The sequence below is a fragment of the Budorcas taxicolor genome, chromosome 19 (assembly GCF_023091745.1).
Source record: "Budorcas taxicolor isolate Tak-1 chromosome 19, Takin1.1, whole genome shotgun sequence".
Taxonomy (NCBI): Eukaryota; Metazoa; Chordata; class Mammalia; order Artiodactyla; family Bovidae; genus Budorcas; species Budorcas taxicolor.
In genome coordinates, this window is record NC_068928.1 from 35991773 (window position 1) to 36060841 (window position 69069).

The 69069-nt window shown below is 48.9% G+C and overlaps 4 protein-coding genes across 4 annotated transcripts; 2 read left to right on the forward strand and 2 right to left on the reverse strand.

Annotated features, from left to right (window-relative positions):
• Positions 1 to 6522: 6522 nt before the first annotated feature.
• LRRC59 (leucine rich repeat containing 59) lies at positions 6523 to 19390 on the forward strand. Its single transcript, XM_052657978.1, has 7 exons — positions 6523 to 6843; positions 8560 to 8619; positions 10569 to 10727; positions 10958 to 11062; positions 13801 to 13873; positions 15906 to 16079; positions 17469 to 19390. Exons 1-7 carry the CDS (start codon positions 6739 to 6741, stop codon positions 17711 to 17713), a joined length of 921 nt encoding a protein of 306 aa, XP_052513938.1. The 5' UTR covers positions 6523 to 6738; the 3' UTR covers positions 17714 to 19390.
• EME1 (essential meiotic structure-specific endonuclease 1) lies at positions 19188 to 25561 on the reverse strand. Its single transcript, XM_052657141.1, has 9 exons — positions 25541 to 25561; positions 23247 to 24052; positions 23036 to 23163; positions 22157 to 22246; positions 21944 to 22065; positions 21613 to 21739; positions 21265 to 21380; positions 20106 to 20295; positions 19188 to 19840 (listed from the first exon to the last, which is right to left on the reverse strand). The coding sequence occupies exons 2-9, from the start codon at positions 24025 to 24027 to the stop codon at positions 19664 to 19666; spliced, it is 1731 nt and encodes a 576-aa protein (XP_052513101.1). The 5' UTR covers positions 24028 to 24052; positions 25541 to 25561; the 3' UTR covers positions 19188 to 19663.
• A 43-nt stretch (positions 25562 to 25604) lies between these two features.
• MRPL27 (mitochondrial ribosomal protein L27) lies at positions 25605 to 30664 on the forward strand. The gene is made up of 4 exons (XM_052658340.1): positions 25605 to 25685; positions 27714 to 27845; positions 28263 to 28330; positions 30265 to 30664. Exons 1-4 carry the CDS (start codon positions 25646 to 25648, stop codon positions 30469 to 30471), a joined length of 447 nt encoding a protein of 148 aa, XP_052514300.1. The 5' UTR covers positions 25605 to 25645; the 3' UTR covers positions 30472 to 30664.
• A 6023-nt stretch (positions 30665 to 36687) lies between these two features.
• On the reverse strand, positions 36688 to 50739 carry XYLT2 (xylosyltransferase 2). Its single transcript, XM_052657581.1, has 11 exons — positions 50605 to 50739; positions 43457 to 43946; positions 43006 to 43181; positions 42509 to 42711; positions 41963 to 42043; positions 41545 to 41761; positions 41282 to 41458; positions 40719 to 40981; positions 40236 to 40431; positions 39308 to 39641; positions 36688 to 37838 (listed from the first exon to the last, which is right to left on the reverse strand). Exons 1-11 carry the CDS (start codon positions 50737 to 50739, stop codon positions 37516 to 37518), a joined length of 2595 nt encoding a protein of 864 aa, XP_052513541.1. The 3' UTR covers positions 36688 to 37515.
• Positions 50740 to 69069: the final 18330 nt, after the last annotated feature.

Genomic DNA, 69069 nt, shown 5'->3' on the forward strand with positions numbered 1-69069 from the left:
TCCGACTCTTTGCAACCCCATGAACTGCAGCACGCCAGGCCTCCCTGTCCATCACCAACTCCTGGAGTTCACTCAGATTCGCGTCCATCAAGTCAGTGATGCCATCCAGACAACTCATCCTCTGTTGTCCCCTTCTCCTCCTGCCCCCAATCCCTCCAAGCATCAGGGTCTTTTTCCAATGAGTCAACTCTTCGCATGAGGTGGCCAAGGTATTGGAGTTTCAGCCTCAGCATCAGTCCTTCCAATGAACACCCAGGACTGGTTTCCTTTAGGATGGACTGGTTGGATCTCCTTGCAGTCCAAGGGACTCTCAAGAGTCTTCTCTTGAGAACTCTTGAAGACTTCTCTTGAACACCACAGTTCAAAAGCATCAATTCTTTGGCGCTCAGCTTTCTTCACAGTCCAACTCTCACATCCATACATGACCACTGGAAAAACCATAGCCTTGACTAGACGGACCTTTGTTGGCAAAGTAATGTCTCTGCTTTTTAATATGCTGTCTAGGTTGGTCATAACTTTCCTTCCAGGGAGTAAGTGTCTTTTAATTTCATGGCTGCAATCACCATCTGCAGTGATTTTGGAGCCCCCAAAAATAAAGTCTGACACTGTTTCCCATTAGATACTGCCAAGTGTGGGCTCTCAGGCTGCAGATATGAATAAGACAGGGTTCTGCCCCCAGGGAACTCACTGTCTAGTAGAGAACATCACCTCTGAAACTGATGGTGGTATGTGATATGGCCAGTGCCGTGAGAGAAGGGCCCAGGGGACAGGCACTACTCTTAAGTGTGTCACCAAAGGTCACTTAGAGGTCTGAGCTGAGTGGGTAGTGTATTGGTTTGGAAATGGCAACCCACTCCAGTACTCTGGCTTAGAAAATTCCATGGATGGAGGAGCCTGGTGGGCTACAGTCCATGGGGTCGCAAAGAATCGGACACGACTGAGCGACTTCACTTTTACTTTACTTCCTAATACTACTGGAATAAATTGCCAAGTTTAATGGCTAAAAGCAACAGAAATTTATTCTCTTACAGCTCCGGAGGCCAGTCTGAAGTGAGTCTTATGGAGTAAAACCAAGGTGTTGGCAGGGCTAGTTCTTTCCAGATATTCCGGGAAGAATTGTTCCTTGTATCTTTCAGCTTCTATTGGCTCCAGGCTTCACTCTCATCTCTGCCTCCTTAGTCACATTGCCTCGTTCCCTTCTATGTTCAGTCTCGCTCTGCCTTATAAGAACACTTGTGATTTCTGAAATAATCTCTCTGTCGCAAGATCTTTAATTTGATTATATCTGAAAAGTCTCATTTGCCATATAAGGTAGCATATTCACAGGTTCCAGGGATTAGGGCATTGATAACTTTGGGAGCCATTATGCAGCCCACCCCAGACAGGACTGGAAGGGGAAACTGTGGACGGTGGGATATTATAGGGGCAGAATCTATAAACAGGGGTATGGAGAAAATATATGTGAAGACAGGGAGCATGTACATTCTGGAAGTTGTTAGTATTGCTATGGGATTGCATTTTTGGGAGTCGTGGGAGGCAAGGCAGGGCCTATAAGAGAGGTAGGCAGAGTGTAGAATGGTTATGGATTTTATTTCCAGCATGCTTTTAGCTAGCATGTGGTATGTGGTAGGTACTCAATATATTTTGAGTGATTTGAGTCAAACAAATGACTCAAATTATATTCTTAGCATGCCTACTACATATAGTAGGAGATATAAATAGAAAAAGAATCTCCATTTGGTGGTATTCAAACCCTATGACCAAGAAATGAGGCCTTTCAAGGCCTAGGCAATGTGTCAGGATGCTTCCAAATGCTGGTACCATGACCCAAGCTAATCCCTCTGCCACTCTCATTGGAGAGGCAGTATAATCCCTGATGGTTTCATCATGGCAGTTCCAGGCATCACACACAGACAGAATCAGCAGAGAAGCATAGCATAGCCTTCGATCAGCAAGGACAGCCTTTCTTTTGAGCTCTCCAGCAGACTCCCTGGGGTTCAATCATTGTTATCCCTGCCAACAATTCTAATGCAAAGGGCATGGGGAAGCCATAGGGCATCAGGGGAAAGAGATCACTTTTGGTTGGGGTAATCAGATAAGGATTTCTGGAGGAGGTGGCATCTAGACTGGGCCTTGAAGGATGAAAAAATGGTGGTAGTGGAGAGGAAGGAAGGGACATTTTAAGCTGAATGGCATGAGCAAGGAGGAGGAGGTGGGAACATGCAAGAGTTGGTTGGTTTTATACGAATTATTTTTTAAGCGTCTTCTAGGGAAATTTGTCTGAGAACTTTGTGTATTTTTTCTAAATTAATCCTTATTGAAAATATAGCTTCCTCTATAGATGGAAATTTATGATGAGGAAATCCAGGATTGGAGAGATTAGGTGATGTATCCAAAGTTGGCAGAACCAGGACTTGATCTCAGCTTTGTCTCCAACCTATAGTGATTTTATTCATTCATTCATTATTTATTTATAGTAAACTTTTCTTCATTGTAATTTATTACAAAACTATAATACATGCACCTTGTAACAGATGTTCAAGGTAAGTAAGGTAAAAAATCTGGATGTTCTGTACCTTTCCCAAGCTCTTACACAACATGAAGACTTATGTAAAGGTCTTCCTTGGTGACTCAGATGGTAAAGAGTCCATCTACAATGCAGGAGAGCCAGATTTGATACCTGGGTGGGGAGGATCCCCTGGAGAAGGGAATAGGAGCCCACTCCAGTATTCTTGCCTGGAGAATCCTATGGACAGAAGAGCCTGGCAGGCTACAGTCCATGGGGTCGCAAAGAGTCAGACATAACTGAGCAACTAAGCACCGCACAGACATATGTAAATGTTTCTTCACCTCTCCCTTTATGTATTTTTCCCCAAAATGAAATCATGCTGCACAACTGATGAAATCTGAGTAAGGTCCATAGACTGATAATAGTATTGATCAGTGTTAAATTGTTGATTTTTTTTAATTGTTGATTTTTATAACTATCCTGTGCTTATATGAGTTCTACTTGTACCTGAGAGAGACACAGTGATATATTTATGGATAAAGGGTATCACATCTGCAACATACTCTTAAGTAGTTCAGAAATATGTAGATGTTTCTGTAGTAAAATGTTAACAGTTGGAAAATTTGGGTGAAGGGTATCCAGGAATTCTTTCTTCTATCCTTGCAACTTTTCTGTAAGTCTGAAATAAGGTCAAAACTGTAAAATGCTATGCCATGCCTCTAGTGACTTCCATTTTTTGCTTGAGCATATACAACAAATATTTTTTTCCAGGTCAGTACATGTAGTTCTATGCATTCTTTTCAATGACTGCATAATATTCCACAGTGAGGTTTCATAGTATAAATACATTCTAATTTGTTCAGCTCTCCCCTTTTGATGGATTTGACTATAAATACAATGTTAATTCTATATTAAGAACTGTATCTGTTTCTAGACTCTCTATGTTGTTCCACTGACACCTGCCATGACAATGCTATACTGTTCTGAGTTTTCTTACATCTAATATATGGTTGGGCAGAACCCGAATGAGTATTTTTTCATTTCATGAAGCGTTTTTGGCCATTCTCATGCATCTACCCTTTGATCTGAATTAGAATTTTTTCGTCTTATGTACGAAAATCTTTTAGGGATTTCTAATTGCAGTTGCTTTAAATTTGAAGTTTACTTTGGGACAGACTCATTTATAAGAACATAAATGTATCTCTCTACACATGGAAGTATTTAAAGCAAACCCATGTAAATAAGTAAACTATATAAACAAAGATCATGAGCCTTAAAAAGTACACTGGGGCCTCCAACCTTCAAGGGCACTCTGAGTCTGCCTGATTTTCCAGTCCATCTCCGGCTGTAGGGCAACACATGAAAGCTGCCTCGGAAAGGTTCACGCCGCTGCACGGTGCCATTCAGCTCGTTCTTGTGTGTGTCTCTCTGTGGGTCCTTGACACACTTTCTCACTTTATTATCCCCATTTGACAGAAGGAGAAACAGAAGCTTGGAGAGCTGGAGCGACCTGCCAGGATTGCACTGGACATAGCAGCAGCAGGAGCACTGGCCTGATGCCCAGGGAAGCCGCTGCCTCCTGTCCTGGTCCTGACCTTTGGCCTCTCAAGGGCTGTGCTACCTGTGGCAGTTGTTCAAACAGCCTCAATATCCTGGCACAAGATGGCACTTCATTTGATGGGATGCAACACAAGGCCAGTCTCGTTCCCAAGGAAACAGCTGCCAACAGATGGCAGGCTTCACTTTCTCATGAAGCTGTGGGTTTCCAGCCTCAGGGAGTGAAGAAGTCTTTCTCAAAGTGAAAAGCTGCAATCAGTTCCTCACTCTGCTGCTGTGTGTGGCATCTCTGCCTGTCTGAATCTGACCCATTGTTCAAAGTCCAACTTAAATGCCACTTCCTCCCATGGAGACTTTTCTGATTTTATCCTTTCTCCCAGGTTCCCCTCTCTGACATACTAGGTATGATCATAGACCACCAGACTCCTCTGTCCACGGAATGCTCCAGGGAGTGTGTTGCCATTGCCTTCTCCAGGGGATCTTCCCAGCCTAGGGATTGAACCCAGGTCTCTCACATTGCAGGCAGATTCTTTACCATCTGAGCCACCAGAGAAGCCCAGGTATGACTCATCTTCCTCCAAATACACTCACTTGCTGTGACTGCCCTTAGAGTTAAATAGTTGACCTCTCTGAGCCTTAATTATTAATCCTTTTGTAAAGTGGAAATATCTGCCTTGTAAGGCAAAAGTTAAAAGAAATAATACATGTAATATATGTACAGTCCTAGACACACAGAATGCTCTTACATATGTTGGTCTGATGTTATCACACTCAAATGTACACCTACACAGCCCTACACATTCACAGACAGATTTTACCTGTGTGTGTTAAGGCCCTTATTCTTTTTTCCTTCTATAATAATTATTTGTGTAGGTTCCTAGAGTAGGGGTAGAGAACTAGGGTGTAGTGAAAAGAAATAGGATATGAAATAAAAAATTTGGGTCTTCCCCTCAAACATCTGTGTGACTGAGGTCAAGTTACTTCTCCCAAGTTACTTCTTCCTTCATAAAAGAGAGCTAACAATAAAATGTGTTTCAGAGTTTCCTCATGTACATTATCAAACTAAGAACGGATGCTCAAAGGCTTTAGAGACTGCCAAGTGCTAATGCATTGTTACCCAATTGCCCTTGTCTGTTTCCCAGAAGCCCAGAGCACAGGGCCTTGTTGGGGATGAGAAGAGGTGCACATAATGATTGCTAAACGAGTAGGCCTTAGCACTGACTTCATTCAGTCTTCGTAGTTCCCCTTGGAGAGAAATTTTAATATGTCCATTTCAAAGATAAGCAAACTGAGATCTACAGTGGGTAAAGTGCCTCATTCATTTATTCAACAGACCCCTGAATGAGCAATTACCTTGAATCAGATTCTGGGGAGGGATACAAAGACGAAATCCCAGCCATCCATCACAAGCCAGAGTGGAGGAAAGAGACATAAAGGAAAGTATAACACCAGGTGGATTATGAGTGATAGCTAGTATTTGTTGGGTACTTACTAAGTGCCAGACCCTGTCATATGTGCTTTGCTCCTTCCGTCCTATCAGCCAGGGACCATTATTACGCACATTTCTCATGTATCCGTAGATTAATGGTGACTGCTTAAGGACTCATAAACCTCAGGGAAGTTTCCTGAAGGACTAGGAATTAACTAGGCAGAGAAGGTGGTGGGGAAGGCAGGGCCATTTCTGGAGAGGGAAATGTGTGGAGACCATCTATTGGAAGCCTCCACAGCACCACAGGCAGGGGCCAGAGCTGGTCAGGACGCTGCAGGAGCACGCTGGACTCAATGCAGAAATGAGAGAGGCCCATATCCTACACGGAGCTATCTGAAGGGTTTTAAGCGAAGGAGAGACTTGGCTAAATTTTTAGAAAGATCATCTGGGCAGCTGGGTTGGGGGTGGATGGGAGCGAGAGAGATTCAGAGTAGTAATTCAGGCTCAAGTTGATGGTAGCCTGGACAAGGGCTTGGGGCAGTGAGGAGATGAGAGAGGCAAAGTTTTCTGGAAGATGATAGTTTGGGGATTGTTAAATAAAGGACAAAAAGTAATTTTGAAGAACACTCAGTTTCTGCTCCTAATCCAAGAGAATGGGGGAGATCTAGTGAGGTAAGTTTTGGATGGAGCCAAGGTCTTCTGGCCCCCCAGTCTGTTCGCCTCCTGACAGTACCAGCGACGACTGCCTGGGAGCGCGCCCTCCGGGCACCAGGGAACGTGGCTACTTTAACAGGCAGCGGAATTTGAAGCCTGAACCCCATTCCCCACCTCCCCCGACCCCGCTCCTCCGCCTCCCCCTCCACCGCTCCTCCCCCCGCGCTCCTCCGCGCCCCCCTCCCCCCTCGCCGCCACCGGCGCTGGCGACGACAGCGGGGCGCCATCCTGGGCGCCAGAGGGCGCTCCCTCACACGCTCAGACCCCTCTGGCCCAGCGCGTCTCAGTGGCCGCGGAAGGTGACGTGGACACGGAAGTGGTCGTCGTCGCGGTGGCACCGGTGGGAGCAGGGCGCGGGGCTTAGAGTGCGGCCAGCAGGCGGACGGGAGGCGGCCGTCTCGCACCTGCAGTGGCGGAGGGGGCAGGTGGTGTCAGTTGGGTGCGAGTCCGGTGAGCTGACGAGCGGCTTCTCAGCGCTTCCCTTGCCCGTCAGTACCCCGCAGCTGGGTCCCGTTTAGCCGGCGTCACCATGACCAAGGCCGGTAGCAAGGGCGGGAACCTCCGCGACAAGCTGGACGGCAACGAGCTGGACCTGAGCCTCAGCGACCTGAATGAGGTCCCGGTCAAGGAGCTGGTCAGTACAGTCCCGCAAGGCCCAGGCGCCCACCCGCGACTGGCGCTGACCCCTGCTGCGTAGGTCACCTCCTTTCCCATGCCTCAGTTTCCATGGCTTAGAACAGGTCGGGGGAGTGGGACTAAGTCCCCGGGGAGGCCGCGTCCGGCTCCAGTTTCTTCCTGGGATGTACACGTGTCACTTGGGCGCAATTCCAGATGGGAAGGAGCTGCTTGTCTGGCTATGGACTTTTTAAGGGTGAGGAGTGAATTTCGTCCCCCCCCCCCCTCCCATTTCTGAGGCTTTCACAGCGTTCAGCTCCGTGCACTACCCAGAGTAGGAGCTGTTGGAGCGTTTGCTGGATGTATTCGGAGAATGAATGAACAAATGAATGAATGACTCGGTCTGAGTAGGCCTCCGGGTACTCCTGGGTGTGGCCCAGAAGCTGACTTTTCTAGGAAGTCAGCAATCCCAGCTTGCGGCCCCAGCCCTGAGGCGTCCTTCCACGAAGAGAGTGAAATCTCACTGCTTGGTTGGCAAAGTTTTCCCAACTCTGAAACTGGCAGGAATATGCGCCTCTGTGGCTCACTCCTCCACCCACCTATTCACATCCCCAACTGGGAAACAAGCCTGAGGCCCCAGGGACATTACAAGATTAGTTTGTTGCCAAAGTGGAGTTGGATGGTATATCCCTGCTATGCCCACCTGGTTCCCTACCCACATCCCCCACCGTAGCCTCACTTTGGATGACCTGCACTTTCCTCACTGCCTTTAATGAATTACATTTACCTTTGGCACTTGGCCCAGTTTACCCTCCACCTTGGCTGTAATATGGAGGTTAGAATGGGGTTCCTAGTTCATATATCAACTTCACTGTGTAATAGCTGAGTGCCCTTGGCAAGCTAGTTAGCCTTTAAGCCTAGATTTCCTCGTTTATAAAATGGTGATAATTGTTCCCGTCTCATAGGATTGTTGGGAGAATTAAATAAGATTGTAATGTAAAATACAAGGGAGGTAGCAAATACTGATGCATGTGGGTATTACTGAGGTGTTCTTCCCACTGTAATATCTCAAACGTTTTAGGTGGCCAGACCTCCTTCTTGGGACTTTCTGACATTTGGAAAGTGCATGTTGGCCCCGTGTCCTTAACTGTATATTTGCCTTCTTCCCCATGTTTCAGCCTGGCCTTAGGACTGATGTCCCAAATCATTTACCCCAGGCATCTGGTTGGTGCAGCACCACCCTTCAGAGACAGAAGGGTCAGTTTTGCTGAATCTTTCCAGTCTGAACCCCATGGGAAAATAGGTGGGCTAGGAGAGCCTTCTTTTCACTCTGCATTCACTCATTCATTTAGTCACAAGGGTATGTTGAGTGCCTGGAAGGTTCTGAACTGGAGAATATGGAAATCACAAAGCTATATTAGACAGAGTCTCTTTCCTGAAACCTAATAAGGATGGTGCTAGAGAGAATATTAAAAGTGCTATGGAGAATTTCTAAGAACCTGTTTTTTTTCTTGGATGTTTCACAGCCACATCCTTTCTCTTTACATTCTTCTCTTGGTCATGGTTGACTGGCTTAGGTTTCCTTTTGTGTCTCCAGGAATATTATACTTTAGTATTTTTTTTTAACAAGGCCTTTTCTAGTTGTGGGAACTTTCTCTGGAAAATGCTTCATTAGCAGATGTCACTGAATTGTTCCATGTGTTGATCTGACATTTTTTTCTCATTCCCTTCCTAGGCTGCCCTCCCAAAGGCCACCATACTGGATCTGTCCTGCAATAAACTGACGACTCTACCGGTAAGGCTGGCAAGCAAGCATGATTTCTCCGAGAGCCCTGATGCTTCTCCTTCCTGTTTTTTGGGGGGGGGTCATGTCATAAAATATAATTTTAGGATAGGCCTGCAGGCAGGCTACCACTAAGTTGGAGTGTGTTGCAGGTAGAGTGGGGTGGTTTGACTCAGTGGGAAGGGAAGCAAAGTAGAGACCTCATTCTTTAAAAACAGTGGGAAAACCAGGCCACTGAAAACTAAAGTCAACAGGATATTGGCTGAATTGTTTATTGGGTTCATCTTTTTTTCAGCCTTATTTTATTCCTTTGAAAAACAGTTTACTTCCTTGTTGCAGCAGAGGAGGCTACAGGCTCTTTTGTAAGTTTCTTTGCATTCCAGAGAGAAAGCTTTTCGGAATGGTCTCCTTGTGCATGTTTCAATGGGGAACAGGAGAAAGTGTGTTTTTGTAGAACTATCATATCATTAGCTTCCCAATACTTGAAATACAGTTTTGTTTAGCGCATCCAGCCTAATACTTTTGACTCTCCTTGAACAACTTCTCCCAGTTCTCCTTTTGCTCCACTTGTGAATCATTCAGCCCTGCTCAGCCCCTCCTGGGTCCTGGTTGGTCTCTCCTCCATGACAGTGCTCCTTCACTGGCAGGCCTAAGTTGTCACTGTTGCCTTTTCTGCCCATTATTCTGGCTTTGTCACTGCTTGCCATACTCTTCTGGCTCTGGCTCAGGGATCAAGTCTTAGAAGTTGGCAGTTTCTTCATTGGATCATTAGTCCATTTCCATCTCAGTATTCTGCTGGGCCTCACTTATCATCTATAGCATCTTCTTGCAGCTCATCGAGATTTGTTTCCAACACTGGGAAAAAGCATCTGAGATTCCACTTCTTCCAGGAGTATTTTATATCTAGTTAAAGAAGGGAAGCAATTCCTTGCAGCCTGCTGCAACTTTGTCAGATTGTCACTTGGTACCACCAAGTGCATTTTTCAGTTTGAATTTGTTCAGTTGTCCTGTGTTCCCCTGAAGTGTAGATCTACTGGCATTTACAGGTTCCCAGAGAACACAAATCGGAGAGGGCAATGGCAACCCACTCCAGTGCTCTTGCCTGGAGAATCCCAGGGACGGGGGAGCCTGGTGGGCTGCCGTCTATGGGGTCACACAGGGTCGGACACGACTGAAGCGACTTAGCAGCAGCCGAGAACACAAATGGTGCATCGTTAACTGAGGTTGGACCGTCACTTCAGATGGGTGCCGAGCAAAGACTTAATGACAAGAGGGATGTTTTGAACTGTGCCAAAGAGCCAGGATATGAGTAGGATGGGCCCCAGCCTGTTTAGTCAATCATTCAGAGAATACTCCTTGAGCATGTGTACTCAGTAATGTGCTAGGTGCTGCAAAGAACAATGAAGAATAAAACTGGGTACACAAAGAACAGGGGCTTTCCAGATGGCACAGTGGTTTAGAATCCAGCTGCCAATGCAGGAGATGTAGGTTTGATCGCTGGGTAGGGAAGATCCCCTAGAGTAGGAAATGGCAAGCCACTCCAGGCTTCTTGCCTGGAGAATTCAATGGACAGAGGAGCTTGGAGGACTACAGTCCATGGGGTTGCGCAGAGTTGGATGCAGCTGCATGCATGCACACAAGGAGCACTGGATCTTTTTAGAAAACTGGATGGTCACACCATGTTTGGGCAACTTCTATGAAAGTTGAATACAATGTGCTGTTGACGGCAGGTCAGAGAACTGGGGGTGAAGGAACCCACACTTACTTAATGGCTACTTCCAGCTCAGCCTTTTTGCACCTGTCTCACTGCTTACCACCAGCAGTGATGCTTGCTATCTCCATTTTCATTCAAGCTGGAATAGCTGGTACAAGATAGAGTTGGGATTTGTGCATAGGTGCCTCTGAGTTGGGGGCTCCCGGACTGAGCCCAAGGCTTAGGTGTTCTTTCTTTTTTGTCCTAGTCGGATTTCTGTGGCCTCACACACCTGGTGAAGCTGGACCTGAGTAAGAACAAACTGCGGCAGCTGCCAGCGGACTTTGGCCGCCTGGTCAACCTCCAGCACCTGGACCTCCTCAACAACAGGCTGGTCACCCTGCCTGTCAGCTTTGCTCAGCTCAAGGTAACGACTCCTGAGCCCGTGTTTCATACCCAGGTGTGGCAGAGTGCTTGGGAACTGCGGGGATGTGGCTGCGAGAGAGGCCGACAGGCACACCACTCTGTTGCCACAGCCTCAGGTGGCTTTCCCTGTAAGTGGAGCACAGAGAACTTTCTTCCTGCTCATTTTGTTCTGCTTTGAGGGACTCTTCCTGTGTGCTTGGACTTACCAGCCACTCTGCCCCATCTCTTTAGAGCCTGAAGTGGCTGGACCTGAAGGATAACCCCCTGGATCCTGTCCTGGCCAAGGTGGCAGGGGACTGCTTGGATGAAAAGCAGTGTAAGCAGTGTGCCAACAAGGTAAGCAGGAGCTCCCCAGTGGTTTCTTCACACATTCCCCTGGGATCTGCCTCTTGTTTTTCTCTGCCAGGGCACCTGTAGCTGTGTTTTTTTTAAAACACAAGCATCTCTAAAACATGTCTACTATGAGTCTATCAGGCAAAGGCACCTTTGTTTCTCTGTTTACTCTGTAATCCTAGAACGGTGCTCTCTTCTGCTCTGCTGCCATGCTTCTGTTCTTAGAAACCAGGACCTGGCATGATCCAACACTGTACTGTTGATATTTGTTCATATGGAGCAAAAAGGTTAGGGACTGTGGCCTTTCTGAGTAAAGTTATTGTAGGCATTTTGATGATAAAGATGTTGTTAATATTTGTAAGTTTATAGCTGGAAACAGACACATCTTGGGCAGACTTGGCATTTGATTTCAATTGAGTCATCTGACATAGGAGAAAGGAACTAACTGGCAGCCTGGAAGGCAAACATTTCCAATAATCTTGAAGGTGCTTTACATTGCTTCTTAAGAACAGCACTGTACCCACCTCTCAACGATTCTAGCTGTAGTCATTTTTTCCCTGCAGCTTTAGAACCTTGCTGCTGCTTCAGCTGAGCACCAGATGACTTGGCTATATGTTTAGGGGGTGTTGTGAACAAAAAAGGATTTAACTTTAACTGCTAGATTAATGTAAGTGAAATGTGTGTATGATGGGTTCTCCGTATGAATCTCAGGAGTAATGGCCTTTCTTTTCTTACCATTAGCTCAGGACTTCTTAGGTAGTCTATATCACCCATTGTTACAAGAAACCAAATGCAACATCAGTGCATCCAAGAAGCCAAGGCAACAGTTTGCCCTCAATGGGGAACAGTACGAGTGATTAGTGAGGTCCTGTTCTGCAGACTGGGCTCTAAGGGCGATGTCTGTTCTGAAGACTAACAGTGGCCACCACTGACTGTTCTTTTGTCTTATGTGCTTTCCATGTTTCATCTGGTAATCCTCATAACCCTGGGAAGTAGGTATTCCTTTTGTATCTCTGACATGAGAAACTCTGAATGGGCAACATCTTAGATTTATCCATTTATTCATTCACCTAATAATGTATTAAACCAAAGAAGATGCTGATATTCTAGTTTTTTACCTACAAAAACAACTTTTATTAAAGGTCTTTAGTATTCACAGATATTCACCGACAGAGCTTCTGGGAGCACGGTGCATTGTGGATGTGGTGAGAAGCCATGTTCCTGGCCCCACTGCCCAGAGCTGTCTCCTGCCCACACCTGAAGGCACGTACAGGAGTGGTGTGGGCCAATCAGAAGGAGGTTACTTGTCTCTCCAGGAGTTAGCTTGGTCTTGCCAGCTCTGACCCTGTGGCTACATAGTAACTGATCTATTTGGTTCATAGTAAAGCACCTTTTAAACATAATTTGTTAATTTAGTAGAAATCATCAGCTGCTTAGTACCTGCTGTGGACTAGGATAGGTAGACAAAATCTACCCTCCAGAGGCTCCAGAGGAGCCTCTCCCATTTCTGAACAGTCTGTGTGGTCAGATAACTAACTCCTCATGTATTGTAGCCAAGCTAAAAGGGGCAGTTCTTAAACATTCCAGTTCCTTACTTAGCCAGCTTTTACCCAACTAAAACCAACTGCATGATTGGTACTCATAAAATTCAGAGTTCAGAGTGAGACAGGGACTTGGGCCACACCTCTCCCCATCATGCTTGACCTTCCTCCAGATCCTGTAGCTCCTTGCTGAGCAGCCATTTTTAAGTAAGTGTGACTGTTCTGGAGAGGAGTCAGACGGTGCACTGTTGGTGCTGGTCCTGGGTTACTCAGGACAGGGTTCCTGTGGCTTTAAGCCAGGTTCCTGGAGGGAGCGGCTTTTACAGGCCTGCCGTGAGCCCTTCTTAGGACAGATGTAGCCATGTCTGAAGTTTCCATGAAGAAAGATGTTTATGTTTGAATACATATCTAGTATTCAGTAGTGAATAGCCTAGTGCAAATGCTTTAGGTTTCCTTCTCTTATTAATGCAGTCAAGAAGATAAGGTAAAAAAAGCAAGTGTTTAATGAGCACATATAATGCCTTTCTCTGAGAACTCTCCTGCCTCTGTGCACTGGAAGTAAGAGGGACAAGCTCTGGCCTAGGCCTAGGAACTCAGGAGACCTGTACTCTCTGCTGGGCTACTTTCTAGCCACATGACATCAGAGCTTGGGTTTTCTTCCTTACCTTTACAGTAGGCATCCAGTCAGTTGTTTAGGCATCCAGTCAGTTGTACATCATACCTGTGCCTGTAATTAGCTAAGCTCTGTGCTTAACTGCAGAGCTAAGGACAATAGTCCATACCCATTTACAGTCTAGGACTGAGATGGGTAAGAAAACTCCCCATAAGTGGGAGGAGGGGAACCTGAGGCGGCCAAAGGAGGGGTCGGACAGGAAGATGTCTTAGTGAAAGTGCTATCTCTGCACCACACAAAAGTTGCTGGGAGAATTGCAAGAAGTGATTGTAAATGGCAGAACTTTTTACAGGTTCCAACTGGTATTGTGTTTCACAAGCTTTCTTTCGTGAGCTTGAGTGAACTGGGCTCATGTTTCTTCTCTGACTGAGGCTGGTGCAGTGAGGACACAGGGTAGGATTCACTCTGTTAGTGGCCCTGCTTCCAGGGCTCTGGTGATCTGGGCTGCTGCAGGGAGCAGTCCCTTTGAGATCCCCCGCGTGAAGACAGTTATCGGAGTGGTTCAGCGCCCTCCCCTCCCTTTGCAGGTGCTACAGCACATGAAGGCCGTGCAAGCGGAGCAGGAGCGGGAGAGGCAGCGGCGACTGGAAACAGACCGAGGTAGGTCGTCACCCCTCCTCTAGTCATCTTCCCGGTCCTCACCCAGCCAGCTGGTTCTCACGCTTAAGGAGCTAGGATCCAGGGGAGGAGCCCTGCAGGGCAGTAGGGAATAGTGTGGTGGTAGATGGCAGCATCTCTCCAGTCCCAGCTCCCCCACTGAGACCCACAGCCATATTCAAGCGCTTGTCTTTCTGTCTGCTTAGACGGTTAGTAGGTTATCTCAAATTAAGCATGGCTAAACCAGATCCCCTTTAGTACCTCCTACTGTTCCCCCATAATGGGAAACCACCATCCTCATTCAAGCCTGGAATTGGGAAAGTGTCCGTGATTGCTTTCTTCTGTTACTCCCGTGTCCAGTCTGTGAGCTGTGGAACCTCCAGTGCTAGTCAAGTCTCCTTCCGATAGACTGCCACAGTACCTCCTAGCACCATGCCCTGGCTCATACTTGTGCCCCTTCCACACAGCAGCCAGGGAGATCTTTTTAAAACATAAATCAATTCTGCTACTATTTGGCTGGACCTCTCATGGCTTCCATTTGAACTCAGAATGAAATTCAGACTCAGTAACATGGCTGAGAAGGCCTGCCATGCCCCGGCCTACTTGCTTCTCTGTCCTCATACCACGTGCCAGGGAGAGAGTACAGTTACCCTCAGCCACACAAGCCTCTGTTGTTGCAAAACACACCAAGTACAGTATCATCTTAAGGGCTTTGCTTGATTTCCTTTTCCCTCAGATCTTTATGTGGCTGTCTACTGGCTTCATATGGTCCCTATCTCTGCTCAGATGTTGCCTTAGGTTAACCATAACCCTTTCAGAGCCACTCAAGCTAGAATTGCCAACCCACCTGCCACTCTCTATCACGTCCTTGATTACTTCCTTTATGGCACACATCACTATCTTTTTTGACTGTTTGTTCACTTGTTTATTGTCTCCTTCTCTAGAAAGCAGATGACTTAGGCAGTAGAGCCTGACTTTTCTTCACTGCTGTATCCAAGCACTTAGAACAAGGCCCGGCACACAGCAGATGCTCTGTCGGTGGCTGACTTCTGAGCCCCCTTACTGGAGGACTCCCATGGTTAGAGGGACATGTGTAGTGCTGACTCTAGGCGGGCCCGAGATCAGAACCCCCGGGTTGTGACAGTCCCTTGTACATGCTGCCTGTGTTTACTGTGACTGCTGCTGCTTTTGCCTCTGGATGGCACATGTTCTCTTAAGGCTGGGCAGAGTGTGTTCTTGGCATTCTTGGTGCCCATCTGGAACTTGGAGTTTGTTTACAAAGCAGTGGGAAGCTACAGTGCTAACACTACTACCATTCAGATACATGACAGTTCAAATAGGCTTTTGAGCCCTAACAGGACATTTAACCACCATCTGTGGCATTCTGGCTTTGGAAAAATGTACTTCAGTCTTTCAGATAACTTATTTGGAAATGCATTTTTAGAAACCAGTTATTTGTAAGGTGGGTGTCGTATGTAAACATACTTGAGCTGTGGAATAAATCTGAATGTTATATAGACTCCTGAGTTGAAGTCTAGAGTACCCTCTGACAAGCTGTTAGTTTTACTTTTTCAGGAAAACATTTCCAACCTTTCTAACTCTGAACCTGAATACTCACTTTTTCATCCTGCCCTCCCATGCCACATTTCTTTCCAAAGCTTGGAAAGATGAGAGTCCCATGGAATCAACACCTCCCTTCTTTCCTCTGCTCATAGTTGAGTTGTGCAAGGCTATGAATGGCTGTGAACCACAGTTCTGAAGGAGCACCAGACTTATCACCCATACCTTTCTTATGCCCCTCTTGCTATGTCACCCTACTCTTTCTGCTGCCTGTGGCTAGGAACCCCTTAATAAGAATCCACTGGGCAAACCCTGAGAGCAGCTTATTGTATTTTAGGGAGGGCTTACTTCCCAGAGAACAGAAAGACATGTGATCCACCGCATTAGGGGAAGGGAGCTGAATCCATATTAATTACTTGGGATAGCACACTGGAGGTTTGTGAGAGAAGCCACTTTGGGGTATACTTTCTTGTAGAGGCTGAGAAGAAGTGGGAGGCCAAGCAGCGAGCTAAGGAGGCTCAAGAGCGGGAACTGCGGAAGCGGGAGAAGGCAGAAGAGAAGGAGCGCCGGAGAAAGGAGTATGACGCCCTCAAAGCAGCCAAGCGGGAGCAGGAGAAGAAACCTAAGAAGGAAACAAATCAGGCCCCGAGTAGGTTTTTCTATCAGTTGCAGGGTTCCAGGAGGGGTGTGGTGAGAGAATGGCTTAGAAATCTAGGCGTAGCTGAGTGAGCGAGCGAGCGAACAAGCTTACAGACCTTGTCAGCTACAATATACTCTAAAGTCTGGGAGTAACTTGGAGGATCCACTTACAGGGAATGGGAACCCTCCTAGTGCCCTGACTGGTTTGTTTTCCCAGTGTCACGTGTTTGGATCAGATGTGGCTGAGAACATTTCCCCAACAGGGAGTTGCACTTTTTGTAAAGGTTAGATTCTAAAATCACCCAGAAAGGTGAAGATCACTTGTGGTCACATGACTGTTAGAAGATCCTCCCATCGTCCAGCAAGTGACTGGGCTCCTGAGTGTGTGGTGCTGTCTCAGTGGTGCCAGCGTGGCCTGTGATTTTCTTTCCAAGTTGGACCAGATCACTCTTTAGTGAACACAGAATTATGTGGCCTGCATTCAGGAAGCCATGTCACGTAAAAAACACATGAGCGTTTTGCCTGAGTATGCCCTGTTGGATTTGTGTAGCAATGTGGCTCCATGTGTAAGTGAGGACTATATCTTCTGGGCCAAAAGGGGCCCCTGAGGGGAAGGCACCTGAACAGGGAAGCTCTGGGGAGGGGAGGCCTGCGCCTGTCCCTGCTTGCCCCGCACTGGCCTTGAGCAGGCCACCCAGCCTCACCGCCATTGTTCCCTCATGTAAATAAGGATCATACCTCCCTTCGGGTTGTGATAGGATTGAAAAAAACCTCTGACCGGATCATGTAGTTCTTGGCATATGGGTGTTCAGACAGGTTTTTAAAAAACTTGCCTAAAAATCTCAAAATCAACTTTTTCTCCCTAATTTTAAATATATTAATTGCAGAGAATTTCTGTATATATCAGAAAATGGCAATCAATCACCTGTAATCCCATTTCCAGCATTAATCACTGTTGCCAATATGTGTGTCAGGCTATTTTATATATTAGAAGTATTTATAGATTTTGAACCCGTTTCCCCAAATGGGCAGCACTCTATCCATGCTTGGCACCTCCTGATAAAGCCCTGCCCGTGGCCCTTGGGGCCTGGATCATTGGCATGTTCTGGAGGAGAACTTAGGACCCTGGGGACTGTATGCTACAGGAGACATCCGCATGAATGAATCCGCTTTCAGTCTACTCCCTGAGATCCAAGGGACAAAGTTCATGTTTCAATCTCTGCATAGCAAAGGTTTTAAGAGCTCAAGTCTCCTTGTAATTGTGCTCTCCTGAGGGCCTGGGGAGTTTTCATCAGAGCGGAGGGGTGTGAGTGGATGTGCACGGAGGCGGCTAGCACTGACTGGAGCGCGCCTCTCCCTAACTGCCTGAACTCTGTCTACTGTGACTCTGCCCCTCCAGAATCTAAGGCCGGCTCTCGCCCCCGTAAGCCACCACCCCGGAAACACACTCGATCCTGGGCTGTGCTGAAGCTGCTGCTGCTGCTGCTGCTGTGTGTGGCTGGTGGGCTGGTTGCTTGTCGGGTGACCGAGCTGCAGCAGCAGCCCCTCTGCACCAGTGTGAACACCATCTACGACAATGCCGTCCGGGGCCTGCGCAGCCATGACATCCTCCAGTGGGTCCTGCAGACCGATTCTCAACAGTGAGCTTGTCCTCAACACCTGCTGCCTCCCAGCCTTGGAGCTTGGATTCCTATGGAATTGGGTTCTGCTGGACACAACCTCTTTTTAGTGTCAGACCTACCTGCCATCATCAAATGGCTGTCATTTGGTACCTGAGACCTCCTCTTTGTAACACTTCTTTGTTCCTCAGTCAGGGTTCCCTGGTGGAATAAGGAGAAATAGGAGGTGTGGACAGTTACCTGCATGCTTAAAAGAATAGGCTTGGGTTAGGGAGAGAGCCTTTTCTAGTTGTTATACAAAGCTGTGTAAAGGCAAGACGCGTTTCTACTAAAGGTCAGCTGTCACTACATTTATACTTTTGTATGTCACAGACCCTTTCTTTCATTCCTCCCTGGGGAGCCAGGGCAGATCAGGAGGCAGTGTGTTATTGGGGACTAGGGGAACACCATACTTGGCAAATCTCATCTAAATTGCGGGGGAGGGGCATACCTACTTTTTAAGGATCTCAGACATTCAGATATTTTAACAGCCATACAAAATCTTGGGCTGTGACAGGACTTCCAGATTATCCAGTCCAATGTAACACTTGTAGACAGGGAGACTGAGGCTTTCCATGACTTGCCTATGGTCTTCCAGCTAGTTTGTGGGCAGAACTGGATTCCCACCCAGTATCTTTTTTTCCCCATTTTACCTTCTTTATAATGTCCTGAGTAAACAAAACTTACACAAGAATTGGGTGTCTCTTGGCTGGAGTATAGAATCTCTCATGGGAAACAGATTTATGACCTATAAATAGAAATCTCATAGCCACAAGGGTCTTGGGCAGCTTCTGCAGAGTCCTGCCACAACTTATGTGGCTTCTATAAAATGGGCACAGTCCAGGCTCCTGGCATCAGTTTGACAGCATTAATCACTTGATTGCCAATAAACAAGAAGCTGGATCCTTGCAAAGCCACATTGTCTGTGACAGCTCTATTACATAATTGGTGTGACTCAATACCACATAGGCAACCTGAAAACTAAGCTTCACAGGAGACTTGATGTTTAGCATTGATCCTAGACATCATGGAGTTTAAAAGTGGCACATTAACCACTAGCATGAGCAAGGCAGCACTGTCCACTCCCTTTATCTGCCAGAGTCAGCATTTTCTTGCTCTGTGGCCTCCTTCACCTCTTTTCACTACATCAGAAATGGCCGTCATGGTGCTCATTCACAGAATACTCGTGATTGAAAGCTCCCTGCCTTTCCCCAGGGAGATTGAGAACCTGGCATGTTCAGAGACAGCGGGGTCCAGCTTGTCAGCACTAGTGGCCCATGGATAGCACTGACGCTTGTGACTGTCCCGATAATGGAAGAAAAGACGTATTCTTTTCTCCCTCAGGGAGAACTGCTGCGTAGGCCCACAGCTTACTCAGAATCACTATACATTCCTTTATTTTTCCTCTAAGCTCCAGAGCCAATGGTACAAATGCTTTATTAAAATTAAACACAGGACATAAGATGAGATTAAGAGAATACAGAAGTTGGCACAGTGACTGGATCCCCGTTCCTTGGCTGGGTGAGGGAGCTCCGGTGGGTCGGGGGAAGGCAAGAGCACGTCCAGCCTCGTGAGGCCACCAGCTGAGGGCAGTTCACTTGTGGCCTGGAGATTTGATGCTGGGGTACTTTTGGATTTCTACAATTATTAAATACATGTCTGAGTGGTCTGTCTTTGTTCCTTTGTATTTTTGAGGGCTGCCTGGGGCAAGGGCAGGGGCAGTTCATACATGGCAGTTGACTTGCTAGGAGAGGAAGGCATCTCGGCCTCCACCCCAGGTGGGCAGGTAGAGACACTATCACAAATAGCAACACCAAGGAAAGCCTGCTGTGGGCAGGACCCAGGCTTGTGGTGCAGGAGGTGCTCCTCATTCCTACACTGTAGTCATGCTGCAGCGGTGGAAACCAGCTTTTCATCCTTATCCTGAGGGCTGGCTTCAGTCTGCACTGTCTAAGGAGAGATCTGGCTGCAAAGCTGTCATCTGAAGGTAGATACGCCTGGACAGCTCTGGTCCAACACGGCGCGAGGTGGCTGTCACGCCTTCCCCACGGCGCACCTTTAAGTCTGCGAGCAAATTCTGGCGTTCTTGCTCAGAAAAACACTGCTTATAAGCCTGAAAGTAGTAAATGAGCTGTTAATACCACACCACCCACAGCCATTCTTCGTCTACGAACAGAGGATAGGAAGCTTGTGTTGATGAGAATGAGATGAGAATGAGATGAGAATCTGTCCTTCCTCCCTGATCAGTGTTGACTCTGATCTCAGACCCGCACTGTGGACTTACAAGGCACTCCTGGGCCCTCACCAGTGCTGTCCATGGAAACTGGGAGTCCACCAAGGCCACAGCACACTGGGCAGTGACCCCTGGAAGAGCATACCTGGATCAGGATCTGTGGGGAGGGATAGGCGTCCACAATGGCACTGGCCATCTCCAGGCTGACCCGGTTCAGCTGCTGAATCTGTCTCCTCCAGACCAGTGCAAGCCCCCTGCCAGAGCAGTCCACCTTGGCCCCTCCAGCCCAGTCACTCTCCAGGCAGAAGGAGAAACTAGTTTGATCTCGGAGCTTCCTGCAAACGGTGCAGTTGCGGAGCTAAAAGTCATATATTTGTCTGCTGCACTTGTCCCTTTAACTAGGAACTTAAAAACCTTCCTCTGACCTTGGAAGAGGTGTGTACAGTGTTCCACCCAGGCAATGCTAGTTGCTTAAAAACTAACTAGATTCCCTTAAAAACAACATTTACTCCTTTTCATTAAAAGAGAAGTTACCAGATTCTTGCTTACACTGAGACTGGGCTCTCTTTGGGGAGGCAGTGTGCACAGGCGTAGGCACAGGGGACTGGGTGTCAGGCAATTTAGAGTCTAGCTCTGGTTCTAATTTGCTCGGAACTTTGACAAGTCAGTCTCTTCAGGCCTCAGTTCCCTCAGGTATAAAATGAAGGACTCGACTGTCTCTCAGGTCTCATTAACTTTAAGTCCTAACGATGAACAGCCCTTGAGCTAAGTAGGCTAAAAAATTGTTTTGCAAAAGCATGTTTCATTGTGACCTGATCTGCAATGAATCCTGGTAACTTGGCCCACTGATAACCCCGTACGAATCTGCAGAACATAAACTTACACCTAAGCTAAAGTGTTAGTCGTTCAGTTGTGTTGGACTCTTTTGCAACCCCATGAACTGTACCTCTGTCCATGGAATTCTCCAGGCAAGAATACTGGAGTGGATTGCCATTCCCTTCTCCAGGGGATCTTCCTGACCCAGGCAGTGAACCCAGGTCTCCCACGCTACAGGCAGATTCTTTACCATCTAAGCCACCAGGCAATCGCTACACATATAAGCTAAAGGAGAACATTTTAAAGGGACCGTGCTTGAAGGCTCCTTCCAAGAATCCCCAGGGTTAAGTCAGCTGCTTCTGCCTCAAGCTTGAGCAACAACAGACTAGCAGCAGAGTTAGGGGAAGGAGACCTCTTCTCTGGGTACCAGAATCATTGTAAAGGACAAGGCCCAGCCACTGAGCCAGGGCTCGACGGGGGGCACTCACTTGAAGGGCGCTTCAGCCACGGCCTTTGTGAACGCGCATGCCAAGTCGGCCAGCTCTTTCCAGCTCTGCACAATTTGAGCCTGGGCTTCTGTGTGCAGCTGCAGATCTACCAGTGCCTGGAAACCCCAAAGCAGGATGGACTGGAAGAGCATGGAGAGACCAGTCTGAAACTATTCTCCTCTCACTGTTCACTGAAGCTACACCCCAATCCCTTGGCTCCCTGTTTGGCCCTTCTTTCCTACCTAGTGCCAGGGCAGAAAGTGGTGTCCAGCAGGCATTTTACTCTTTAGCAACACAGGTTAGATGAGAGTGGGCGCCCACGCTGACTCAGGCAACAGAAGTTCTTACCTCTTCCACATCTACCCTGGTCGCCATGGCCACTGTGCTGGCCTCTGGTTGTTTCTGCTGCTGCTTCTTCTCCTTGGCCTGTTCTCTATTTGCCACTCTCTGTTTCCTTCTTAGAGGATTCGGAGCACTGGAGCAGGGGAGGAAATCAAGAGTGTAGCAGCTCCAGGCTGAGCTCAGGCAGAAGAGGTGTGAGAAGGCTGGACCAGAGAGTCATAAAGGGCTAGGAGGGATGCTGTTTTGCAGAGGGACCCAGATCTGGGATGAATACATCCACCCCTGCTGGCCCAAGAGCTGCCCCTTTTAATACTAAGTCTTGAGGACAAATCCAAACCTGAAGTGCTTCTCTGGATCCACAATCACCAGGGACAGATCTTTCCCAGCTGTCCTCGCTGTGATGTCAGTCACGAAGCTCCGAAGTGTTTCCTTCCCTTCCTCAGTGCTGCCCAGACTTCCCTGCATGGAGGGGCAGAAAGGGCATGAATGTCTGCTCCCTAGAGCCAGCCCTCTGGCTGGCCTCAGCACCCACCCCTCTGGCTGTACCCACCTGCTTGAAGTGGTAGATCATGGACATAAACACCTCTGCCAGGAGCAGCACCAGAACCATGGGCTCTTCCACCCAGCCCTCCTCGCCACCCTGTTAAAGGAAACAGACCCCCGCAAAGGGAGGCAGGTCAGCAGGTGCTCAGCACCTGAGAGAAACCCAGGCCTTCTGGGTGAATGACTTCATCCCCATTGGCCTAGTCCATTTTGCAGTATCCTTTTTCTTCTGGAATGAAATCATGGTGGCAAGAAATAGTAACTCATGATTCTGTCCCTCCCAGTTCTCAATTGTTCAACCTTGGTATACTGCACTTTAGTAGTGAATATGAAAGGTTAGTTGAAATAGGCTGAGAAGTAACTGCCAATATTCTACGCATTTGGAATTGGGGAATGGAGGGTAGGAAACTCTTCTGAAGAATCTGGAACTAATATGTAATCTGGGCTTTGAGGGTAAATGCGAAGTATGAGCTGAGCGGCTCTTGGAAAGGAATAGGTTTTGTGTGACAAAGATAAGAATCACCAAGGAAACTTCGGTCTGTGAGAGCACTTCTCTTTAACCACACTAAGGCATAATCAAACAAAGCCAAGGTCACGTAACAGTCCACAATCCTACAGTGCAGCATTAACCAATCTGAAATGGCAGCACTACCCCAGATGGAGAAACTGAGTAAAGGCTGTTGTTATACAAGGGATGGAGCTGTCCCTTGTCGTTTCCTTGCACCCTGCCCACACCTTGAAAAACAGCCCTTTATTAAACCCTCAAGTTTATACTGAGTGTGCCATCTGCTTTCCAGGTGGGGCCTTGACTGAGATATAGCCTTTAGGATAAAAGCATACTTATCTTGTAAAACTTAAGGAGAGACAGCAGTCAGAAAACCCCTACCTCAGAGGGCCCAGCCCTTCTCCTCCACGTGAGGCTGCAAGGCACAGCCTGCGCCTCTATCACACAGCAACAATCCATGGACTGCAGGGCTCCAAGGAGCTGACCCCCACCTCCCATCTGTAAGAGTGCTGCAACAGATGGGAAAGGGACTGTCAGCGGGACCCAGAAAGCAGTTTACCCAGTAGGAGAGAAAGAAAGATGTCGGTAGGACCTGGATCCAGCAGCACAACGATGTGCTTTAAGCACTCCTCTGGCCGCTGAGCTTTCAGCCTGTTAACCAGGGCTGTCTTCTTCCTTTCCTGTTGCCTCTGGGTGCTCTCCTTCTGGCTTGCTCGTCCCCACTGCTGGTATCCCTGTGTGCTGCTCTTTTGGACCTTCTGACTATACTTGCGTCTCTTCTGAGGCAGGGGCACCTCAGCATTTGTTTTGGTTATTGTCAAGCTGTTGCTCTGGACGGTGCAGGTAGTTTGGTAGGCTGGCAGCTGATGGCATGGATTGTCTACCACAGGGTCCTTGTTACTTGATGCATGCCTCTCTGAGGCACCACAGAGGGGAATATCACGGATCTTTGTAAATGGCTGTTTTTGCCAGTCATATGATACTCTTTCATTATTTTGATGATCCAAAACCCTTTCAAATGGGGAGCTGGATTTTTCAGGGCTCAGCTGTTTGTGAGTCAAAAACTTACATATAAGCCTCTCAGCCAGGGGCATAAATTCCTCCTCATTCTCACTTCCACTGCTTAGCACACTGACTGGCTCTGTTTGTATGACAGTTTCAGCGGCCTCTGGAACGAGTGGTGGATCTTTCAATTTTGGTGACGGACAGGAGGCCTCAGAATCTGAGATGTCAACCACTACAATCTTCTCATCCTCCTGAGGCTGCCTCCTCTTTACTGAAGATGGTTTATTCTTCAGAAAGGCAAATGTTGGCAGCTCCTCAGAGTCACTCTCACTGGAATCCAGTGAGAATGATGACTTCTTTACAGCCATCAGTATGTGCAATCAGGTTAATTCCCTGCAATGAAAAGAGAGATGAGACACAGGCTGTAGCACTGAATTCAGTCCAGTTGTTGTGCTCTATGGCCAAGCTTTATGGAGATAAATGATATACAGAGAAATGAAGAAACAGAGAAATAGGACATGGTCCAATACGATGAATCTGGAACTCAGAACAGCTATGTCTGTAGTCTAACAGGAACCCTCCTCACATCCCTGTGAGGTATAAACAAAGTGGAGGTTACTATTAAAAAATGTTAATGAGGTAGGAACAAGACCCAATACTATCTCTTTACTGATCTCTGCATGTAAGATGGAGATTTCAAGAGTCATTCTTTTTTTTAACTGAGATATCACTCACATACCATAAAATTCTGTCTTTTTAAAATATACACAATTCAGCAGTTTTCAGTATATTTGCAAGATTGTATCACCATCACTATCTAATTCCAGAACACTTTCATCATCTCAAAAAGAAATCCCATAGCCATCAGGCAGTCAGTCCATTTCCCCTTCGCTGGAGTCCCTGGCAACCATAAACCTACTCCTGTCTCTACAAATCTACTAGGTATTCTAGATAGTTCACAGAAATGGAGTCCTAAGTATGTGAACTCCGGTGACTTAGCATGTTTTCGAGGTTCACTCATGTTGTAGCATGTGTCAGGATTTCATTGCTTTTTATAGCTGAGTAACACTTCACTCCATTTATGTGCCACATTTTGTCTATCCATTCACCTGGTGGACATTCTGTTTGATTCCATTTTTGACCATTACGAATGCTTCCATGAACATTCACCTCCTAGTTTTTGTGGGGATGCTTTCAGTTCTCTTACAGAAATATCTAGGGTCGCCATTGATGGGTGGTGCGCAAGACAATCTGAACATACTAACACTGCAGGATGAGCCATGTAACCTGTCCGGGCCATGCTTTTTCAGTAAAACAGGGATAGTCACATTACCTACTTTACAACGATGTGAGAAGGTAAAAAAAATTTTTTTTAGTAATTCATCTATAGACCTTAGTACTGTATCTGGCACGCAGGAAGTGCTCTATAAAGCTGAACGACTAGGGAGGGACCTCCCTATCCCCGCTCAGGCCTTGGTTAAAGTGTTAGTCACTCAGTCAGTCGTTTCTGACTCTTTGCGACCCCATGAACTGTGCAGCCTGCTAGGCTCCTCTGTCCATGGAATTCTCCAGGCAAGAATACTAGAGTAGGTGCCATTCCCTTCTCCAGGGGCTCTTCCGAACCCAGGGATCGAGCTCGGTTCTCCTCCATTACGGGCAGTTTCTTTACCGTCTGAGGCGTCAACCTCGGTAACTCTGGCAAAATGCGGGTATCGGATAAGCAACGCCCTGCTGAGCTCGCTCCGCGTCTCTCCCGCAGGCACACGGCGGACAGGTCGTCCACACGCGGCGGCAAAGGCCGCGGCCACCAAGCCCCAGCAGACCCTGGCTCAGGAAGTAGGCCCTGCGCCGCCGCCCCACCAGCAGCCCAGCAGCTCTCACCAGCAACTTGTCGCGCCACTCTTTCGTCTGCCACGCAGGACCCGGAAATAGATCTCCCGGTAGCGGAAGCACAACTCTAACACCGGAAGCGGGAGTACGTAAAACATGGCGTTGGCGGTGCTGGCGTGGAAGACCCGGACTGCTGGTAATCGGACGCCGTGGCCGTTGCGGGTCGAGGGGTAGAAGTGCAGTGGAGACCTTGCAGGGAGCCTGAGGGTGGAGGCGGTACCCCGTGGAGGAGCCTGGGGGAAGGAGGAGACTGGGGGAAATGTGCGGGGCAGTCGTTGATCACGTGACCTCTGGGGCGTGGAGCACGTGACCTTACCTGGACTGGCTTGCTCTTACAGTTTCCCTTGCTGTTATTTGCGGCCTCCTCTATCTGGGTTTCTTTAGATCCCTTCATCTACAAAAATAGGTTGCTATCGTTGGCACATAGGCGCTCAAAAAGTTAATCCATTCGTTCAGTAGATTGAGGTCTGCATTTGTGCCAAACACTGGTAGGTGTTGAGGGTTGCTGAAGACAGTCTCTAGCCCCAGGAAAGTTACTTGTAATAGATAAGCCAGTAAATAAGCACATAAATAACATTGTGAATCATTACAGGTGCTGTGACCGAGAGGGAAAAATGTGTCTGTGTCTTTTCTTTTAGGTTGGGTAGTCAGTGAAGCCCTCTGAGGAGGTAACATATAAGTTAAGACCTTAAGGATGGTAGGAGGCCTGGTTTTGCAAGAGAGTGAGGGGCTAGAGAATGATTTGATCCAATTTTCCATTTTGAGGAGGAAGCTCTTGCTCCTCTATGAGCTTAAAAGGAGTAGGAATAGAAATGAGGAAGCCAGATGGGAAGTAGTAGCAATAGACCTGATGAAAGATGGTTTAATCAGGATGTTGGTGTCAGTGAACTTGGAGGGAAATGGGTGGGTTTGAGATCTGTTTTGGAGATAGAATCCAGAGCTTGCTGATGGACTCCCTCCATACCTGAGGTTAGCAAAGGGAAGGCATCTACAATGACTCTTTGACTTCTGCCTGACCAGCTGTGTAGGTGATAGCATCATTTTCTTTGAGGAGGATGGGGTATAGGGTGAAGGGGAAAGATTTGTGAATGAGATAAGGTAGGTAAAGCCAAAGTCCAGTTTCTTAACTTTAGTAAGTGAACAAATGTAGAGGTGTTTAAACGTAGGTAGATCCTGATGCTGGGCGTTTAATATGTTGTCTCTCTTAAGTCCTTATCTCTGGCCTTTTGTCCCAGCTAGTCTCTGTTCTAATTAAAACTTCAGAAACCTAGGTTTTAGAAACTGTGAACTGACAGGCTCCAGGGTTGCACAGGGCTTCTCTAAAGACTCTGGCATGACCCTGATTAACACAGCTGTATCTGGAGACCTGAATGCAAGGATTCCCAATCCTGGGCTTGTCCTGGCAAGGGCTTGTGCCTAGCACAGGGCTTCCATCCTGGTCAGCATGAATTTTAGTTCACTTTCCTTTTTAAAATAAATACCATTGAGCACTTTGGAATGAGTATGGAGAGGTCAGAGTAACAAGGGCATGGTTATCAGTCAGTCTTCTCTATGCTTAACGGGCTTGCCAAACAAAGGGACCGGCCTTCTGAACTGCGCAGGGGCCTGTAGGAGCCACCCTCAGAGAGGCTGCCCTTTTTGTTTACAAGTATCTGGTGTGCTATGGATGGGTGGGTGGCTAAGAGAGTGGTGGGTGAGGTCAAAGCAGGAGCCTGTCTCTGGTGTTCTGTTGTTGGGCTGTGTGGTCTGGCCCCTGCACAGTGCATGGAATCTTGAGGGCGTAATGGTGAGAGACTGAAACAGGCAGCTCTGTGGTGTCCTCTTGCTGGCTTCTGTTTCTGTGGTTTTGTTTCTCCTCAGTAGGACTGCATGTGTCAAAACCCAGGACACATGGTATTTTTTTTTCCCATTAGTATTTTACTCCCTCCCCCAAACCCTAGGCCGCACATACAACTCATGTAGCGCTTACACTGTGGACAATACAAGGACTTCAGACATTCCCTGAAAACCCACACAGTCACGTGGCATTTCTGCTCACACATCTTCACTTATCCTGAAAATGCCCCCTGCCGCCTCTCAGCTTAGCAAATGGCCCACTGAGGCAAAGAATGAGAATCTCCTGGGAAGCCTCTCTGTTTGAACAGCATTTCTGTTCTCTGTGCAGTTACAGCCCTGCTGAGCCCTCCTCAGGCTGCAGCTCTTGCTGTCAGATATGCATCCAAGAAGACAGGTGGCAGCTCCAAGAACCTTGGTGGAAAGTCTCCAGGCAAACGCTTTGGCATCAAGAAAATGGAGGGTAAGGGTATGGCCTGCCTTCCATTTCCCACTTAGCAACCTCCCTTGCTGCCCCGATATTCCTCTGAAGAGCAGGCAAACCACACAAGTGCCTAGCCCTGTACTCTCCATGTTGCTTACCAGAACATTTAGTTCCAAATTAAAGAACCAGATAAGACCTGAAGCAAGGCGGAGGGGCTGAGGAAGAGCAAATAGGTGGGAACCTTGGCCATGTGACTAGAGTGGAGGTTCCCAGGGAGGGGTTGTGGGCTGCTTGTGTCAGACCCTCTGGGAGTTGGTCCTTTCCAGGGCCAGGTCTAGAAGCTGGTATGCAGCATTTGGGCCAGGAAGAGTCGGGGCTACTGTGTTTTCTTAGCAGCTTGCTGTCTGCCTCATTGTTGGCACCCAGAGGCAGTGCACTTGTGGACTTCTCTTCTAGGTCACTATGTTCATGCTGGCAACATCCTTGCGACTCAGCGCCACTTCCGCTGGCACCCAGGTGCCCATGTAAGTTGCTTTTTGCTTCCTTCCACCCCCACTTTTTCTTCACCTCTCCATGCTCCTGAGCACAGTAATTATAACAGTTGCATCTGTTGGGTGCATACCAAACGCCAAGCATCACGCTGATTCCTGGGCCTGCATTATCTTATTTCATCTTTACTCCCATCCTGAGGGTAGGTAGGTATCATTTGTATTTTATAGGTGGGATGCCAAAAACTTAGAAAGGGGCTCCTGGGGTAGTGACAGAGCTGGGATTTGAACCAGGTCTGCTGACTCCCAGGTCACTTTTTTGCCTAACCCCCATTTCTTGGAAGAGGAGATTTCTAGTGATTTAAGATAATTTTTTAATCTTGAGAAACTAATTTCAGTTTTTTCATTTTTAAGAATTCCTCCTTTGCATAAAGTTGTTATTAGGTCCCTGAAAGACAACTTGAATTTAATAAAATAGGATTCAGTATATGGGCCAGAAATTAGGTCCATACCAGGCAGGAATTTCAGCGTCAGCAAGTTAGTATCACTTGCTAAGGCAGGAAAGTTCTGTAACACAGATCTATGCTCTGTTCTTTACATTGTTTAAAATGTTAGTTTAGTTTCTTCTGTACTCTATTCCCTCCTCCCTTCTTACCTCTTTTTTGGCAATTTCAGTAGGCACAGAAAGACTGATGGTAACCTATAATTATTTCAAAAATGCCAATTTGTATGTGAATTGACTGTATGTGTAGTGACTTTTTTTTTTTAAGAATTCGAGACATTCAGTATGTGGCTATGTTCATTTTTAGTTCTACTAAAATAACAACAACAGTAATAAAAACTAATATGTTTTGACCTGGGCAGTATTTTAAGCTCTTTCTGATTATTAATTTTAATTTAATTCTCAAGATGACCCTATGAAGTAGTTAATATTTATCCATATTTTACAGTTGAAAAAAGTGAGACACAGTGAAGTAAATTAACTTGCTCAGATCACACCGTAGTAAGTCGTAGTGCTGGGATCTGAACCAGAGTCTGTTCTTTTAATTTGAGAGATGCTGAATAATGCAGGACTGCCTGGATAAAACTTGCCACGTATCTAATCTCAAGTTTGATAAATGAAAAAAAGCTAAGATATGTATAGTTAATAATATGTATATATTTAATAAACAGTTTATTTTAATCTCTTCGCTCATATTTCTCACCTGAAAATCAGATTTAGACATAGTACCTACTTCACAAGGTGAGAATTAAGTGAGTTCATGTGTATAATAGTGCTTGGAATAGTGCTTACACACAGTAAGTATGACACAGTATTAGCTTTTATCATTGAGTGAGTGAGTGAGTGAAGTCGCTCAGTCGTGTCCGACTCTTTGGAACCCCATGGACTGTAGCCTACCAAGCTCCTCTGTCCATGGGATTTTCCAGGCAATAGTACTGGAGTGGATTGCCATTTCCTTCTCCAGGGGATCTTCCCGACCCAGGGATCGAACCTGGACGCTTTACCGTCTGAGCCACCAGGGAAGTCCCAACGTTTATCATTATTTTTGTTTAATTAGTATATGCATTATGTATATAGCTTTGAGCCTAAACTTCACCATATAGATGAAAATGTTGCATCAAACTAGTGTTATGGTAAGCCTCCCAGAAGGAGGCTCCCAGGAGCAGTGATTAGACCTTTTCCTGGGCCTGGTTTGGGCATCTGTCCAGTGTGGCTTCTGGCCACCTGTACAGATAGAAGTCCAGGCATTACCCTCAGGGAATGAATAACCACCTGGATTGGCTATTGGAGTTTTCTTTTCCCACCTTTATCGTGGAATCATTACCAAGCCCACAGGGAAAGGGAGCCTTGGATGGAGCTTTCTGAACCCTCCCTTTTGGCCCCAGGGCCTGAATCTTTGTGAAGAGTCTATCCTAGAGCCCTGGGATGGGCCCCCCGGCTGTCCAGCTGACTACTCCGTGTGTTGCAGGTGGGGCTGGGAAAGAAGAAATGCCTGTATGCCCTGGAGGAGGGGGTCGTCCGCTACACTAAGGAGGTCTACGTGCCCAATCCCAGCAACTCGGAGGCTGTGGATCTGGTCACCAGGCTGCCCGAAGGCGCTGTGCTCTACAAGACTTTTGTCCACGTGGTTCCTGCCAAGCCTGAGGGCACCTTCAAACTGGTAGCTATGCTTTGACCTCCTGGTTGAGGCCTGTGGAGGCCAGGTGACAGGAGAGGATGGTACCAGACGTCATCAAGAGTTGGAGTGATGACAAGGCCTCCCAGTGAAGGAGTCCGCTTGGCGGTGACTGCAGGAGACTCTGAAGTGACTGGTGGAAGCCCTTTGGGAGACCTGATCTGGGGCCAACAATAAAGTTAGCTAGTGTCGAGTTTCTGCTGTTTGGGGACAAACCTGGATGGAGTGGCATGTTGATCTGTTTATTCATGTTCTCAGGTGTACACGGGAATGAGAAGAGGGGACTCCAGAGGAAGGACTTTCCTTCTTCCACAAGGAAGAGGAGAGCTTGTACTTGAGGGTGTACAAGCTCCTGGATCCCACAGAAGTCAGGTTGCGGAAAGAGTGGGTAGGAGGGGCCAAGGGGCCAATAGAGAAACCCAGTGTGGTTGTGTTCTTTCCTGGATCCTTCCCCTCCTGGATCCCACAGAAGTCAGGCTGGGAAAGAGTGGGTAGGAGGGGCTAAAGGGCCAATAGAGAAACCCAGTGTGGTCGTGTTCTTTCCTGGAGCCACATTCAGAGGGAACTGGGGCAATAGCCCTAGAAATGGTCACGTGGCAGATCCCTTCCTGCCTGTGTGGGTCCAGGGCAGAGAGGCCCCATCTGGCCTGGAATACTAAGGTCCTTCCAGGGATGAGGAAGATACATCATTGGATACGATTCCAGGGATGAGACAGATTGGGTGACAAATGAGCTGCTTTCTTCTCACCCAGAGACACACCACGCTGGCATTGCTTTCTGATTCTTGGTGTAGCGAAAACCGTAAACTACAGCAAAGAATCTGCCTTCAGGAATACTCATTCTGGTCCTAGAGTGGGCTGAGAGCAGGCCTTCATTGTCAACCCAAGACCTTTAAAGTCTTGGCTTGAGTGGAAGGGTGAAGAAGGAAGTCTCAGTGGGGATGGACAGTCATCCTGGGTGTTAGAGGCAGGCGGTGTTGGCTGCAGTCCCAGGGAGAGCTTGCACAGTTAGTGGCTTCTTCCCAAGGACTGTTCTCTGCCCTGAAGGCAGGAGCTTCAGGGGTAGAGGGCAGAGAAGTCTTCATTCTGGAGGTCTGCTTTGGATTTGTCACCTTGATTCTCGGGGCATGGCCCCAGACTTCCTACCTCCTGCAAAAGTGACCCAGGGTATGTTGAGGTCTTATGCTAAGGCCCAGCTGGAGGAGATTGCTGGGAGCATCTCCATAGGCTTGGTGCTGTCCCTGCCAGTACCTTGGAGAAGCAGGAAGGGGCAAGATGGAAGAAGTGCTCCCTCCTATAGTGTTTCCCTGAGCAAGCAGTTGGCTGCTTCCTGTGGTGGTTGAGCAGAGCCCTGGTTGGGTGATGGTGCAGATATGACCTTAGGGCCTCCTTATAGCTGGATGGCAGCTGGGAGAAGTAGAGCAAAGATATTACCCCTTTCCTGACAATCCCATCTGCACCCCCACCCTCACACACTCCTATTCCTTCTTTGGCTTTTGCTTTCTGTATCTCCTTTCCTCCAGTGATGGTCCTTCCTGGAGACAGGTTGAATCTTAGAGCTCTTGTCTCCATGGAAACTTTTCCTGCCCAGGCTAAATCACTTACCTGGACTAGGATCTGCCATCCTTTACCAAAGAGGTGAAGTGGAGCCTCTAGCCTCTAGCCAAATCCTAGGCTCTCTATCTGTAATCTTTCCTTGTCCCAGGGGCTCCTATTAGGTATTTACATACAATTAAAAAGTAATAAGGAAAAAATGCTGAGTTCTCCAGGGCACTCAAGGGTGGGACGACTGAACATTAACCTCCCTGCGGGCCCAGAGCCAAAAGCACTGTGCAGTCAGTCAGCTGGAGCATCTGCTGCTGCTGGTCCTTTGGAACACTCATAGTGGGACAGGGAAGCTGGCTCCCACAGGGGTAGCTGGTAGCTGCTTTGCAAGCCCACCACCCTGAGGATAGCCCTGTGACTGAGGGAGCCAGGCAGGCTTGCACAGCTGTTCTCCAGCTGCCATCTGGGCCCTTCCCACCAGGATGAACCTCAGATCAGAGTGCCACACACCCTTCTCCCTAAGAAGCCTCTCTACACTTCCTCCCCTCCTTCCTCTGGCCACTAGGTCCTGGCACACACTTCTCCCCCGCCCTGCCCCTCTCCCCACATCCCAAGTGGCAGCCCCAAGGGTTCTATCTCACCTGCATCCCTTGGGCCTCGGCACCTTTCCACTGCCTGGACCTTGGTGGGGTAGTCCCATGGTGCTAAGGGGAGAGGTGTACTCCTAGGAACCATGAAAGATGACTCAGAGTGAAGCTCAGGGTTTAGGGTCAGTGAGCAAGAAAGCAGAACCCAAACCTTTTTTGTCCCCAGGCCCCTCCCTCCATCTTGTTCATTCTCTTTCTCCACCAGTCCAAAGCACAAAGCCCAGACCCTCAGCATTTTGGAAATGCACTCAGGTATAAATTCTACTGTTTTCTAGCCACAAGCTCATTCATTCACAATTTGGCAGCCAGCTCTGATGACACTTGTGGGAAAGTCAGAGAATACCTGTCCTCACCTCTCCATCTTCTCTGTCTGATGTTCAGGGTTGGGGTTGGAACTGGGGAGGCTGCAGGTCCAAAGATTTCTTTTGCTTTTTGTACCCAGCATCCCATGTGGTGCCCCGTACTGGGGAAGAAGGCTGACAGTACAGTAGTCACCACCCACAGAAGTTAGTTCTGGGCTTCCCCTTGGGAGCTAGGGACAGTGTGGGCCTCCAACTGCTTGGAGAGCTGGGAAGACCATTGTTTTCACCAGCAGCTCCCAGTACAGGGTCCTGTTGCCAGAGTGGCTGGGGAGTGAGCTGGCCAGGATGTTGTTAACCTTTTCAACACTACTTCCTTGGCCCAGAGGGAACCCAGACTGGAAGATCAGTGTCCATAGAGTAGACCCAGAGGCCCTGTCCATACTGAGCAGAGAGCAGATGCCCTTTTGTGGTGATTGGGGTAGGAGGCCCTGAAGGTAAGGGGTTAGTGGGTAGGCATGTTTACACATTGGTTGGGGCTCCAAAAGAATTGATGAGAGCAGGGGATGGGGCAGCTCTGGGGCTTTGTGGGTACAGCCACTCAGCAGGATGGTCATGATAAACACCAGCATGGGACTTCTCCCGCAGAGCCACCAGACATCGGGTTCAGCCTGGGGCTGGCCTGCACGAACCCATCTCACCTCCCCAGACTGTAATTCTACTCCAGAAGTTGGGTAGGAATGACCTGCTGGGACCAGGATCAGCTTCCCGTGCATGGGAAACGGGGTGGGCGGAGGCGGGGGGTGGGCAGGCAGCTCCCTTTCTGCTGCTGCGTCCATTTCCTATGGCAGAGATTTGTGAGGACAGAGCAGCTATATCCTGTCTTCCTTCAGCCCAGGAAAGCAGTAATGTGTGTAAGGGCGTTTACAGAGGACAGACTCAGGGAGGAGAAAGAGCTTGTGGCAGGGGCAGGCACCCTTAGAAATTCAATCAGGGGAGGGAGGGCTCAAGCGTTTGAAGTTAGATTCCTGGCACCCAGCCTCTAGAACTCAGCAGGAAAGGGACCTCAGGGTTCATATACCAACTGTACACAGCATTCTTCCCAAGTGGCTTGCTCTTGGTGACCCTACAGATGAAGAGGCTGGACTTCTGGCCTCTGCTGAGGGGCCAAGGGTGCATCTGCTCCAACTCTGTGACTTGGGACAGCAAGAGCTACTCACCAGTGGCCACAACTAAGGCTAGGAGACTGTTCTCCATGGTAACCTCTGCACGGGGAGCAGCTTGGCAGAGGCGTGCCAAGAAAGGGCACTTTCTTAAACAATCTTAAGGACAGCCACAAGACAGGCTTCCCCTGCACCACGACAACCCACCATCCCCACAGGGCACAGGGCCAACCCCCAACCCAGGAACCCTGATCCAGGGGAGCAGCTTCATTCAAAGCCAGCGTGTCTGTGAGCAGCCTTCTAGGTTCTCAGCTTCTGCCCCTGATCTGTACCATGCCAGGACCTAGGGTCCCATAGATGAAACTCTACTCTGCAGGCCTGGCAGCCAGGAGGGTCCCTCAAAAACCTGCAGAAGAAGGGGATGGCAGGAACAGGCTAGGCTTGTGCTAACCTCAGAAGACAGCCAAGACAGCTCCCCTCACCCAGATCTATGCACCTCTCAGTTGGGATCACCTCCCAGCCCTACTCTGCCCCGCCCCCTGCTTCCCAGTGGCCCAGCTCACAGGGCGACAGATACCAATTGGCTGTCCTCTGGTCTTTGCTTCCATCTCTAATGGAATAGAAGTGTCCATGGTTGTCCTGGAAACCAGGCACAAAACAGGAAAGACTTCCCAGTTTCTTTCCCTCCCTCCAAAGGGATTCTTGTGCAGCTCTGGGGGCCCTGCCACCTTCCCCCACCACACTTCCACCTGGCTGTTACCCTAATTTAGACCCCAGGGGTCCAACCAGGGGAATATTTCAAAGCCTCAAAAAGCACAAGCCTTGGGGCTGAGCTATCCCTACAGAAGGATGAGGGTGGAGAACAGTCGGCCGGGAGTTTAGTCAGAGAAGCTGCACTTAGCTTGCCTCAGTGACCTGGACGGGAGGGGACGGGGGAGGCCCTCTGAACCTGTCAGGAGTCGTGACGCCTACTCCCGGCCCCGCGTTGCTTCTAACTCAAGGGGCCAAGACAAACCAGCCAGATCAGCGGAGGTGGGGGACTTCTGGTTCTGCCAGCCTGCAAATTAGAATTGCCAGGGGGAGCTCTGAACCCGTTCCAGTGTTGAGCTGCCGCCTCAGACTGGCTAACTCAGAACCCTCAGTTTGGACCGCCATCCACTGAGCTAAGCTCAAAATGTTCACAGCAGGTGACGGAGTAACCCGGACTTGGTGTAATTGGACAGGAGTGGCAGGGGCTGAAACAGGACACGTCCCACCTAAGTTCCAAAAAATAAGACTCTTTAAACAGTTGTGCCAGTCCAACGACAGCACAGCCACAGCCTGGCCTGTGCACCTTTAGCAGAGTCTAAACGCTGCTTGTCCGTGATACTCTACACCTAGGTATTACACGGTTTTTAATAGAGCTAAAGGTTGATGTATAACAAAACCTTTGAGAGAACCAAATCAGAGCTTCAGATGTTCACCAGGAGCCAGAAAAAAGCAATCAGCTCAGCCGTTGAACCCGAACCCTATTTCCTTGCAGTTCCTTCTGTTACCTTCTTCCTCTTCACCTGCCTTAGCAGCATAAGGGAAATGTAGTGAGAGTGCCGTGGAGTCCTCCGGCCTGCTTCTGAAGCCTGCAGCCACCACCTAATAGCTTTGACTTTGGGTTCATTTCACTTTCCTGGCCTGCTAAACATTGCCTGCCTCAAAGAGTTGTGAGGATTAAATGACATACTCCACGCAAGGTCAGTGCAGTGGCTGAACAGACGGAAAATCCCACCACTGCCATTGGTGGACAGTGGTGCCCTCTCCTGGCAGCTTTAAAAACTTGACATATGGCAGCCTGGGTTCAAACTGAGCCCTTTGTTTCCCAAGCTGAGCTGACTGGGCCAGCATGACTGGATAGGGTGATTTTAAAGGTTCTGAGAAGACTTCACCCTTCTTCCCACCTTAAGTAAGCTGTGAAGGACTGATACTGACCCATGGCTGACAATGGCAGGAAAGTAGGAAGGGAGAAAGGGCTTGAGCAAAGGAGGGAGGCTGGACCAACCTTTCCAATATGGCCCTCCTAGGTCCTAAGGCAGCGGCTAGGAACCCATGCAACTGCTGCTCCTGCTTCTGAAGGGGGCAGTGGTAGCCACCAGGTCCTGGCTGGAACTGGCTGCCTCTGTTCTTGAGGTTGCCCATGCATATGGGCAGGAAACAGAGCAAAGGCTTCTGGGATGGGCCCTGGTGACGCCAAAGACGGAGAAGTCAGCCTCTGCCGTGGCCTGGCAGCAAGGGAGGAAGTGCTGGATCAGGACCCTGAAGAACTGAACTGGCTCACCTGGTGGCCCACTGGGTGGCAATGAGGAAGTCTCTGAGCCTCTCTGGGCCTGTTTACCCCTCATAAAAGAGGGATCTGGATTATGGGTTCTTGTGTCCCTTCTGGCTCTTGGGTGGACTTTAAACTGTTCTCACTCTGGGGCAATTAAGACCCTCCACCTTCTGCCAAAGTACCAGCCAAAACTTTTAGAAGACAGCCCAGCAGTGCTGGCTCTCTGACACCCAGGAGGAAAAACACAGAGGCTCCGCTGAGAGAGAGAGAGATATATTTCTTCTGTTGCATATTTCAGGCTTCACACTGCGCTTCAGGCACAATGCTGCTCCAGGTTCTTCTGAGAGCCCTGGAGGAGTCTTCTTCCCATGTCGCTCCTGCAGGCTCACCACTCCAGGGCAGAAGCCCAGGCCCTGCTTGCAGTTCTGGGTACCTGGGAGACTGCAGTGGTCTCAGCAGGCCTGGTGCCCTGTCTTTCCCGTCAAGGGGCAGGGTGTGCTGGAAAGCCCTAGGGCCAGCCCCGCCCCCTCTTTTATGGTCCCCTGGCTACAAGAGTAGAGGCTGACCCATTAGAGCCCAGCTCTGCAGTGCTTCTCTGATCAGAGCCTGCCGCAGCACTTGCAGCCCCGCAGAGCCTTAGCCGTGAGCACCACAGGCCAAAGCTGGGCGGTGAGGCCCTAGAGAGTGAGGCAAGCCCAGCCTCCTCCAGAGCAGCAGCAGATGGGCTTGTCTGGCCCCTGCTCCCCAGAGCCTTGGCCCACTTCCTGGGGCTGCTCTGGGCCCTATTGCACATCTTTTGTTTCCAGTTCATTCCCCACCACCCATTTTTCTTAAAAAAAAAAAAAAAAAAAATTAGAGGAGAAGGTGAGGAAGCTGGAGCCCTTCTCCCCACGTTCCTGCTAACATCTGGTCCCCAGCAGAGCCATTTCAGTGGTAAATACTATGCCCACCTTCCCTGCCATCTGTGGGTTCTTGATGGCTGACATGGGTGTACAGCCTGGGCCTCTGGTTCTTGCCTGTGAGGGAGACAGCCCTCCGTCATCTGTAAGGTGCAATTTCCCGGGTCTTCCGTAGGCGCTGGCTGGCACCCTGCTACCTGAGTCGCCCATCTGCTTTGACAGGCCCCAGCTCCGATTTGGGGTCCGGGGACAGAGAGCTCCAGCTGGTCAGTCTGCAGAGCTCCAGGGAGGGACAGGTGGACGGGCCCATGGCACACACTCCGGCCACAGACCAGAAGCTGCTTAGTTCCCCATCTGTCCAGGCCTCCAGCGCTGGGCCCGTGAGTTCTGCATGTAGTCGGGCAGCCTCCTCTGCGGGCTCTGGCTGAGGCAGGTTCAGGATGCCACTCAGGCCCTGGAAACTCTGTTCCATATATTCGTTGTGGGGTGGCCCAGCATGCAGCCAGCTGGCATCATCTGGGGGTGCAGAGCAGGAGTAAGCATGCCCCACCCGAACGATCTCACGAAGGCCAGACCCTGGGAATCAGGTCTGGGCACCCCAGTCAGTCCTGTCCCAAGTCTACCACTGAGTCGCATCTTGCTGAGTGACTAGGCTAATCCACAGAACTTTCCGTGCTTTTAAAACTTAGTTATAAAATCAAGACAGTAATCCCTTAATTCCTAACTTGAGGATTAAATAAAACAGTGGGTTCAAGGTACTTTAGGAAGTAGGGTTACTTTCTGATGATGGTCTGGTGTGTGTCGCCCATGCCCCTTTCCAACCCCCTCCAGTGGTCTCCAGAGCCCTCAGAAGCCTAGTACTCAGGCCTTCGGGCTGTGGGCCCTGCTTACTCTGCCGGCCGTCCTTCCCACCTCCTTTGGCATCCGACTCCCCTCCACCCTCTGTTCTACTCATGCACCAGACACCTGCTGACTGTGTTCCCTCAGTTTAGGATATCCTTCACTGTCAATGAAAATCAGCTCCTCCAAGACTCAGCTCCAGTAGCACTTGCTGTCAGGCTTGCCTCCACCACCCACCCTTCGTCTCCTCCATCAGACTGTGTGTGAGTCCTGGGAGAGCAGGGCTGCCTGTTCTGATCTGCCACAGCCACTGCCCCACCCCGGACCCGGTCCTCTCTGGGTTACCTCTGCTCTGACCCAGCTTCTCAGTGACGGGACATGGCGGGAGGAAGAAAACATCTACCTACTTACTGAACACCTACTGTATCCCAGCCACTTTTACCCAGATATTCACCACAATAGCCCCCAGAAGGCAGTCACTTGTACTGGGCCCCCTGCAGGAACCTACAGCCTACGCCTAGTTTAGAGTCTGTCTCCTAGCCTCAGCTATGTGACCTCCACCTGGCTGCCGATGGACTGGGAAGATGACCAACATCAGATCTGCTGTCCTAAGAATGTGGAACTTGTGGATTGAGAGGCCCTGGTCAGTCTCCATTGCGCTGAGAGGCCATGTATTGAGAAGCCTGAGGCTGATACAGAGAGCAGGATGAGGGACAGGGTGGCCCCAGAGACAGAAAGCACGTCTGAGTCCCAGTGGGACCTGAGTCATTTCCTGAGTTCTGTCAGGGAGAGGCCCACATTTTTCCAATAATTTCCCCCTTTCCCCTGGAGCAATCTGAGTGGATCTATGTTCCACGTACCCAGGAGGTCTCTAACAATTGTATTTCTCTTACTTTACATGTAATAAGACTGAGGCTCAGGAAGGCCAAGTAATTTGCCAAGAATAAAAGCCCAATTAAAGTGTCAGAGCTGTGTTCTAAAGCCAGGTCTGCCTGCCTGGGAAGCGTGATGCCAGAGTGCAGGGCTCTGGGATGGTCAAAGCCACCATCTGCTGCCTTCCCCTACTCTGATGGTTAGCTTCTTGGGATCACCTGTCTGCATATCCTGCCTGACTCCTGGGTATCATTTGGGAACTAGATACTTACCTTTCCTGAGAGGTAGTTTGCGGTTGAAGGTCAAGGGCAGCACGAGGAAGCGGGTCTCACCCAGAGGTTCCCAGAACTGAAGCAGTCGAACAGTCCAGGCCCCTGGCCGCAGGGGCCGGCTCAGTGGGGGTTTGTACTGCGTGACCTCCGTTTCCGCGTCTACCACGATGTCGTAAGATGTGGCCACCACATAGGTGGGGTCGATCCACACCACGGTGACTGTGAGGTTGGGGCCCCGGGCCCAGCGCTGCATGGCCACAGGCTCGTCCAGCGGCCCCAGCAACCCCCCAAAGTTCCGGAAAAGACGCTCTTTGGGGTCCCACTCGGTGCCGACCTGTAGGGAAGGAGGCAGCTGGGGAGGCGCCGAAGGAAAGTCCTCCTCTCTACCTGCTGCCCCCTCTAACTCCTGTGGGACATCAGGCCAGTCACTGTCTCTTTCTGGTCCTCAGTCTCCCCGTCTGCAAAATTATGGGCTCAGACTGGGATTGTTAACATCTCTACAAGCTCTGAGATTCATTCCAGGCTCCTGTTCTGACCTGCTCTGAAGTGTTGGGGGCATAAGGCAGAAATGAGATTCGAAGTCCTACCCAGAGACTGTCCCCACATGGAGCAAAGGCCTCCAAGAAAGAGACCAAGGAGACACTCAAAAGCCTAATCTTCCAGCCCGACTGGAATGTCCAACTCCTTACAGAAGAAAATCCCTGAGTGTAGAATACAGGCTTGCATTGTAGTGGAACCACGGTCCCCTCCCCGCTGACTGCATGTCCTCTGTGCATCCCAAGGCTGCCATCACTGGGAAAGAAGACCCAGGAATCCAGTCCTGAAAGGCAACCCAATCCTCAGCCCTCCCTTAGTGTCTGTCCCTCTCTCCCCACTACCCTGAGTCTTGCTGGGGAACAGGAGAAGGCAAGGGGAGGACCTGTCCCACCTCCAAACTCTGGAGCCGGCTGGCCTGCTCACTGTGCCCCAACAGCTTCAGCGACCCCTGGGGCATCAGCCACATCTCAAGCGTCTCTGCCGGCCCCTGGGCTGAGGACTGCACCGCCTGCGTCACCAAGTAGCCCTGGAAATGGTCGTCATAGAAATACAGGTGCACGCTGGACGGCAAGCCCCTGGGCTCAAACCTAAGAAGGTTCCAGCGGGGAGAAAGGGAGATGCCATCAGCACACCCGACTTGGCCTGGAGTCCCAGGAAGGGGGCTCTGGGGGAGTCCCATCCCCAGGTGCTTTCTTTGCCCAGCTCTCACACCCACAGATCCTATGTGCCTAGCTTTTGCCATCTTCGTTTTATTTGCATTTTTTCTCTGCCTCAGGCTGGGGGCTCCCTGGGAGAGGGGGTGTCTCTTTCTGATTGTCCTCCTTATAGGGCATTACATCCTGAGAGTCTGCAAAATGTCAAAAGAAGGTCTCACCTGCAGAGTGGGTTGGCCAGGGGGGACGCAGCAGTGGTGATGTGGCGCAGGCTGAGGCGGGCAAAAGCGGTGTAAGCAGTGAGCATGACATCGCTGAGCCCACTGGGGCCATCAGCCACGTCATAGGTATTCTCCCAGTAGGCCTTGAGGGCTGGGGTGCCGGGGGGGTAGCTGCCATATAGGTGGAAGTCCAGGATTTCCAGTACCTCCTGGTTCACAGTGGACTCAAACTTGCGGGCGAAGAAGGTGGGTCTGGAAACTTGCTGGAGTGGGAGAGGCAAGGAGGGTGAAGGGGTCTGGAGGTCCCAGAGAGCACAGCAGGGGACGCGCCTTTTCCCAGCACTGCCTAGAGATCAGCTGCCGAGGGTTTTTCCTGCTGCTAGTTTAGCCCCTGCCCCCGGGGGCTGCTCCCAGTGAGGGTCGCCCAGATCCTCTGGTTGGACCACCCAGGATTGTTTCTGACCCTAGAAAGCACCCAGCAAAAAGCTGGGGTGAGGCGCTATCAAGGCTCTGGATAGTGAGGCTCTATCAAGGGCCAGAGACTGGGGGTCCCGGGGAAGCACCTGCAGCCGTAGGAAGTCCTGCGGCTTGAAGTCATTGGGCGAGCAGCCGCACCAGTCCACGATGTGCTTGTACTGGCACTTGCAGCCCAGCTTGCGGTTCCAGTTGGTGACCCGCAGGTTGTTGTCCACGAGGCTCTCGCAGGCTGGGCTGTTCTCCAGCACCGTGTGAAAGAAGGACTGTGGGTGGCAGGGCAGGGTGGAGGGTGAGCCATCGAACCCACCGCTTGCCCTCCCCCGCCTGGGGGGCGGGCCCAGTCACCCACCTCGGCTGGGAGCAGCGTGTACGTGTAGAACTGACGTAGCTGGGCCACAAGCGGGTCGTCTGTGTACACCACATACTCCACAAAGCTGCGAGTTAGCACGAACCAGTCCGAGCCGCCGTCCACCACAATGCCTGCTGGGATCTGCCGCTCGCCCAGACGCCACATGTGCGAATCGCACTCATGGAAGAGCCGGTCCAGGCCCTGTTTCTTGATGAACCTGTGGGAGGCACACGGGCCTGTGGCTGAGGATCTTGCAGGGTGGAATCCAGGCTCCCATCTTTCCAGCAATCAGCACTGCACTCCTCAATCTGTGATTGGTTTGGAGGTTTTGCAAGCCAGGGCTGAGGCCACCAAGCCCCCTGTGTATAGGGCTTGTGGCGAGACCTCAGGACCAGGGCATCCTCCACCATCCCCTTACCTGGAGTTGTCCCGGCCATGAGACTTGAGGAAATTCTTGTCCCGGTTCTTGGACAGGAAAGCCACCAACTCCTCATTGGTCCTGGAGAGAAAATGGCATGTGTGTAGCGTGTGTGAGAGTGCTCAGTCACCAGCCCAGAGCAGACAGATCCCTCCAGCACTCTTTATCTTCATTCCTTGGCCCCTTCTTTTCTTACTGAGAGCCATTCTGGCCAACTGACCTACTCCAGGTTGATGCTCTGGAGTGGTGAGTGTCTGAGGTCCCTGAGAAAGACCACCCCATCCTTCTTCCACCCCTTCCTGTCTGACCCAAGATCCTGGTTCAAACTTCTGGCTTCTTCTCCTCCCCATCTGTTATCCCTTGCAACCCGCATATCATCTTTCAACAATTCCTCTAAAACATTGCTGGGGCCAAGGAATCATGTTTGAGGTGTGCAGATCCCAGAATAAGGCTTTGGGGAGGGAAGAAGTCCGTCAGGACCCTGGAACCCCAAATCCTAGAGGAGGCCCACCTCCCATCTGTAGGGCTCAGAGCAGCACCCCACACCTTGTCGGGTAGTCAGTGGCACTGAGGTTGATGAAGAAGTCCCAGGCCCAGCCGGGCACCTCCAGCAGGTCCTGCATGCTCCGCAGATACATCCTCAGCAGGCTGGCCCCGCCCCAGATGGTGACCATGCGCCAGGGCGTTACCCGCACGTTTTCATACTGCCGGGCCAGCTCCACTACCTCTCGGTGCAGGTAGTTGGAGCGCTGTGGGAGGTGGGGGGGTGGTGGTGGAAACTCAGCAGTGGAAGATGAACCCCCAGCATTACAACCTCCCCACCCGGCCCCACCCCAGGGTGGAGTGCAAGTGACATGAAACGGACAGAGCGCGGGCTAGGGCTCCAGCTCTGAAGCAGCCCGTCACCTGGTGCTGACTGCTCCCCCATTCCCTGCTCTCCTATCTCTGGGCCACTGAGCAAGTCAGAGATACTGTCTGTCCATGACGAGCTGGTCTCTGCCCTCCCCACTCAGACGCCCTGTCTCCCTGGCCATAGCAGGTACCTCGTCCACATGGACATAGAAGAAGTGCTGCTTGTGGTACACAGCCTTGAGGAGACGCTTCAGCTGGCGGATGGCACGGCCATGAACCACCAGCATGTAGGCAATTCGTACTGGGGGGCCATCCATGGGCTGCTGGGCCCGGACCTCATCCCACGGGATGCCAGGGCTCATCTTTCCTGAGAGTAGAGAACAGGGGCATCAGTAAGTTCCCGCCCCAGGTCACACGGTGGAGGCAAGATGGGCAGAGGGAGCTGCCTGCCGTCCAAAGGAGGAACCCCAGACGTACAGCCTGATGCTCCCGGGCCCCAGGCCCACCTCTGCCACTTAGTGCCCTCATCACCAACTTGGGCAGCGAGGTGTGCCCTTCCGGGCTTTCACCCCTGAGAAACGGGGGCGGGATCCCTGCCCTCCCTCCTGGGCCACCACCTCTCTGCCTATGCTTATCTCTTACCAGCCCGCTGGCAGTGCCGGGGCACAGCCTTGGGCATGAGGCTCCCGGCCTGGTGCAGGCACACCACGTTGGCGATCTCTTGCTGGCACTGCTTGGAGCTGGCCCGGGCCAGTGCGGATAGAGCATCCTTGCCAACGATCTCACATTTGGGCGTGAAGCTGTTGTCTGTGGGCTGGGGGGCGCCCTCCACACTCCCTGTGTCTCCATGTGGGAAGCCAGCCGCCCCAACCAGCGCTTCCTCAGCTGCTGCCCCGCTCAGGTTCTGGCGGCCTGGGGCCTCTGGGGGTGGGCTGGGGGGGATCCGCCGGCCGGTTCTGTGCCGGCTAGTTACTGCCCGTACCACCTTGGCCACGGGCACACCAGGGCTCTCGGCACGGCCCCGCCAGCGCCCATGCCTTCTGCCTGCGCTGCCCCGCCGCCCAGCTGAACTGTCGGTGTCCTTGGAGCCTTCACTAGGGTCGAGTGGCCGTGGCTTCTTCTGCCTTCCTTTCTGTAAAAGATAGGTAAACACAAGTCACTAGGACAGTCAGTCTCCTCCTGCTCCTGCTCCTTGAGCTTCTTGCTGGCTCAGGCCTAGAAGCCCCTGCCACCCTTTATCTAGAAAAGTACTGTTTGCCTGAGCACTCTGCACTTCTGCTGGGAGGTCTCTTTGACCAGCCAGCGGAGGAAATGTCACCCTCCCCCAAGGCACCATCGCATCCACATCCCCTCCATCACACAGATCACAGGGCACTGAGCCTCCTTTAGATTCAGATACCACTTTCTTTTTCCACAAATAGGAAGATGAATAAGAGAGAGGTGCAGAGACCCTACAGACAAGAGTGTCCATCCAGCACTCCTACCGGGCTTCACTGGGACAAGATGATGCTCTTCAGAAGGAAAAAGCATTCTGCCATCTACAGTAGTTCCACATGGGAGTGCTGAAGCTGCAACAGAGCAAAGGGGTCTTGCCTGGTGGAGAGGACAGAGGTGAAATCTGAGACCTTATTGCTGGTTGGGTTCTCTGGGAAGCAGAGACTAACAGTCAGAGTGCAGGGGACTCCCTGGGGGGTCACACTCTGGATGACGAGGTAGCAGGAGCAGGCAGCTGCAGGGAAAGCCTTCAGATGGCCAGGCTGGCCTGACATCTGGGCAGAGGGGGAAGGAAGAGCTCCAGACAACAGCTTGGCTTGGAGGGGGCCTCGACCAACTAGCGGGAAGCTCCAGGGCAAAGACGGCCTAGAGACGGAGGCCCTGGTCCTACTGCTGGGAGTGGCCGAGGAGGTGTCTGGCCGTGGCTGGAAGGCTGAGGCAGGGTGCGAAGGCGCCTGCAGCTAGTCTGGCGACTCATCGCTCCTTGTGGCAGGGTGGCTCTCGAAGGGAAAACGGAGATAAGGGAAAGCCTCCACCCCGCTTCCTGGCTCCTGCAGCCTCTTCTCAAACCTAGGAACCTCCGTAATGACTTGGCCACACTTCAAAGTGTGCATAGCCACACTTGTTCCAGCTTTCCCTGCCTGACCAAATTCCATCCATCTTTCAAGATCTAGCGGAGTCTCCATGGGTGAGGCCATCCCATTTGCCTAGGGTGGAACACTCTTGTAGCTGACCAACTCCTTGGGAAGAGGCTGTTGTGTCAGCTCCATCTCCCCAGTGCCCAGTGGAATGGCTGGCATGTAGGGTGTCTGGCTGGTGTCTGCTGGATGAGGCACAGACTGGGCGGAGGAGTGAGGGGCTCTGTGTGACTGCTCTGGAGTCACCAGGGCTTTGCACTCAGCTCTGTCGCTCCCCACAGCCACCTACCCTCTCTGAGCAGGTTCCCTCAACTATCAAATACAGGAGGGAAGAGTGTCCAAGAGATGGAGCCTGGATACTGCAACTAGAAAGAGCTGTCCCCCCTCTCTCTCACCACTTGCTGTGTGAGTCCTCTTCCGGCCTGGCCTTCCAGCAGCAGGACTCACTGGACCACAGCCTCTGAAGCAGCCTCCCCAGGATGCCCCCTGGTGTTCCCCTGGTGTGGCCTCTGGGGCCACTCCTTATCAGTCTTCTTGGCTGACCCTGCCTTATCTCCCAAGGCCACTGTGGGGCCTTTCCTTGTCTGGGCTTTCCAGGTGACCTCACTCAGTCCCAAATTTGCCTCTGTGGCCTAGAGGGGCTCCCTTGAACTTTCAGTTGTCTAACTGCCAGCCTCCTTGATGCCTCTCTTGGGAGTCTGACAGACCTCTCAAGCCACAAATCCAAAAGTGAGCTCCTGATCTCCCCTCCGTCGGCTCCTTCTCCAGTTAATGACCAGTTAGCTGGTTCGGTTAAGGGCCAGTCCACCCTTCAAGCTGCTCAGGCCAAAAACACTGGGGCATCACTTGGACCCTCGTTTCCCTCATACTCCATCATCAGTACACATGTTGGGGCTCCCTTCAAAGTACATCCAGAATTTGGTCACTTCTCACTGCTTCCATCATTACCTTCCTTGCCTGGAAGCCCTGTTCTTACTCTGGTTTCCTATGGTCCATTCTCAGCAGCCAGTGTTCCCTTTAAAATGAGTCCCATCTCCCTACTCCTCTGCTTGAAGCCACCCTCTGCTCTGAGGACAAAGCCCAAAGCCCTTACATGAACCCACAAAGGCAATGTGAGCTGTGTCTGGCAGACCCCCTCCCTTCTCTGACCTTATCTCCTACTAACCTCTCATGCGTACACTCCTCCAGTCTTAAAGTAATGGCTTTCTCAGTGCCCCTCCCTCCCACCTGGCATTCATCCCCTGTACCTAGAATGTTCTCCCCTTGATGTCCCAACATCCCCTGCCTCCAGTTCCTTGCTCAGGTGGCATCTTCTCAAGTAGGCCACCTTGGCCACTGTGGCCGCCAAGGCCAAACTCCAGCTCCCCCTCATCTTCCACTGTTTCTCCCACAGCACTTATGTATATGTATAATGTTTATATAATGTATATACACATATATATAATGTATATACAGTGTATAATATAGATAATGTATAATGTAATATGTATAAATGTATTTTTTAAAAATATTTATTTGGCTGCACCGGGTCTTAGTTACGGCATGCAGGATCTTTAGTTGCGGCACGAAATTCTTAGTTGCAGCACGTGGGATCTAGTTCCCTGACCAGGGATCAAACCCCGGGCCCCATGCATTGGAAGTCTTAGCCACTGGACCACCAGAGAAGTCCCTGTATAAATGTATTTATATTGCGCTACTCTCTGTCTCTCTCCGTACAAGAATGCAATGTCCGTGAAGATAGAGCTTTTTGTTGTTTTTGTTCACTGATGTATTCCTAGAGCCCAGAAGAATGTCTGGCAATGGAAGACTCTCTCTCTCTATTTATATATATATATGTGTATATATATAACTTTTGGCCATGCCACACAGCTTGCAGGATCCTAGTTCTTAGACCAGGGATTGAACCCATGCCCTTGGCAGTGGAAGTGCAGAGTCCTAACCACTGGACCACCAAGGAATTCCCTCAGTAAATATTTGTTGAATGAATGAATGAAAAGCTCTTGGCACAGGCTTGGCATTCAGTAAAGGCTGTCATCCTTACTAATATTAATGAAAGAGGACTAGGAAACAGTCAAATGTGAAGTCAGGAGAGAAGCCAAGGCCTTCAGATACTTTGGACCACTGGGTCGAGTTTTCCCTGTCCTTCCCCTCCCTAGGACCACCGTCTCCTCCTCTGTCAGAGCATGGCAGATGCCTTAGGGCCAGAGCCCCAGCCCTATACCCTGGTACCCCAGCCTTCTGTGCCAGGCATCCAGCCAGCCCTCTGGTCTCTTGGGAGGTGCCCAGTGAGAACTGGGGATGTCTGTCTCCATCTGAGAAGAGACACCTGCAAGAGGGAGGGCAGAGTGGGGAGGAGGCAACAGGCTCTATTCTGTACCCATGTTGGGGAGGGCACCCTGCACTGGGAAGCCCCTAGGAAAGGTGGCTGCAGTCCCACTGAACTGAGTGTATGTGAACTGGTGATGTTGGACCTGGACACACACTGGGCAGGGAAAGACATTCTCAAGCTGAGGTGGGTGGAGATGGCAAAGGAGCTGTGGGTTCTCAAGATGGAAGCCAGTATCAGTGAGTGAGGAAGCTGGTCAGGAGGGCAGGGCTTGGGGCACAGGGCCAGGCTCGCTGTGGTGGGGGAAGGATGTGGGAGGAGAGGGCACGTTGGTGTCCTGCACTGCAGCAGGAGCTGGCTGACCCTGAGAAGGACAATCCCAGAGGGGCTGGGGGACCAGAAGGCAGCAGTGAGGAACTGCGGGGAGCCCCTGCTAGGCAGCCAGCCCCTTCCCATTGCCTCATCCCAAGGATGTTTATATGTGCAGCAGCAGGGCCTCATACTTGCACCCCCACAGGAGCTGTCCAAAGTTGCCCCAAAGTCAGAGTTCCCCCTAATTACTGAGCACAGGGACTGGCCCTCTGACATCTGCCTGGATGCATTCTGGCCTCCGAGGCCCCCTCTCCTCACTGAGGAGGAATTCAAAGTCCTTTCCTGGCTCTGTAGCTTCTCCTTGGAATTCTTCTTTGAGTCCCAGAGACAGAGAACACAGCAATGCTGATCCACCACCTTTGGACTTCTCAGACTGTGCTTAAAGTAAGCGGTGAGACAATGTTTGTGAAAGCTTTGAAAACCATAAAATGGCTCTTTGGATGTTAATGGTCATCTCTGGTCTCCAACCCAACCCTCACACAAGGCCAGAGTGTGCATCTTAAGTGCATGTCTCATTTCATCCTTGCTTAGACCCCTTTGGTTTCAGTGCTCTCCCACTGCACTTAGAATAAAACCCCAGCCCCTCACTGCAGGCTGCAGGATGTGCCCTGGACTAACTTCTTCCAGGGATCCCACCACACCCTCCTTCCCATTTCTTGAAAGGAGCCAGCTAAGCCCATTCTCCCCAGGGCCTTCTGCCTGAACTCTGCCTACTGCTTCCCTAGGCTGACTTTCAGCTCACAGGCCACTTCCTGCAGAAGCCGTCCCCAACCACCTATCTAAATTAGCCCTCTTGTTACTGAGTTTCCTTTTCACTGTCAGTCTCTCCTTTGCAGACTGTCTGCTCACAAGGGCCGTGGCCTCATCATCTATTTTATTTATTTCTGTATCCCCAGTATTAGCACAGTGCCTAGTATGAAGTAGGACTTAATTATTTGTTGAATGAATGAATGAATGAGTCCTTATTACCACTGTGCAGTAGTGAAATAATAATAAGATATTTACTGATGGTTTAGCATGTGCCAGCAACTCCTGCAAATACTTCGCAGGCATTACCAATGAGAGAGGTGATATTGCTCCCATCCTGGGGTGGGGGGCAGATACCATCGAGGACGCATGCGAAAGAAGTTAGGTAATTAGACAGTGGTCACACTATTCACCAGGAGCAGGGCTGGAATAGGACATAGGATGGTGAGGTGGGGTGGTCCAACTCAGCACCCACCTTCCTAAATACTTATTATGCTGCCTGGCTGCCCTGAGGTGGCTGCTGAAGGCCTCCAAGCACTAATGGCTGCTTGGACTGCACAACCTTTAGGTTATCAAGGATCTTTTTTCCATTCTGGTCCAGGGATTCCCCTATCCCGTTCTGCTAGGAAGCTGGAGGAGGAGGTGAGGAGGCAGGATCCCAAGCACTGCACCAGTTCTCCACCCCAGGCTGGAGGCACGGCAGCAGAGACCTTGAGGCCTGAACAATCTCTCAGCCCTTCCAAGATTCACATAGCCATGTAGCAGAGGGTCTGAGAAGCCCTGGGTGCTTTGCCATGCCCCTCCCCAAAGTGGTCCCCAGCCCCTACTCACATATATTCCAGGGTCAGAAGGCTCCTTAACTCCTTGTCAGCCCATTCCATGTTAGAATGTTTCATGTGCCCCCAAAATCATCTCTTCACCTTCCTGCTACTTACTGGACCACAGAGAACAAGCTCACTCCCTTCAGATGTCACAGTCAGCCTCCCCTGACCCCTAACCTCAGCTCCTTTTGGAGTTATGATCTCATGTGACTCTGTCCCAGCTCCCCTCGCCATCCTAGTCTGTTGGTCCTCCCCAAAAAAGGCAAAAGCAGCGATTCTCCCAATTTCCACACTAGGCCTTCCATACAGCCCAGATGCAGGAAGGAAAAATGGGTATCAGGGCTCCTTTGGCCTTCACCCTGCCAGGAGGAGAGGCCCAAGAGGATGGGGCAAGCAGAACAGAGAGTCTGACTCAGAGTCCACCAAATCCCAGGGGTGGGGGCGGGGAAGCCCTGTCCTCTGGTCCACAGCTTAGCGCCAGGGTTTGACTTATCCTCAACCTTCCAGGATGGTCTCAGACCCCACTGGACCCCCCTGATCACACTGGGGGAGACATGTCTAATCCTCCAGGGAAAACCACATCAGCCAAGAGACTCTCAGAAGGAGGACCTGGGGACTAAGAAGGATAGGATCTGGCCCTGCTCCACGGCCTGGGGCTCTGCTAAACTAGCTGCTGCTGTCCCCATTCTCTTAGGGTCAGAGAGGGCCAGTCCCCAATTCCCTAATGTCCTGAGGCCAATTCACCAGCTCAGTTCCCCTGCCATCCTGTCCAGAAGACCCATGCAGGTGGTTCAGACCCCTGGTTGAAGAAGCCACGCCTCAGGGGCACTCCAGTTTTCTCCCTCGGGGTCTCCCTCCCTCTCCTCAGTTGCCAGACTGAGTTCCACCCCCAGACTCCACTTCTTAGCTGGCCAGTGCCCCTCTGAGGGGCGGGTCGGCGCGATTGCCCGGGGTCCCTAGGCCCCATTCCTCCGCCCAAGGCGCGCACACCCCCAGCCCCTCCCAACTTCAGAAAGTTTGGCCTGGGGCTCCCCACCTCCAAGCCGGCTCGGGCCCAGCCGCGCCTCTTGGCCCGGCTCCCCGCCACCTGCGCCTGACCTTCACTGCTCGCGGGGCTGGAGACCACCCCACCAAGACCCGCTCCTCCCGGCCGGGGCCCCTGCCAGCCCGCGGCCCGTCCTCCGGGTCACGCACCGCCCCCGCGCTCGGGCCCCCGGCCCGCCTGGGAAACGGGCGCCAGGGGTCCGAGGCCCCGAGCCAGGCAGCCGCCCGTGCGCAACACGCAAGCGGCCCGTGCCCCACTTCCCGGGCGGGGGCCATCCGTTTCCCCGCCAGGACCCCGCGCGTCCCCGCGCCCGGCCTGCCCGCCTGCCCGCCCGGCCGTCGGAGCACCTCGCCCGGCTCGTCGTCCTCCAGAACGCTGAAGCTCCACACCACTAGGCCCTGCAGTAGCAGGATGGCCAGCGCCGTGGCGATCGCCAGCTTGTAGCGCCGCACCAGCTTCTGCACCCGCGCGCTCGCCACCATCTTCCTGCCCCGGACGCAGGGCGCGCGCCCAGCCCTGCAACCCGGCCGCGGGCGCGTGCACGGGCGCGGGCAGAACCGGCTTCTCCCGAGGGAGGCGGGCCTGGCGCGCGCCGGGGCGGGGCCGGGGGCGTGGCCCGCAGGCCCGAAACGCCGCGCCCCGCGGGCCAGGGGCGGAGCCTGGGCCCGCCGAGCTAGCTGTCCCACGGGCCGCCGGCCTTTCGCGCCGTGGTTCCTTGCCTGTCTTCGTCGGTGCCCCAGCTCTTGCGTGCTCTCACCTCCTTCCGAACGGCAAGCCCATGGAACCAGAGTGCAGAGAGGGCTGTGGCCTCACCTCTCTGACTCGCCGCCTGGTGTGGGGTGTGGGGTGTGGGGTGTGGGGTGTGGGGTGAAGGTGGGGTGGAGGAACTCAGCTTCGCCGAGACCAACTCCCTCTCGGCCCTAGCGCACGCAGAGAATGCTAGAGCGCCCAGAAACGCCGAGTTGGGAGCGATTGTGTGAGTGCCACAGCCCTTGCTTAAAAACCTTGGAAGCCGCACCTACGGGGCAAAGTCTAACTCCTTTGGCCTCTGAGGCCCTTCACGAAGCCTTGTTTCCTCTCTCCTCTCCCTCTTATCCTCAGCATCCTCAGACTTCTACTTGAGTCGTGGTTATTGAATTCTAGGGTGTGTCAGAATCATCCGCAGGATTTGATAAAATAGATAAGATAGATTGCTGGTCCCGCTCCCAGAGTTTCAGAATTTTCAACAAGTTCCCGGATGACGCTGAGCTGCTAGTCTGGGAGCACACCTGGAGAGCCACTAACCTTTGCACGCGCTGTTCCCCCGTGCTCGGCCCTAGCGGCCGCGCCTCTGCTTCACTTCCCCTTCTCCTCCGTGGCATCCTCCCAAGCGCTTCCCCGGCACAGGACAGTCCAACACTGCCCACATACCTGGTTGTAATTTCTCTGGAATCGTGGCCTCTTTTTTGAATCCTTAGCTCGGCGATGGACACCGAGCAATGCTCAATGAATACTGTGAAAGAAAGAGCAAATGAAGCTCTACTTCCTGTTTCATCAGCTGATCCTAACATTTTTGGAAAGCCTGGCATGTTCAAGCAGGGCATAGAAAAAGCCTGAACCCCTGCAGCGCTACCCTAAACGTGTCAGGTCCACTGAGAGAGGGAAGGGGATAAGAAGCAGGGCATGCCCAGCATAACCAGGTCCATGCCAGGTGGTGAAGCCAAGTTCCCTGAGAAAGAAATGATCAAAAGAGCAAAGCGAAGGTTGACGATTTATAATGAAGATTTTAAGAATCACTACACAGAGGTCTGGAAAAAGAGATGATTAAAAAAAAAAAAAGCTTGAAGGCAATGATAAAAGGGTTTGGAAGTTGCCAGGAGATAAGCTTGGTGAGGAAATTCTGAATACAGGAGATGTAGTTATTTGATGGCACTTGCAGCAAGTAAAACCTTCTTTAATTATCTCCTGCCCCTTTGGTATTTGTAATTGTTGTACTCCTCACCATTAGTTAAATGGGAGAATTGTAAACAATGTTTCAGATGACAGGCTACTTAGGAGAAACTACCCTTCAAGATTTTGGAAAACATCAGTTGGCATACCAGCAATTGATACGTTAATTAAATATAGATCTGTGTGCTCATTCAATCAGGTCTCCCAGGGACTGTCTACCTGTCCATAGTCCCCCTGCACTCAACAATTAAAATAACTTTATTTGTCGCTGAGTTTTAAATGTATTTCTTTATTTTTGGCTGTGCTGTCTTCGTTGCTGTGCTGGGGCTTTCTCTGCTTGTGGTGAGCGGGGGATATTCTTCGTTGCTGAGCGTGAGCTCTAGGGTTCTTGGGCTCAGTAGCGGTGGCTCACAGGCATAGTTGCCCCCTGGCATGCGGGATCTTCCCAGACCAGGAACTGAACCCTCATCCTCCGCAGTGGCAAGTGCATTCTTACCCATTAGACCACCAGGGAAGTCCTATTTTCCACTGATTGTGCAAATATGTACTCATTATATAACATTTAAAATATAGAAAAAAATAAGGAAAAAAATAAAAGTCACCTGCAATCCTACTCCCTGAGACAATCGTCATTAATATTTTGGTGACGATCCTTTCCCCATCTCTTTACGTGTGTAGAATTTTCCATGAATGGCATCACATTGCACACACGGTTTTTAAATATAGAAAGTTACTTTTAAGTATTTCTTCCCCTTCCCCACTATGTTAACAGTCTGGTTTCCTTCCTACCTTCCTTCTTTCCTTTCTTCCTTCCACTTTTATAGCAGTTCACACACACATACACACACATGTACACACACACATGGGTTTTTTATTTGGGGGTGAGGTGTGTCATTATATTTTACAAGTTGAATCGTGTTACATACACTTTGTATCTTGCTTTCCTCCCTTGACAATAAACACGTAGGAGAAATTTCCCCAGGATGGATGGGACAGGTCTAACCCATTTTTTTAATGGCTGCATAATATGCCACTCCTTTTTTGAATGAACATTCACTTGATTTCCAGTTTTTGTGACTAATGCAAGTCTATAATAAATATGAAAAGCGAAAGTCAAAGTCCCTCAGTCATGTCAGACTCTTTGGGACCCCATGGCCTGTAGCCTGACAGGCTCCTCTGTCTTTGGAATTCTCCAGGCAAGAATATTGGAGTGGGTTGGCATTTCTTTCTCCGGGGATCTTCCCGACCCAGGGGTTAAACCCCGGTCTCCCGAATTGCAGGAAGATTCTTTACCATCTGAGCCACCAGGGAAGCCCCAAGAAAACCACCTGTTGATACAGCCTTTCCTTGGAGTGGGTAGCCATTCCCTTACATGGTTCTACATGAATCCCTATGCACTAATGTATTCATTTCTGTTGTGGTGTTTCTAGAGGATCTTCCCAACCCAGGGATCCAACCTGGGTCGCCTGCATTATAGGCAGACGCTTCACCGTCTGAGCCACCAGGGAAGTCGTAGTGTTTCCTAGGAATGGGATTTCTGGGGAAAAGGGAATTTTAAATGCTGATAGCTATTTCCAGATTGCTTTTCCAAAGAGTTGTGACAATTCACTTTTCCAACAGCATTGTATGAAAGTATGGTTTTCTGGCATCCCTTCCAAGAACAATTATTATCACTTGAATTTTTGCTAATCTGATAGGTGAGAAGTGAGTGCCTTAGTTGTTTATTTGTGATTTTCTGCTGAGGAGTGTCTCAACTGGTTTCTTGACTGGATTTTCTTTTCCCAGAATTGCTTCTTCATAATCTTCATGAGTCTGTCTATTGCTATTGCACTGTTTGTTTTTTTCTTATCAATTTTAAGAGGTTTTCATCCTTTTGAAATTGAAAGTTTTCTTCAATTTATCACTGTATTTTGATTTTTTAAGATCTAAAAATAGAAAACTTTTCTTGGAATCAGTTATGTTCCTCTTCTTTTAGAGCTTCTCACTTTCTCTTCAGGTTGGATCTCTCTGGTTCTTGGTAAGATATACGGTCTCATATATTTTCTCCTACAATATTTATTTTACATCTTACGTTTAAGTCTTTAATCCATCTGAAATTTTTTTTGTTTGTGGTATGAAGTAGAGGTGTCGAGTCCTGACTTTGCACTTATTCCTTTTCACTCTATCAGCACCCGTATAGATTTTACTATTTTTTAATGGATTATTGGTAATTCCTTGGCAATCCAGTAGTTAGTATTCCACACTTGCACTGCAGGGGCCCAGGGAAGTAAGATTCCACAAGATGTGCAATGTAGCCAAAAATATTAAAAAATAAAAAATAGGATAAGTTGGTTATTGTGGTATAACATGCCTTGATCGATTTAGATTTGCCCATATAAAATACAAGGTTCATTGCTTCCCACCGTCTCCTCTTCTATCAGGTTCCCCTATAACTTTCTCTGTGCATTTTATTTCTTTTTTTGTAGAAAGTCTTGAAAATACAGAATGGCTCCTCAGAAAATCAGAGTAGGAAAGCAGTTTTAGTTTTAAACTGCGCTGCTTCTGTGATATGTCTTTTCTCATATGATGGCACTACCCCTAGACCTTAGCTTTAGGAGAAATATTATGATATGTGGATGCTGGATGTTTTTAACTCCAGCAGCTAGAGCTCACACTTGGCTCAGGACCAGACCACAGGGCGGTCCCTGCAGTAACGTGTCTGGGCTACGCTTCCCAAGCATCTCCACGGGTCCTGTCTTCTTGCCTTTATCTAATTTCTACGTCTTTGTCCAGTTCTTTGGATTGACACTTGGCTGGGCTGTCTGTCTGCTGGACATGATCCTGGTTTTACCCCTAGATGCTACCTTTGGGACATCTTTGGCCAGCTCACACACAACCCAGCTCTGGATTCTTGGGCCTCTGCTTGTCAGGTATTAAGTTCGAACGTCTATTGAAATAATCATATGTGTTTTTCTAATATGAGATGATGGTTGTTTTATTATTTTTTTTAATATTTATTTTTATTTATTTGGCTGCATCAGGCCTTCGTTGTGGCATGTGGGATCTAAGTCCCTGACCAGGGACTTAGAACCTGGGAGCAGAGTCTTAGCCACTGGGCCACCAGGGAAATTGCAAGATGATGGTTGTTTTAAAAATAACTTCCACATATTAAAGGATTTTTGCATCCCTTAGAGTAAATGTAACTCAATCCTAGTAGATTTTTTTTTTAATTGTAGTATAGGTTGAGTTTAACTTGCTAGTATTTTATTTAGAATTTTTACATCTGTTTTATAATAGAGATTGACCTATACCAGAGGCTGCAAACTGGTGACCCATGGGACTTGTTTATGTGACCAGAGCAGTGTTTTGAAGCATTTCATTTTGAATTCTTGGATAAGGGGTGCACACCCTCCAATTCCTGTAGTTCCCACTTTTCCCTCTCATTTCACACATCAGTCAACTTCACCCAATTATATTAGTTTCTGGTGCTTATCAACACTTGAATTTGCAACCCCTGGTCTATGATTTTCTTTTCCAGACTTAAGAATTAGAGTTTATAACATAAATTGAGGTGCATTATTTCTTTATTCTGTGTTTTGAAATAATTTATGCAACAATGGCACCCCACTCCAGTACTCTTGCCTGGAAAATCCATGGACCGAGGAGCCTGGTAGGCTGCAGTCCATGGGGTCGCTAAGAGTCGAACACGACTGAGCGACTTCACTTTCACTTTTTACTTTCATGCATTGGAGAAGGAAATAGCAACCCACTCCAGTGTTCTTGCCTGGAGAATCCCAGGGACGGGGGAGCCTGGTGGGCTGCTGTCTATGGGGTCGCGAAGAGTCGGACACAACTGAAGCGACTTAGCAGCAGCAGCAGCAGGGATTGTTGTATAATAACAACAATAGACACTGCTGTCTCTTAACATTAGAAAAGTCTTGCCAGCAAAAGTATAAAACCCAGGAGTCTTGTAGGGAGCTAATTCTTCAGTAACTTCTATTTTATTTTTTCTTCTTGGTTATTATCTATTCAGAATTTTGTACTTCTTTTTTGGGGGGTTAATATTGGAATTTATGAGTCTTTTTCTGAAGAAGAATTTAAATGCTCCGCTACATCTCTCTTATTTTCCTTTCTCCATTATTTTGTATGTATTGCATGTCAACAGTATGGATTATTCCAAAATGAAAGGGTCATAGCTCTTTCAGTTTTCTAATTAGCCAGCTGAGAGCCCATATCCAGTATTATCTTTCTTTTTAGCCCTCTGAGTTGTCTAAAAAGCCTGTGGTGACCACGTGCAGTTCACAAAGGAGGTGTCAATTAGGCTCCTGGCTCCAAGCTGGGAAGTAGGAAAGCACTTTGGGTAGGACCTTCTACTCCTGCAAATCATGTTATTGCCACATGGGGTCGCTGTAGGAAGCTGGTCTGTAATTAGAAGTCCTGATGGGGTTTTCCACATCCCTACCCAGGCCCTTGAGGTGTGTTCCTGCTGTCACTTCAGTCATGCCGTACTCTTTTCGACCCTATGGACTGTAGTCCACCAGGCTCCTCTGTCTATGGGATTCTCCAGGCAAAAATATTGGGGTGGGTTGTCAGGCCTTCCTGGAGGGGATCTTCCCCACCCAGGGATTGAACCCCAATCTCTTAATATCTCCTGCATTGGGAGGTGGGTTCTTTACCACTAGCAACACCTGGGAAGACTTACCCAGGCCCCTAAGCCCAGACAGAATGCCTATTACTTGGACTCCCAGGATTTAAGTATCAGTGCTCAGCTCTTTTACCCCCAAGCTCCATCTGCTAGTATGTTTCCACTGTGAGAAGCAGAAACTCTATCTCCAAGTGACTTAAACATTAACAAGAAGAAAGTGTAAAGTTCATGCTTTGACATAGCCATTATGCTCCAAACATATAAACACGAGAGAAAAAGTTTCAAAATACATAAACAAGCTAAAAATAGGATAAACATCTCAGGAGACAAGAAGGAGAACCAACTAGTGGTAAGACCAAAGCCAAAGACCCGTGGGGGTAGTGGGGGCTAAAATGTTGCCCATGGACTAGAGGATAGAGCCAGACTGAAACTAGCCTGGTTTCCAGATGAAACCAGGGATTGGAGTGAGGCTCCCTTACCTGTGAACGGATGCTGAAATAAAAAAGGATAACCGACCAGCTCTCAGGAACTGTGGCCAAAACTGTAAGCCCAAGGAGGCAGCAGAGGAAAGATACCCTCATAACCAAGAACTGAGTCAACCCTGTGCCTGAATCTACAGGACCCCCAAATTAATGAAGAGCACAAGTTCACAGTGACCTTGTGTTCAAAAGTCATGTTCTGGACTAATCTTGTGGATATAACCACAAAACTAAATCCACAAGACAAGAAAGAAGAGAAATAGAGCACAAAGCAGAATCAAAACCTCCCAGCCATTATGAGCCCGTAAACCAAAATTCCAAAGCGCATAAACTCATGAAGAAATCAAATGCCAAAAAGGACAGCCAACTCAACAACCTAAGTATAAAATTATAGATGAAAGTTATTTTTTGGACTAAACTTGCAAAGATTTGAAAATAAGGATGCTCAAATTCAGATGAAAATGAAATGAACATATAGATACAAAATGTAAGCAATTATAAACCTCAGAAATAAAAACGTAGTCATGAAATTTAAAAAATCTCAAAGATATGATGAGTTTTAGGCTGGATGTAGTTGAAGATAAAATTCGTGAACTAGAAGATAGTTCTAAAGAATCTATACCGAATGCAGCAAGGGGAAATAAAGAGATTGAAAATAAAAGAGAGCAGTTCAATGAGCAGGAGGGTGAGACTCCAAAATATGTCCAATAGGACTTACAGAATAAAGAACAAAGAAAATGGCAGGGAAGTAATATTGAAGATATAATAGCTGAGATTATTCCAGATATAGAAAAAAGTACCCAGTCTGATAATGTGTATCTTCCTAAGTGTGCTTAAGCAGGTCATATTTATTGCTATTAATTATGTATTTGGACTTTCTTTTACTGTTATGCTATATTTTCTGCTTATCATCCTTTTTCTCCACTTTTTCCCTCCTTTTCTACCTACTGTTGAATTGGTAAAATCTCCTATTTTCTGTTTCTCTCTGCAGTTCCAGGGTTGGCACAGTTTTTGTCAACTTATTTGATGCCTTCTGCTTAAAGAAAAAAAAAAGAAAACTTCTTGTGTTTTAATCACCTCCTGTTCACTCCACTGGTGAGGGAAAGATTACTACTCTGGAGTTACAGGGATGGCTCAATACCTGATACCCAATTCTGGGCAGTTTGTTAGTCACATATACTTACTGTCCAGGACAGGAGGGCACAGCACACTCTGCAGGGCCATCTGGGGGTTATACTCAGAAACAGAGTGAACAGCCTGGGGAGGCGCACATTATATTATCAAAAGTGTGAGATGAACCCTGGTTTTCATGAGAGGCTGTTATTGGCTTATTTGAACAATCGTGCAGGTGAGAGGGAACTGAAGCCTACTTCTGGGTATTAAGCAGGACCTTATCCTGCTCCCCTTGATAAAGAGGGTTGTTTGACTAGGGACCTTACTGGAGGGAGCAGAGTGGGGAGGGAAACTTAGAGTTAGGCCATTGAAGGCCCTCTCAGTTTCACCGGGAATCAAGGCAGCACTTAATATTGGGTCTTAGTTTTGGCCCTAACACATTTGGCTCTTAATTTTCTTTTTAGTGCTGTACAGATTGTTTACTGTAATCTCTAATAATTTAGAAAACAAGAATTAGAATTCTTCATTAATCCTGCTTTTATTTACCCTAAAGGTTTTCAGAGGTTTTTGCTATGATATTCATTGATCGTGGGCTTCTCTGGTGGCTCAGACAATAAAGAATCTGCCTGTGGATGCAGGAGACCAGGTTTTGATCCCAGGGGCAAGAAGATCCCCTGGAGAAGGGAATGGCAGCCCACTCCAGTATTCTTGACTGGAGAATTCCACGGACAGAGGAGCCTGGCAGGCTACAGTCCGTCAAAGAGTGGGACATGACTGAGCGACTAACACTTTCACTTCTTTCAATGGTCATAGTCCATATAGAACTTATATTTTGCTCCTTGTTGTGGAAAATAAATTTTCCCCCACTCAGTTCAGTTCAGTTCAGTCGCTCAGTCGTGTCCGACTCTTTACAACCCCATGAATCGCAGCACGCCAGGCCTCCCTGTCCGTCACCAACTCCTGGAGTTCACTCAGACTCGCGTCCATCGAGTCAGTGATGCCATCCAGCCATCTCATCCTCTGTCGTCCCCTTCTCCTCCTGCCCCCAATCCCTCCCAGTATCAGAGTCTTTTCCAATGAGTCAACTCTTCGCATGAGGTGGCCAAAGTACTGGAGTTTCAGCTTTAGCATCAGTTCTTCCAAAGAAATCCCAGGGCTGATCTCCTTCAGAATGGACTGGTTGGATCTCCTTGCTGTCCAAGGGACTCTCAAGAGTCTTCTCCAACACCACAATTCAAAAGCATCAATTCTTCGGTGCTCACCCTTCTTCATAGTCCAACTCTCACATCCATACATGACTACTGGAAAAACCATAGCCTTAACTAGACAGACCTTAGTCGGCAAAGTAATGTCTCTGCTTTTTAATGTGCTATCTAGGTTGATCATAACTTTTCTTCCAAGGAGTAAGCGTCTTTTAATTTCATGGCTGCAATCACCATCTGCCGTGATTTTGGAGCCCCCCAAAATAAAGTCTGACACTGTTTCCACTGTTTCTCCATCTATTTCCCATGGAGTGATGGGACCGGATGCCATGATCTTCGTTTTCTGAATGTTGAGCTTTAAGCCGACTTTTTCACTCTCCTCTTTCACTTTCATCAAGAGGCTTTTTAGTTCCTCTTCACTTTCTGCCATAATGGTGGTGTCATCTGCATATCTGAGGTTATTGATATTTCTCCCGGCAATCTTGATTCCAGCTTGTGTTTCTTCCAGTCCAGGGTTTCTCATGATGTACTCTGCATATAAGTTAAATAAGCAGGGTGACAATATACAGCCTTGACATACTCCTTTTCCTATTTGGAAAATAAAGTAATGCTCAAAATTCTCCAAGCCAGGCTTCAGCAATACGTGAAACGTGAACTCCCTGATGTTCAAGCTGGTTTTAGAAAAGGCAGAGGAACCAGAGATCAAATTGCCAACATCTGCTGGATAATAGAAAAAGCAAGAGAGTTCCAGAAAAACATCTATTTCTGCTTTATTGACTATGCCAAAGCCTTTGACTGTGTGGATCACAATTTCCCCCACTGGTTCCCACTATTTCTTAATTTTATCTGGTATTATAAAGTCCATCATTTTTGTTTATAATAGCTAATATCTTTGAAAGAAAATAACTTTTTCTGAATCTTCAATTTGAAACTATTTAAAAAAATTATTTAGAGTAATGTATATGCTTTAAGTTATATAACTAAGTCATAACTTTAAGTTATAAGTTAGGTCTAATGTCCTTTACCAAAAAGTTAATTTTTGAAAATTTATTTATTTGTTTGGCTGTGCCAGGTCTTAGCTGCAGCATGTGGAATCTAGTACGCTTCTGTAGTTGCAGCACATGAGCTCAGTAGCTATGACACTTGGGCTTAAATGCCCTGCAGCATGTGGGATTGAACCGGTGTCCTCTGCACTGTATGGCTGATTGTTAACCACTGGACCACCTGGGAAGCCTGATGATTTTTAAAGTGGGTTAGGGACTTCAAAGTAAGGCATATTTATTGCAACAAGCCAGTTGCAAAGTGTTTCCAAAGAGCCAGTGAGCTCCCTTTCTTTTCTTACTGCTCCCACCCCCCAGAATTAATCAGCCTTGACAATTTTCTTTTTTTTTCCTTCTACATCTTTCTTTCTGCTCACACAAATAGTCAGATGCAAACCCTTTAGTAAGTGCCCCCTCTTTATTTTGAAATGAGATGATAGCTAATTGATTAGAAATTGCTGTGATAGTAACTACTTTCTCATGTGCGCGTGCGTGCGTTTGTCTGCGCTCTGTTGTGTCCCATTCTCTGCAACCCCATGGACTGTGACCCACCAGACTCCTCTGTCCATGGGATTTTCCAGGCCAGGATACTGGACTGGGCTGCCATTTCCTTCTCCAGAGGATCTTCCCAACCCAGGGATCAAACCTATGTCTCTTGCATCTCCTGTGTTGGCAGGGAGATTCTTTTACCATGGTGCCACCTTACTTTAGCCTAGATGAACCATCATTTATTAAACCATTAACTTGTTATTGGACTTATAGGCCATTGCTAATTATTTTGCCGCTATGCTTATTGCTATAAGAAGCATCGTAGTTCATATATCCTTACATACTGGTGTCTTTATTTTTAGATTTCCAAGATTGTGTCGAGTATGTACACTTTAATTTTTTCAAGATATTGCCAAAAAAGATGCTAGATTCACATTGTCACTTTTTCTGGGAGAATGTATGAAAGTTTTCCCCCTAAACCTCTAAGAAGGTGCTTCAAGCTGGATTTATTTCTCATTTATGAATTTTTGCATTTGATGTTTTTTCCCTGTGTCCTAGCATACATTTTCAAGAAGAATACATTTATTCAAGAAGAGTACTTGGAAGGGATTATTTTTTAAACAAAGTCTACACCTGAGGTCTTTTTGTTACCTTCATCATGAATGACAACATGGCTTTTCCTTTAGGTTTTTCTAGATCAGTATATTTCAAACTATGGTCACAATCCACTCAAGTTAGTAGACTGTCAGTGCATTTAAAAAATATATAAAATGACCCAGACAAGGATAGAAGACATTAAAGTGCATTGAATGTAGTAAAGATAATTATCATGTATTATGAGCGTCCAGAAATCTGAGTGAGAAAATTAAAGCTTTATATCCTTTATGCTGTTAAAATATTGTATATATTATTTATGTATGTTAACAATAAAATGTATTTCTAACAAATTGAGGTTAAAAATTGACATTTACTTCTCTAGATGTTGTGAGAAATCTGAAATCACTTTAATTTAGGCTGTTTGTTTTTACTGCCCATTTGTCTGTAAGACCCTTATTTATCACCCTTCTCCCCAGTTTAAGTTTGTTTAAAAAATTTTTAAGGGCGTATTACTTTAAAAAACAAGCAAGCAGACAACAGAACTGAGGATATGAACCAAGAGTTAGATCTCCTCCTTCAGTTTCCTGTTTTAAGGGTGTGTTTGTGTGTCTGTGTTCCAGAAACTTTCTCAACTTTTTCTACTTGGAGAATTCCACCACAGTGTGTCTGAATGTGGTCCTCTTTTCATGGACTTAGCTCAGGACTCAGAACATACTCTCAATTCCAACTGAGTTCTTTCTGTGCGCTAGAAATGTTTCCTCTTCCCGTGTCTTTGATTACTGCTTTTGCTGTATCCTTTTCCCTCTGGAATTCCTGTTATTCCCAGGTATATCCCCTGTGTCTAACTACCTGTCTCTTCCTTTTCGTCTCTTTACCGTTTCACCCGTGACCATGCTCACTTTGTTTTCTCCGGTGTCTTGTCTGCTATTTACAGCGCTCATCATGGGTTTTAACCCAGCTACCGTGGTTTCTGTCTCTCTGCTGTGTTTCCTGCTCTCAGATTTCCGCCTCTTTATTATGATCTTTTCTACTTTCTCGATCTTTTCCAGAGTCTCCTGGAATCTTATTGAGAATCTGAATCAGATACTCAGATGTTTTTTTAAAAATCTTGTGCAACAGTAAATAGTTTTGGTTTTCCCCCCAGGGAGGCAGCTTCCTCAGAACCTTGGGGAGGGGGGATGTTTAACTTTTGAGCTGCAGAATCTTCCCAGATCTTATGAGGTTTCCCTGCCTCATCCTTACAGAGGAAATTCTGTCTGCCCAGGGTGACTGGTAGAATCTTGATTTCTCTGATTTCATTTTTCCATGTGGGAAGATATGAGAAGCGGGAGTGGCAGGGGTGGGGGATGATGTCTTCCACTCATTCTCAGAGAAATCAGATGAGTGGATGTGGCTCAGCCTCATCCTTCTCAGAATGTTTTCTGGGCTGCTGTTTGTCTGGCAATAATTGGCTTGGCCCTGAAGCAGGCAATGTGTCAGGGCCTGCTGGCAAAGCCTAGTTCAGGTGTGAATGAGTAGGGAGCCCATTTGCCTAAGATACTAACACCACATTCTCCAGTCTCTCATCAGTGAGAAACCTGACTGTTTCATATCCACTTGCCTAGTTCCTAACCTTTTCCTCAAATGACCTGTACTCAGGAGAAGGAGATACCACCTTTTTTTTTTTTTTTCCTATAAACAAGGGACTCATGTTATGTGGAAGAGTTCTTGTATGACTCTTTCCCAGAGGATCATTCAGGCTCACATTAAAAGAATGGAGGAAACTGACAGGGAACGCATTGGGAATGATTATTTCAGATGTCATAAGCCAGAGGAATAGGGGAAAGCAGGAGCAGAGCTCCCACTGCCGGAGACTCAGTGCCTCCTCCATTGATAGATTTTCAGAAAAGGGGAAAAATTGAAACAAATTTTTTATCACTTTTAAATTCTCAAGAAGACATAACTGCTGCAAATAAATTAATGAAAGGCTTTAGGGAATTTCCTGTAGGGTGCTGGCATGCTTCTCTACTTCATGGAGCCACCAGCTTGCTTCTCAGGGCTTCTGCGAGGCTGAGCCCAGGTGTGACCAGCCAGGCACCCAGAGTGCACTGGGGTGGTATGAAAGCTGCAGGGATGCACTCTCACCCCATCATCCCTAGGTCACTTGGCCTCCAGCCCTTGCCTGCTGAGTGGAGGAGACTTTCCGGGCAGCCGGCATCTCTTATTCTGGTCTGCTCTGATTTTAAAAGGTTTCCTCTTCCCCTTTGATTTCTGACTGTGAAAACGAAGAGTCATCTTCTGTGCTTTTAGCATTTGATTAATTATCATAGAGAGGCTAAAACAGCTAAAGCCATTCCCAGGCCATCAAGTGTCCCTGGAGTTTGTACACCAGAGGAAATGATGCAGGCGAAGAGTACTTCGTGACAGAAAGGCCGGACCAGGGCTGTAACGAGGTGGCATGGAGGCTTGGAGGCCTTGGGAAACCTTGATGGCAGGACCTGAAAGCATTGCCTTCTGAAAAGTAGAAGCAGTTGAGTTGGACACTTGACGTCACCTTTGTGCCAAGGCTGATTGCTATTCTTGGCAAAACACAAGAGGGCATATGAGTTACATGAATGACCAGCAAGTTCCCATTGGTTTTTCCTGGGGAGGCCCCTCAAGTCAGTGACCAAGTCATGCCCAGAGGTGAAGTAGGCAGTCTGCTTCCAAATGTTAATGAGGTACATGTTTGTGTAGAACTGAACCTCAGTTTCTCAGAATGGATTTTGATGGTCTGTGTTTTGTGTATGTATGTATGTGGTTCATATGCCCACAGATCAGGACACCTAGGCTCTGAGGAAGCTCACAGGCTTGGCCCTGTCTTTACTCTGACTCAGTAAAGGAAACTGGCTTGGATTTGGCATGGCTTGATTTTGACCAGACTGCTGATGCTCTCACAGAGCAATCTTCATGCCTAATGACTATCACTAGAAAATGTCCTGATGTTGGAGAATTCTGTCTTGGATGGCTGGGGCTAAGGGCTAGGCAATACTGCTGTGGGGTCGCCCCTGAGGATGTAAATAATTCCACCATCAGGCAGGCTGGGAAGAGCCAGATCCTGTCGTGGAATACCAGAGCCTCAGAGATAGGCCTAAAGCTGGGAGGAGGGAAACCTCTTCTCTCTGGGGTGGACGGTTGTCGGACCTGGACTCCAAGTAGGGAGGATATTCAGCATTCAACTTCCAGTGAATTTTAATTGAATACTAACATTCTAAAAGTTGGGATACAGTGGCAAACAAAGCCCTTGTATTCATGGGGTTTACAGTCTACCAAGGGCTTTCCCTGTAGCTCAGTTGGTAAAGAATCTGCTTGCAATATAGGAGACCTGGGTTCAATTCCTGGGTTGGGAAGATCCCCTGGAGAAGGAAATGGCAACCCACTTCAGTATTCTTGCCTGGAAAATCCCATGGACAGAGGAGCCTGGCAGGCTACAGTTCATGGGGTCACAAGAGTCAGACGCGACTTAGCGACTAAACCAAAAACCAAACCACAGTCTACCGAAGAGAGATACATAATAAACGAGAACTAGTCAGACAGTGATACGTGTTATGAAGGCCATAAAAGAGGCTGAGGTTTTGTGGGGACTGGGGCCCCTAGTAGATGGGCTGGGGCCTCTAGTAGATGGTTCGTTCAGAGAAGACCTCCTGGAGCAATGCTAGGATTACTAGATGAGAAGACACCAGCCAGCCAACAAAGATCCTGAAGCTAAGTGTCCCAGGATGAGCAAAAGTCCTGCAGCAGAAGTGAGCCAGCTATATTCCTGGAACAGAATGAAGGCTCAAGGGGCTGCAGGTTGTTGAGCAAGAAGAGGAATGAGTTGGAGTGGTGGCCAAGGCCGAGCCATGCACCCAAGGGCAGCTGCCCTGCCAGTGCCAGGCATGAGGAGAGTTGGCTTGAGGGAGGCTGGGAGCAGGCTGTGGCAAAACAGGCAGTGGGTGGGTAGAGAGCAGAGCAGCAGTAGAGGCAGGAGGCCAGGTGAGGCAGCAAGGAGCACAAGGTGGCGTAAGGATCCCTGGGGATCCCCGTGCAATGTCTGAGGAGGCTGGACCTTCTGTAGTTGAGTGGGATGGGAACTGGAGTTCCTGAAACTTGCGTGGACCATTTGTGGACCCAGGCTGTTGAGGCCAGTGCATGCTGACAACACAGTTTTGACCACAGCATCCTCATGCAGCTGGGTGTCCTGGCTGAGCTGTGAAATTGGTGGCTTGGGAACTCTGTGGGCTCTGTCTGGAAGGATACACACGGGGGTATGGGCTTTTGTGCTGAAGGAGAATGCAGGAGGGTTTCTTGGATTCACCTCCCCCCCCCCCCCCCCATTCAAGCTACAGAGTTTCTTGAGCATCTATTATTTGCTGAATATTCTTTTGAGCAATAAAGATACAATGGTGAATGAAACAGGCCAAAAAAATCCCTGCCCTCATGGAATACACACATACGCACAGGAAAATAGAAAAGAGGGGGAAAGTGACAGGGAAGGAGAGGGGAGGGAATGGAGTGGCTGCGTGCCCTGGCCGAGTAGAAGGAATTGGTCTGGGACCTTGGTGGAGACAGATGCAGGGCCATAGCTCAAGAATGTGAGGAGACTCCTGGACACCTGTCTGCCTCTCTGAAGTCCAGGTGACAGGACGTGGTGTGAAGCTATGGACGTCACTGTCCCGCTGCTCCTGCATCCCCTGGTCTCAGCTTTCATGGCCTGAGGGCTCTGGGTCCCCCAGCAAAGACTAGCTGACTGAGGGCATCAGGAGAGGCCTCAGTCACCGCAGAGCTCCAGAAGCCGCGTCGTTCTGGGCACCCTGCAGAGGAGGCCTCAGAGAGAGGCTTGTCCTTGGGCGCAGAGATGCTGAGGCCCCTCTTTCAGAAACTCTAGGGAAGGGTGGCCAAGCCTCCAAGGTGCTGCCGGCCAGGGCAAAGGACTTCTGTGGTTTGGGTGTTAGTGATGGTGCGGCCTCATTTGTACCCATGGGCTTTTGAGGCCGGGGGCCGGGGACTGAGAGATGCGGACGTCCCTTCAAACCAGGATTCTCTAAACACTTGCTAATTGTAGACAGAGAGAAACAGATGCTCTGCTAATAAAATCTGTGCATCTATTTCTTTATGTTAAAAAGGAGGGATTTATTGCATGTGATTTTTTACACGCTCTTTTCTGAACCATTCAGACAATTTATTGGGAGGCATGTTAAACTGTTTAAATATTAAACAACAAAATAAATCTCTCCTTCTGGGTAAGCAGTCTTCCTCTGATGTGATTTGGTTTCACAATTTCAGCTGACTGCAGCAGCCAGCTTCAGGGAGGCACATCCGAGTTGCCAGCTGGTTTGGAGTTGGTGCCATGCCTGTGGCTGCACCTTGTAATGTTTGTAGAAATACTCAGTAGAAACTGTTTGGGCCTGATGAACAGTATTTTAAAATTTGATATCCAAAAATTTTAAAAAAATAAATTAAAAAAATTTTTTTTAATTTTTAAATTTAAAAAATTAAAAAAATTAAATTTGATATCCAAGGGCATTTCTCAGAGAAGGGATAATTTACACCTTGCCTCTTATGTGAGAAGGCACTTGTCAAAACCTGGGGTAACCGGCACCACCTTTCTGATTAATGCCAATAGCTTACCCCCAGGGAACTGCCATGAGTTTGACTCTACCAAAAGATGTTTGGGTTACACTCAAAAATAATTAGTGCTGGTTTAAGCTAAAGGTAAGTATAACCCTTCAAATTTGAAAGTCTGGGAAAGTAAAACTGTATCATTAGACAATCTACCCTACAGATTGTCCAGAAAATTTACTGGAGCCTCCAGAAAAATTTACTCCTTTTTCCATTGAGCACAACCCTATGAGCATCGGAAAGATCACTCTCTCTGGTTTCTCCTCTCCACCCTCTGCTCTCAACCAGTCTCAGGGTCATTTTATCTATCTGCTTCTGAATTTTTCTCTCAATGGTAGCAGAGGTCTTTTGTGTGTAAGGGAAAGGGTTTTAGTTCCCACCAAGGGAAATATTGACCAAACGGTTCTTTCTCCTATTAAAACGGATCATTTCTCCAAGCATAACCCCACTGGTTATTCTGCTAACAAAGCATCTGTCACTTCTCCTACCAAAATACTTTCTTTTAGATCCTAGCTTAGCTTGGAGCCTAAAGATGGGAAGGGGCAGTACCCTTCCTTAGAGGGTAGGAGGAGAAGATCCCAACCTGCTGAGTGACCGCACTGTCCTAAAGGGAGGCAGGTCACCTGGAAAGGTGATGAGCAGCCTGTTTGAAAGTGTTCAGTGGAGACTGATTAATTACCTCTTGGTGAGAACCTGGACAAAACAACCCCTCAACTCTGTCTTAGAAGTATAAACCTAGGGAAATTTTTCTGGGCTATTTGTTTCCAAAAATAACTTGGTCACTTTAGTGGACATCTGCTATTCCGGCCGTCGAGCTCCCTCTGGCTTGGGGAAGGATTGGCAGCATCCCAGCCCCTAGTGGTGGAGGGTGGGAGGAAGGCGAGTTCTCACTGATCACATTAACACCATACAAAATTTTCACACTTTGTGCCCCTCCCGTGCGTCCATCCACATGCCTTTTTCCCCAGACTTCCTTTTTCCTAATCTTCCAGTGTTTCTCCTTCAAGGTCCCTGACCACTTGCCACTACCCTTGAATCCATGTACATTCTTACTTCAGGTCATTCTCTTTGTCCACAAAGTGGACTGACTACTGGATTTGCCCCTGAAGCTGAGAGTTCTCCTCCCTGGATGGTCCTTCCAAGACCATCCCTGCGTGCAGCTATAGGGCAGCAGTAGTCCATTCCACCCACATAACAAGTCAACTCACCCATGAACCAAACTTGGTTTTTCCCTCCTGGGGGGTTTTAAGCCCCCCAGCCTCTATCCCAAGGTGGCATCTACGTGCTAAGTCACTTCAGTCATGTCCAACTCTTTATGACCCTGTGGATGGTAGCCTGCTAGGCTCCTCTCTCCATGGGATTCTCCAGGCAAAAATACTGGAGTGGATTGCCATGCCCTCTCCCGGGAAGGTGGCATCCGTAGATGTGATCTCAGGAGGCACAACTCAGCAGCGGCTGATGAAAGAGGGGTTAGATTGGGGCACTAAATGGGAGAAAGGATGAAGACTGCCTTTCAGGTCTGACCTCTGCCATTCCTTCCAGTATAAGATATAGTTTTTAGTTGACTGGGTGGGAGGCAGTTTCAGACGTTTGCCTTTCCTTTGCCTCATTATCATGGCCCTTATCCTATGCACCAAGGATTCTGCAAGGATTCTGCCAACCGTCAGCTGTGCCTGTTCCAATTACAGATTAAGAGACCAAGAAAATAACTATAGGTGGG

What these genes read in the sequence shown, in the direction of transcription:
- EME1 (XM_052657141.1), bottom strand. Translation starts at nt 24,027, where the DNA reads ATGGCTGTAAAGAAGTCATCATTCTCACTGGATTCCAGTGAGAGTGAC. An exon ending in GATCCAGAGAAGCACTTCAG is followed by an intron (nt 21,740 to 21,943) that starts GTTTGGATTTGT and finishes CCCCTGCTCCAG; the next exon opens with TGCTCCGAATCCTCTAAGAA. An exon ending in GTGGCTGAAGCGCCCTTCAA is followed by an intron (nt 20,296 to 21,264) that starts GTGAGTGCCCCC and finishes CACCGTTTGCAG; the next exon opens with GAAGCTCCGAGATCAAACTA.
- XYLT2 (XM_052657581.1), bottom strand. Translation starts at nt 50,739, where the DNA reads ATGGTGGCGAGCGCGCGGGTGCAGAAGCTGGTGCGGCGCTACAAGCTG. An exon ending in AGGACTTCCTACGGCTGCAG is followed by an intron (nt 40,982 to 41,281) that starts GTGCTTCCCCGG and finishes CTCCCACTCCAG; the next exon opens with CAAGTTTCCAGACCCACCTT. An exon ending in CAAACTACCTCTCAGGAAAG is followed by an intron (nt 37,839 to 39,307) that starts GTAAGTATCTAG and finishes CTGCACCCCCAG; the next exon opens with ATGATGCCAGCTGGCTGCAT.
- MRPL27 (XM_052658340.1), top strand. Translation starts at nt 25,646, where the DNA reads ATGGCGTTGGCGGTGCTGGCGTGGAAGACCCGGACTGCTG. An exon ending in GTGGAAGACCCGGACTGCTG is followed by an intron (nt 25,686 to 27,713) that starts GTAATCGGACGC and finishes TTCTCTGTGCAG; the next exon opens with TTACAGCCCTGCTGAGCCCT. An exon ending in TGGCATCAAGAAAATGGAGG is followed by an intron (nt 27,846 to 28,262) that starts GTAAGGGTATGG and finishes CTTCTCTTCTAG; the next exon opens with GTCACTATGTTCATGCTGGC.
- LRRC59 (XM_052657978.1), top strand. Translation starts at nt 6,739, where the DNA reads ATGACCAAGGCCGGTAGCAAGGGCGGGAACCTCCGCGACAAGCTGGAC. An exon ending in TCAGCTTTGCTCAGCTCAAG is followed by an intron (nt 10,728 to 10,957) that starts GTAACGACTCCT and finishes CCATCTCTTTAG; the next exon opens with AGCCTGAAGTGGCTGGACCT. An exon ending in GCGACTGGAAACAGACCGAG is followed by an intron (nt 13,874 to 15,905) that starts GTAGGTCGTCAC and finishes ACTTTCTTGTAG; the next exon opens with AGGCTGAGAAGAAGTGGGAG.